General features: G+C 31.0%; 4 protein-coding genes, 1 long non-coding RNA gene and 2 pseudogenes across 7 annotated transcripts; 3 read left to right on the top strand and 4 right to left on the bottom strand.

Moving 5' to 3' along the window:
* Window positions 1–1,462: 1,462 nt before the first annotated feature.
* LOC105637307 (small ribosomal subunit protein uS11y) lies at window positions 1,463–3,443 on the bottom strand. The gene is made up of 6 exons (XM_012220742.4): window positions 3,302–3,443; window positions 2,756–2,875; window positions 2,625–2,670; window positions 2,151–2,236; window positions 1,900–2,029; window positions 1,463–1,803 (listed from the first exon to the last, which is right to left on the bottom strand). Exons 1-6 carry the CDS (start codon window positions 3,302–3,304, stop codon window positions 1,736–1,738), a joined length of 453 nt encoding a protein of 150 aa, XP_012076132.1. The 5' UTR covers window positions 3,305–3,443; the 3' UTR covers window positions 1,463–1,735.
* Window positions 3,444–7,443: 4,000 nt separating this feature from the next.
* LOC105637308 (protein S40-7) lies at window positions 7,444–10,908 on the top strand. 3 transcript variants are annotated; one of them, XM_037636367.2, is made up of 2 exons: window positions 7,444–8,235; window positions 8,897–9,120. In XM_037636367.2, the coding sequence occupies exons 1-2, from the start codon at window positions 7,561–7,563 to the stop codon at window positions 9,014–9,016; spliced, it is 795 nt and encodes a 264-aa protein (XP_037492295.1). In that variant the 5' UTR covers window positions 7,444–7,560; the 3' UTR covers window positions 9,017–9,120. The 3 variants fall into 3 exon arrangements, with proteins under 3 accessions (XP_037492295.1, XP_012076133.1, XP_089572540.1); XM_012220743.4 differs by lacking the exon at window positions 8,897–9,120 and adding an exon at window positions 9,583–10,908 and having other exon boundaries at window positions 7,445–8,235; XM_089716414.1 differs by having other exon boundaries at window positions 7,446–8,235; window positions 8,668–8,993.
* A 1,855-nt stretch (window positions 10,909–12,763) lies between these two features.
* Window positions 12,764–14,521, top strand: LOC105637309 (uncharacterized). Its single transcript, XM_012220745.4, has 2 exons — window positions 12,764–12,942; window positions 13,810–14,521. The coding sequence occupies exons 1-2, from the start codon at window positions 12,810–12,812 to the stop codon at window positions 14,184–14,186; spliced, it is 510 nt and encodes a 169-aa protein (XP_012076135.1). The 5' UTR covers window positions 12,764–12,809; the 3' UTR covers window positions 14,187–14,521.
* A 9,802-nt stretch (window positions 14,522–24,323) lies between these two features.
* LOC105637314 (succinate dehydrogenase [ubiquinone] iron-sulfur subunit 2, mitochondrial pseudogene) lies at window positions 24,324–25,121 on the bottom strand (annotated as a pseudogene).
* A 9,055-nt stretch (window positions 25,122–34,176) lies between these two features.
* On the bottom strand, window positions 34,177–40,742 carry LOC110009893 (uncharacterized). The gene is made up of 3 exons (XR_016322920.1): window positions 40,516–40,742; window positions 36,236–36,317; window positions 34,177–34,462 (listed from the first exon to the last, which is right to left on the bottom strand). It is a non-coding gene; the product is annotated as an uncharacterized LOC110009893 (long non-coding RNA).
* Window positions 34,980–36,190, top strand: NAC090 (NAC domain containing protein 90). The gene is made up of 3 exons (XM_012220746.4): window positions 34,980–35,210; window positions 35,310–35,602; window positions 35,746–36,190. The coding sequence occupies exons 1-3, from the start codon at window positions 34,994–34,996 to the stop codon at window positions 36,031–36,033; spliced, it is 798 nt and encodes a 265-aa protein (XP_012076136.2). The 5' UTR covers window positions 34,980–34,993; the 3' UTR covers window positions 36,034–36,190.
* Window positions 40,743–44,402: 3,660 nt separating the features above from the next.
* LOC149498964 (uncharacterized) lies at window positions 44,403–45,381 on the bottom strand (annotated as a pseudogene).
* Window positions 45,382–72,089: the final 26,708 nt, after the last annotated feature.

Below are 72,089 nucleotides of genomic sequence, written 5' to 3'. Positions count from 1 at the left end.
ACCATGATAATGAATGAAATAAACAATGTTTTTCTCAATATATCATTCGGCAGATTACAAGCCTATTTATATACATGAATTACATCTATACAAGGCAAGTGTAGCTAAAAGGAAATACAATCAAAGTTTCTGAATGTAAGGAGAGATTTACTCATTAGCTGTGATTTAATTTGATTGCATATTAGTCTCCTTATTTTGCTAACTTTGACCGTCTCATCTCATCATTCGGTCTTTTCTGTCCTTTATTTCACTTTAAGTTTAACTGTACAAAGATAAAGAGATTTTCATTTTTGGGTTTTCGTTTTGGTCTTGTACCCAAGTCTACTGTGGCTCCTGCATTTTTATCTATTACAAAAAACACATCGATTGTGATTAGGTTTCCAAAACAATGTTTTTATCTATTTCTCTGTCTATAATGATTAAAAAATGCATGACAAATTCATTTTATAATTGAATTTTTTTCCTACACAGTTTCCTCCAAATGACAGCAGATGACTTGAAATATTGTGTCCGTTTCAAATACTAACTCAATTATTCTTCAATTTTAACTTAATCATTCAAAGTTGAAAATCATATCTCCGAAAACTCATACTTCACTACAAAAATTATCTAGTGCTCATTCTAAAATTGGTGAACATGTTTTACTCATATAAAGTGTAATGCAGACAATTTAATATACACAACGGACAACATTTATATGATATGTATTGCCACTAAAGCAAGTTGACAATAAAATGACCTCAGACGCTTGTATGTCTACTAAATGAGCTTAAATGCTTCTATTGCTTCCTTTACAATATCTATATCAAACGATTCAATTGCTTCCTTTGCGATATCTATATCAAACGTATGTCATGAAGTGATAGAAGTGACATTTAAATGTGAAATGTTGAGGAGAGAGTTGAGGTTGTCAAAAGAATTTTGCTCTAAAATGAAATTTCTACATGTTTCATTATCAAATGTGCACGTTTTATGATGAAAAACCAAAGTGCAAAGAGATTATCTTGGAGCATGATATTTAACTTTAAGAAAAGAATGTTAACGAATAAATTTGGAAAAATGTCTTTTTCTTTTTTAATTCGTGTAATCGGAGGGAGTACTCCACAAACAAGTAATTATCCGGTTGTCTCTTACCTTCCACATATTGTAAACAGTGCGTAAAGTCTCTTAGGACAAGTTAAACTTACCATCTCCATAAAACAACAATATTCTGTAACCTTAATATGGAATGAGCATTTTGCTCTTTGGACATTTCATATAAATGTCTTTCATCACAACTAAACAAATGTTGCTTATGGTTAAGGCAATATAAACAACCTTAACCTTAAGGTACTTCATTGTCAATCTCACATAATCTAATCCGCAACTTCTATAGAGAAATGATATAAATATTTCAAAACTATTAAATAGTTAAATTCACAAATTGTCTTATATCAGGAACAATTTTATGATAAAAATAAAATGAGCATAATTCAAGGACAATATTCTCTTCACCTTTTAAAAAATAAACATCCACAGTAGATTAAAATCACAAGTGACTTCAAACATTACCTCATTGAACAAAATTCATACTAACTCATTATCTTTCTACAAAATTCAAAAATCCAGGATAAAACCACATGCAAAAACTACAAAATGATGTCACAACTAGATTCCATCCAAGTAAAAGTAGTGAACATAACCAATCTATTAAAGCACCACCACCAAACTGGATATGCAGTTGACAGGAAACACTCTACAGTCTTCTTCCCCTTCTACCACTCTTTCTGCGAGTGCTGTCAGTGGGAATTGGTGTCACGTCCTCTGAAAACACACAAGACATCATTGAGTCTCAAGTCCACAAAGTTCTCAAATTTCAAATTATTGTTTAAGAACAGTAATATTAAGTCAATGCCTTACCAATTCGACCAATTTTCATTCCAGAACGAGCAAGTGCCCTAAGAGCAGACTGAGCACCTGGACCAGGTGTCTTAGTTTTATTCCCTCCAGTAGCACGAAGCTTTATATGAAGAGCAGTAATGCCAAGCTCCTATTGGTTCCAAAGGTAGATTTAGTCAAAAATGAACATTTGGATAGGGGGAAAATCAGATACTAAAATATTATATTTCCTGAAATGTCATAACATCAAAAATATAAACAAGCATAATGACCTTGCATCTTGCTGCAACATCTTGTGCTGCAAGCATAGCAGCATATGGTGAAGATTCATCCCTGTCAGCTTTAACCTTCATTCCACCTGTACTTGTTTAAAGCGATAAAGATTGAGATTCAGAAAATATACATCTCAAGCTAAATGCAATGGTGGTGGCGCAAATGCCAAATCAAATGCGGTCAGTTCAATGAGTTAGTAGACTCAAAAAACATAGTTCCCACCGAAGATTTTAATTTCTTGTGGACTCTCCATCAAACATCATTTCTTACAAGTTACTCCAATTACTCGACCACTCCAAAAACAATATCAAATGAAATGACATATCCACTCAATAACTATTTTGCAATGAAAGAAACCAATTCTTTTTGGAAAAGTGAAAACATAGTCAACACATTGACATGCGCGCAAGTATTATGCTAATTATGTAGGGAGCATCTAACTAGAAAAATATGATTATACACGAAACACATACCAGTGATGCGAACCATGGTTTCTCTCCCAGACAAATCAGTGACATGCTACAATCACAAAACATATCATTGACACAAAAAGTCCAAAACATGATAAAAGAAAAGAAACCCATCAAGTATCATAAATACTTACAATGAAAGTGTCATTAAAAGAAGCAAAAATATGTGCAACACCAAAAACGTGTTCTCCCTCTCTTATTGCAGGCCCAAGAGTAACATTCTCTTCCTTTGGCTCTCTGGTCTTCTTCCTCGACTAACAACAATTGAACAAAACTAAATCAAATTTTCTATATAAATTAAAATAGAGATAAAAAATTCATAATTTTTTAATCCTCAAGACTTCAAAAAATAATAATAATAACATCATAAAAAGAAAATATAGAAAATTGAAATGCACAATATATCAAACTAAAATCGAAAGTGATCGAATGTATTAAACTTGCACTAAAATGCCGCCAACATATAAAGAATCAATCTTCTCATTTTGGATTACTTTCAAGAGTACAAAAAAATACAAACACGACATCAAAATATAATTTCTTCCCAATAATAAAACCTATATCAGGCCATTTTTAACCTCAAGCTGTTCATTCGAGTAAATATTACAGAGATCAAGAAAATGAACAATATATACATGTAATTGAATAGAAACTAAAGAAGCAAGTAGGACTTGGCTTACCATGGCTTGAATGCGGATTAGATTAGATTAGAAGCTGAGAGATGTCGCTCGAGTCGATCACCGGTGGCTCGCAAATGGCAGAGGAAACTTGAACAGCTTAAAGAGTCGGTTTTATATGGGAGAGAAGAGAGAGCTAGGGTTGTGAGATGAAGAAGTGTTTCTATTTACTAAAAGGCCCCTTGGATTCTAAAGTTATTTCCGAAAGGCGCCTCGGTGTGTGGATTTCATATCTTAGGACCATTCGTACGGGTCGGCCCAGCCTGCAAATGTGAGAATCTATTTTGACTTGCATAGCCCTAATTTTAGAGTTCTTCAATTCTATTGCTGTTTCTCTAAGCCCAGTCCAATAACCACCTTTTTATTCAGAGGTTATATTTAGTTTGATGTAATGCAATGTAATATAATAAAAAATATAATATAATGAAAAATATAATATAATGAAATATAATTGCGATTCAATTATTATGTTTGGTAATGTAATTGAGAAAATTTATAGAATGTAATCATTATTTAATTTTTATATTTGTTTATAAATATGTAATGTAATTATCTCACTACTATTATCAATCACACCACTACTATTGTCGTTGCTACTGTCGCCGCTGCCACCACCACCACAACTCCCACTCTACTACCATCACCACCACCACTATCACCACATTATTATTATTATTATTATTCTTATTATTATTTGAATCAAAAGTTATTCATTAAATCAAGCTATTAAGAACTATTTAGACCTATAAACGATTTGGACTAGAAAATTTAAAAAAAAAAAAAGCCAAGGAAAATATAATATAAAAAAATAAAAGTTAAACCATTGAAAATTAATATTGTAAAATTTTATATATTTTTGTTCATTCAATTAAATTACGATATAAAATTATAGTATTTAATCTTTTTAGTGATTTTCCATTCAATGCTGTCTATTCCTATAATAATAATAAGATAATTAATAATTATATGGTGGTGATGGTAATTACAGTACTAATGGTGATGCTAGTAGCGGTGGTTGTAGTGATAGAGGTAGTAGAGTGGTGGTGGTGGTGTATATGGTGGTGATTGCGGTGATTGGCGATGGTGGTTGCGTTAGTGGTGGTGGTGATTGCTATGGTAGTGTTGGTGTGGTGGTAGACCGGTGGTTATGGTGGTGGAATGTTGATTGTGGTGGTGATTGAGAATAAGTACAGCCTTTGAGGAATGTAATTGGCTTTAGATAGATTTTTTTTATGAAATAAATATTATATCAATTTAAGTAATAAAGATTAAACATGTAATCTCAATTATTACAAAGTTTAAAAAAAGTCTAACCAAACAATGTAATAGAGTTTTTGTTTTTTTTAACTAAATTACTATTTACTTCTTATAGTTTATTGAAATTTATAGGTAATGATTTTTACTTTTTTTTCACATACTTAAATTAAGGGTTTGGTATAACAAATATAAATATATTCACCCAAAATTTGATTAAATAATGTCACAAGGTATTAGTTAATTTATATATTTTTTATAATAATGAGATACTCAATATTATTGGTTAAAGTTAATATTTAAATTTTTAAATGAAAATTTTTTTGCAAAGAATTTTTCGGGTATATAAGGATAAACATTTTGTGAAAAAGGTTAATGACAATTCAAATTATTAAGTATAACCAAAACATTATAAATCCCTTGAAATCATGATATTTTTGAGAACAACACATTCTTCTTTTGGTTCTATTGTTTCTTTAATATCAAATTTATTTGGTTTGCACCTATTTAGAAGAAATTCATTATTTTCTAGAACTAATCACAAATTGAGATTGGCAAATGAAATACACTAATACAATAAGAGGGAAATAACCAAGCAACAAATTTAATTCATTTAATTCGGTATTAATACGCAAAAAAAAAAAAGAAATTCTGTTAAAGATAAAATTTATAATTCATTATAATGGAATACAAAATTAATAGAAAAACCATTCAACTAATTCATAAATTTTAATAAAATAATATTTTATTAAATTATAGGGATTAAATAATAATTTATTTTTATAATATATATATATATATATTCTTGAAGCAAAAAAAATATATAAGAATCTGACTTGGCAGTCTCTACCAAGCATTTCTATTTCTCTTTTTTACAAAATTTTGAATTTCTATTTTAATTTTTGAAAATTTTGATTGGATGATTGTTTTAAATGTTTTTATAATAATAATGATTAATCTAAAATTATTGAATTTTAAAACTTTAAACCTTTTGAATTTTTGAATTTAAAAATTTTAAATTTTTGAATTTTTTTCTTATCTACATCTATACATGTATATCTATAAATACCTCACAGTTTTCATGATTTTTTGACAATATTTTTCTTTATATTGCTTTGTTGTTTCTTTAGATTATTTTGTTTTCAATGTTTTGAGTTTTGATTGTGCACTATAAATTTTTATTTTTTCATTTTAATATATATTGTTATTATTGTTTTTTATATTTTGAATTGCAAAAGGATGATACTCACAAATTCAATCGATATATATCACGCCCCTTCTTCTTCAGTTAAAACAATAAGTTGTATGATATAGAGTATGTTTAGTAGTAGATTTTTTCTTTGTCTATGTAGTTTTTATGCTTATGAATGAAATATCAGTATTTATTTATTTATTATTGTTATTTTGTTATTTTTTTTATATGTTTTGCTTATAGATTATTATTATTTACATAAATGATTTAAAAGAAAAAAAGAAAAAACATTAAATTCAATAAATACATTTAAAATAACAAAAAGAGCTTATAAAATAACATCTAATAAATTAAAAAATACATATAATAAATTAAAAATAAATATATTTAATAAATTAAAAATAAAATTAGATAACATTTATATTTAAAATGATATTCTTATCCTTTAAATTTAATTTTTATTATTTACAATTAAAAAATTATATCTAATAATCATATTTTAAAATTAATATTCATTTATAATAATTATCTATATCTATATTTCAATTTTAAATTTTGAACTTTTTTTTGTTTTTTATTAGATAACTTAAGATACTTTTTTAAGTCTAAAATTTAAACTTATTACTTATTTAAAATAATTATCTAATTTATATTTGAATTTTTGAATATTTTTAATTTTATTTTATGTCCATTTAATTATATTGATTATTTATTTTTATATCCATATATCTTCATCACCATCATACTTGAAGATGATCAATAAAAGAAACTTGCAAGTGAAATAATTTTATTCATATTTTGTGAAATAAAATATTTAGTAAAATAATTTTATTCATCGTCACCATCATACTTGAAAATTATCGATTTAATTTTCTAGCAATAATTATATGACACAAATATCATTTATCATTTAATATTCACTTTATGATTTTAATTTTTTAAAAAATAATAAATAAACTTGATTTTTGTTTTATTTCCAATTGCAAAAAGATTTGAATTAAAAAAAAACATATAATCAATTTTCAAAATTATAAATGTTCTAAAATTGAAAAATGAACATAATTCATATTTTTTTAAAAAAATAGTCTAATAAAAAATACAAAAATTTAATTTAATTAACACAAATTACAGTATTTGATAATTCATCTATTTTAAATGACTCATACAATAACACACCTAAATTTATTTAAAAAAAAAAAAATTAAAATCTCATGCAATATGCCGGCCTTTACCTAATTATTTTAAAAACTTGTAAACACCTAACTCTAACTTTATTTACTAAAGTAATGGTATTTGTGGATAAGCATCGTTCAAAATATGAACTAGGAAGGATCAGGACGAACATTGAGAGAAAGCTTCTAGCTAGTGTCAAATATTTTTCCTTCAAAAATCAGAAAATCCAAACCTTATTTCGAAACTTGTAGGGCCCACCTTTCCTCAAACGAGACCGACTTTCTGCCCCTCATTACTCATTATCCCCTGTAAAATCTAAAAATAGTATTTTTGTTTTTTTTTTTGCACTTCTACTACCTAACCTCACTTCATCTAACCGTTTATTGTTCATAAATTCACATTGACCTCATATAACTAACGGCTACGATCTGTCGTCTTAAAACACGTCACTGCTTCGTTATTATCTGAACAAATAATGTACTTTTCCCACTCATTTGTCTGCCACGTCACTCTTTTTTTTGTTTTTGGTTGGATTCGCCTCTCCCGTAAAATACACACACTCCCCTCTGTAAAATAAATTCTCTCTCATGGAAGGCACAAATTCCGTGAAAGAGTAGCAATTCCCAACCCGACCGTCTCCGACATGGACATAAACGGATCCGCCCGTTTCAGGCACCGGAAAACGGCGTCCAGTGACCGATTCCTGGGCGCGTTTCCACGAGCGCTGCAAGATAATCCCGCTACCACCGCCGCTAACAATGAAGATAATGAGCTCAACGAGGATGATATATTCTCCACCGGAGATTTTTCCGAAGCTTCCAACCACCATAATAGCCCTCCCTCTTCTACCTCCTCTCCGCGCCACCACCCGCTCCATACTCACAGCCACAAAGGAGCCTTCGCACAGCCGGAATCTTTCGGCATCCTGGCGGCTCTTCCGGAGCATAAATCCAATTCGCATCACCATTTGTACCAGAAAACAACAATTTCTTCGCCTACCTCGTCCTCATCGACGACGTCACCTTCTCGTTTCATTCCTTCCGTTCCCAAGCCGCCACAGGATAGATTGCCGATTTCGACATCATTCAATTCTTCCAAGTTTCATCAGCCCCAGTCTGCGCCGGTGAACGTGCCAGTTTTATCAATGGCAATGAGGAGGAGGCATAAAGAATTCGACGAGATTGACGAGAACGAGGATGAAGGGGACGGAGAGATGCTTCCGCCACATGAGATCGTGGCGAGGGCGCAGTCGCCAATGCTGGCCTGCTCGGTGTTGGAAGGGGTTGGAAGGACGCTAAAAGGGAGAGATCTTAGGCAGGTAAGAAATGCGGTGTGGCGGCGTACTGGTTTTCTTGATTGATTGATTATTGAGGGCTTTTTATTATTAGTCCTCTATTATTATTATTATTATTATTATTTTTATAATTATTTGTGGAATGTTAAGCTAATTGAATTGGATGCTGAGGGAAAGTTGTGCATATGTTGACTTCTAGTGAAGATTACTTTGATTTGGGTACTTGCAATTACAGTATTATGAGTCTAATTATTATTCTAACTTTAATAATTAGGCGTGTGTATTCATGTTTAGTCTCTAAACTGAACAGTCAACTGAATATTAAAGATATAAGTGCATATCCGCTTGACTGCTATAAATGAACTCTACAATCCATTATGATCATACCAATTTTTTTTTTTTTTTTTTTGGGTTGCATTTGCAATGCTTATAAATTGCTTGTAAATTGTGTGGCAGTGTTCTGCAATTACGAGGGAACAGAAAGAATATGCTAGGTAATTGGGACCCCAAAGACTTGCTCTTTCTAGTGCGACTCTTATTGGAGAAGGCTGGATTATACTTCCCCCATAATTCCTTATACTTCTATTTTTACATCCCTTTCAACAGTGATTTTAAGATCTTATTCTTATCCTTAAAGAGTCAGAAATTCTATTTGGTACTTCAGTACTCTAAAACTATTCTGTAGGGATTCTGCAGAAGGATATGTAATGATGCAAGACCTACGGCCAGAGTGGAAGTTCTGGTCAAACTTCAAAGTAGAATGGCAAAGATCAGTCTTTTAACTGTTGGACAGGAAAGGAAATAAAAAAATGAAAAGAGCATTACTAATATCCATGTTTAAAAATGATATAAGAGAAGTTTTTAAAAATTGACGGTGGATAGTGTTTATTTTACTAGTTTTGTGTGGAAGACATGAGGGTTTCAGCTGTTTCTTATCTCCCCTTATACTTTCTTTTATATCCTCGTTAAACTCGTGAAGCTGAAGTGAAACTGATACTTGATTCATTAATATTTTGACAGTGATTCTGTTTGTCACAGTCTAATTCAATGTGGTAGAATGGTGGTGCTTTCTTTAGAAAAAACTGTTGGCTAACTTCAAATTCCTTAGATTGTTCATGGATGAATCTCAGAATATTAAAGTTACTGAATGCAATTGAATAAGCTGGTAGAAAGTCTTCCGCATACTTAGGTAGCGGTAGAGATCATTGGAACAAGTTTAATTAGTTTCCCTGATTATTTATTTAGCTGTATTACAACTGCTAGAAAAATGATATTATTGATTTCAGTCTCTAGGGATGGTTTTTGCTGGATCTTTCTTCTTTTTACACCTCTAGTATCGGATTAAATGACCAAACTATTAAAAGCTATCAGGTTTTGCTGATGCCTCCATCATTCATTGGAGTTGCTGCTGAAGGCATATTGTTTAGTACATGAAGGTCTATAACACCTTGATTAAGTATGTTGAATCGAAAACTGTATTTAGCTTGAACTCTCTCAAACTTTGAATTTCTTACTGATGCCACATTGAAGACTATTCTGTCAAGATTTGCATGACAATTTTTTCTCTTGTTTTCATCTTTATTTCTGGTTGTCAGTAAAAATGTAAAGCCTCCATGTGATGATTGATGTATCAAATATTTTGACTGTAAACTCATTTTCTACATATCATCTGCAACCTTATCTTCAATCTCTCTCATTTTGTATTCATTTAGCAAATTGTTTTGTTTCTCATAACATTTAAGAGGTTTCACCTCTTAGATGTACTGAAGTAGAATAATCTCTCTAACTTGCCTTAGAATGCTCATTAATTTTCGACCTCTTTAATTTTGTGCAAATTGCCATAGAAGTGTACTAAAAGATCAACTTGTCTATTATGCATCATCAATTTCTATAATGGTTAGTCTGCTGTAATATGAAAAATGAATCAGATCCCACCTCTTAATTAGGTGGCTTGTGTTGGTTTATTTGATGAATGGGATTGCTTATGTCACTATGGTAGTTGTACTGATTTTCACAAGATATGAACTATGGGATCCATATATAGGTCCAGGTTAGATTTGATTAAGTGAGATGCAATATAATCATAGAAGAAAGTATGTCTTAAATCTTTCATAAAATAGAAAGTCTAACTGGATGTGCCTTGTTGCAATAGTAGAAATATTTAAATTGTTTTTCCATAAGCTATTGGGTTGCTTTCGACACTTAATTGCCACCAGTTTTAAGTTTTTGTTAGGAAAATATTTTAGGATCTGAACATTTAATTGGATGATTTCCCTCATAAAAGTTTGATTCTCTGGAGGTTTTTGTTGATTTTGACATTCTAAATTAACAATATGGAAATGGAAAATTTTGACATATAAGCATTTTTTTTTGTTTGGTCATCTTTATCTTAAAATACAAGAGTGAATTAATGAAGACAAAATTGGTTGCATTAAATTTTGGATTTGACACTTGCAGGCTTAGATAAGTGATAATTCCAAAAAAAAAAAAAAAAAAAAAAAAAAGGCATGAGTTGGCAATTGAATATAAGGAATAAAGGTAGTGCAAATAAAAAGTTTGGTTCTTTTAGGTGTCTGCTGTGTGCTTCTTGTTGATTCAGCTCTGCACCGAATGTTTTGGTATATGGGTTCTTCTTCTTTTAGGAATTTGTATTTAAAGTGCTTTTGTTCAATAAAAATGAATTGGAAATTACCTTTATTTTTCCTTCTTCCATATCTGTATGACTTGGAAATTTTCAGGACTTGAATTTTTGCAGAAATTATCTTTAATTATTAATTTTTAATCATACTCCAAGCAAGTCTGCATTAAGCAGTACTTTGAATATCTTTACAAGTTGGATTTGAGCATGGAAAATAACATTTCATATCTGATAGAGCTTAGAGTCATTTTCTAATCAAATTGAATTTGAACTTAAAACGACTTCATTTCAACCATTGTGGAATTGTGATTGAACCCTAAATAATTACATGTCTCCCATTGGAAAAAGGTGATTCCAATTAATGAAACATGTCGGATTAGAGAGGGAAAGCATCAATTCTTAGAGGTAGAAAGGAAGGTAGAAGGAAGCTGAGACAAGACGACCAAACCATAATTTGGAGGTGGCATTTGATGCCTTAAAAGCTGCCCTACAGAACCCATTTGAAGAATTTGAAAATTATGGCTGTAAGCTATGCCAGCGGTATCTTTTATCTGTCTTCTTGTTGCTAAATCAACTTGCATATTGCTTATACCCTCAAAAACAAAAATTGCCTAATGCTTACGTTTCAACGTTATAGAATAGAGGAATGGTTACGGATTCAATGTTACGTACTTCTCAATCTCAAACGTGGAAGATGAAATTTCTTTCTTTTTTTCAACTTTCTGTGATGCAATTATTTATTTATTTAATTTTGTCTGTGTCAGTTATAGTGCTAGGTGTACAATTACCCACCTCATCACAGATGTCTTAAATGTTTCTGAAATGTTTTTCTTTGCTAGTCAGTCAACATTTCAACTGTACTACTTTCTTCATTAATTTCAAGGTGTTATTTTTTGCATCTGATTTTTTTTTTCCTTTACTCACTGAGTTAATTATATCTCTCTAGTAACATTTTTTTCACAAATATATTGGTTGAAACGGTAATCCAATCATGAAACTAACAAGAGTGAAAGTATAGATTTAATTTGGGAAAAATGTATTTAAAGAAGAAGAGTAAAAGTAGAGGTTCGATTCCAAAAAAATGTATTTGAAGAAGAATAAAAAACTCTGGCATTTTATTATCCGGAAAAGGATTATATCTCCTAATTATTTATATTCTTTTATTGCGCCAGTGCTTTCTGTTGTAATAATAGCTAACCAAAAGCATTTCGTGGCTAGCATTGGTAAAATAACAAATGGGTATCGCTAAAGTGATTGCATCCAGCATCATGGGTATCGCTAATTTATTATGGGAGACTGTGGTGAGTAAAGTTGAGCAATTCTCGGATTTTAATCGATAATTGAAGTAAATTTACTTAATTCAGTTGGATTCAGATAATTATTTTAAAAATTCATTTACTGATCAGTTTAGATATAAAACAGTTTGAATTTCGGTTTTTAATTCAATTATTATATATAATTAATTGAATTTATTTTAAGATCAAAATAACTAATTTGATTGGAAATAATAGAAATTTAAACCGAACGAAATCAATTTAATTCAGTTTGAATCGGTTATTATACTATTTAGATTTTGATTTGAATGCCATAAAATTTATTTAAATAAATTAAAATCTAGCTAATTTAATTTGGTTAATCCGATGCTCACCCTAATGGCCATTAGTACTCTCGTAATGAAATTACCAATTGCGTATTGTCCAGTAATTCATGTGTCAGACCTAGCCTTGACGATATATAAAGAAAAAAAAAAAAAGGGAAAACTGCAGACTTATCATGGCAAGTTCACAGGATATATGCAAAGTAAAATTTATTGCAACTTTCAATGAAGACCAACTACTAACCTCAGTATTTGGGCCATTTTATTAAATATGGTGCCCGATGGATTGGATGCTCTGCTTATTTATATTCTCCATTATTCCCTTCTATTATTCACAGTGAGTTGCTTCACTTTCTGGCTTCAATGGCTTCTCAGTCTACTGTTTTAGTATTTCTGCTCTTTGCTTTGGCTCTTTCAGGGATTGAGTTATCCACATCTCAAATCCTTAAAGCCAACGTCTCATGTCTTCAATGCATTAGCCATTATGACTTATCAGGTTTGTTTTAAACTCTAAATTATACTATGGCTTTATGTTTCAGTGCACATTATACTTGTTCTTGTTGTCACATTTTAGGGTAATTAAGCTTTCCCGACAATTTACTGACTTGAAAATACTTATTTCTTCTAAATTTGTTGTAATAGTCTGCTTGCTATGGAAGTTGAAAATCTAAAAAAAAAGTTAGTTGAAATGGAAGTTATTTCTAAAGACTCATACGGTCGGGTCAAACTAATTTGGAATTTAGATGTAGATATTGTATGATACCTATATTATTATATAAAAAAAAAAAAAAAAAATCTAACACTTGTAGGCATTAGTTGTTATATACTTAGAGGCACTAGAAGACGCTATGAGCTTTAGAAAACCATACATCAAAAGCTAGTCATTAAGATTGGTAAACCAAGTTGGTAATAGACTGTGTTCGGTAAATTAAGTTGGTACAACACTTAATTTAGTAATAACTTTTTGAATAACTTAATATTTAGCATTTAAATTAGTTTTTAGATGTTACCGTAGCATTTTATAAAAAAGTTAACCCATATATTCAAACAGCTAACTAGCTACTTTTGCCGAACAAACTCTAAATGTCATATTGAAATATCTTGCCTTGCAACTAGGGTCATAGCAAATTAAGGACAAACTTTTTCTTTTTCATAAATACTATCTCACTTCAAGCAAGTCACACTCATGTTTAAAATTTTGTGTGAAGTTTAAATATTTAATTCTAATTAGTTAACATTGGGTTAGTATTACAACAATTATTCATAATAATAATAATAATTATTATTTTTCCTATAAACAATCCCTCAATTTCAATAATTTTGAATAAAAAAAAATGTAATTATTTACATATCTCTGTCTCAGGCATTAAGATTGCAGTGAAGTGTGAAAATGTGAAAAGGATAGCAACAACTACAACAAGAAGTAAAGGATCCTTTGAAGTTAAGCTTCCTTCAGAAACATCAAGAAACCATCAAACTCCATTAAACTGCTTAGCCAAACTGATTGGTGGTAAAAACCAGATCTGTGCCTCAAGAAAAAACATGGTCTCAAAAATTGTCAAAACCCAGAAAAATTCGCACTCATACACAATTTCCACTCCACTTGCCTTTTCCACTACATGTCCTAAGGCAGCAGGTTTTGGTTCATCAAAGACAGTTGATTTGCCTCTTCCACGGGAATGGGGTTTGGCTCCTTCTAGCTATTATGTTCCTTTCATTCCCATAATTGGTATTCCATGATTATATATATGTTTAGTTAATTAATGTTTATATGAATATGTAATGTTATGTAAACTTATATAAGGGTGTTTTTTTTTTTTCTTTTTTGAGTAATGGAAAATGAGGGATACAAATCTAGATATATTGTCAGGTCGTATATGCACTTACTGCTAAGCTATGTCTTGGTGTGCATATAAGGGTGTAGTTATGTTTTGGTTTGGTGTGTGAAAAGTGTAGTTATATATAAGTTTTTTATTATGTTTATTTGGGTGAATTGTATGGAGGGATTAAAGTAGCACTTGAAGTTACTGGTGCATAATTAATATTTGTAGCATATTAATTAAGTTATTTCTTTATGTTTGGATTTTCTTTATTCAATTGTTAATATATATATATATATATATATATATATATATATATATATATATATATATCAATTAATATCAATTCATCTTATCTAATCTTGTACTAAAATATAATTAATAAATGAAATGTTCAAATTTTAAATTTTAGATTTCTTTTCTCTGATAACATATTTAAAAATTAATATATGGTTGTGTTAAAGATTTAGCACATTTACTTACGGGTCGTGATTTAGTTTACAACGAGGGTCGGCATTTGGGAAGAGCACTTGTGTTTCGAGCCTTACTATACACACTTAGAGAGATAAAGAGTATTAACTGTGACTAAACTCCGAACCGGATTAGGCGGTCCTTGATAATAGGGTCTGGATACATATGATTTATAAAAAAAAAAAAAAAAAGAGAGAGATTTAGGACATTTGGTATTTATTTACCTTGAACATTTAGAATCTAGTTTCTTTAAAGAATTAATCATGAATAAAAAAATTAAAAGAAACACTTAATATAAATGGTAAATGGCCATTTAGTCCCTTAGTTTGATATGTCCCAGTTATGATTTCCATATCTGTATCCATTTAATTATACTATATATTTATATTCCTTCTAAGTTAGTCTGCCCTTAATGGGCTTCAATATAATATTGTTGAATTGCCCTTAATAGACTTTTGTATTATTGTAACTGCCAGATAGTATAATATTCATTGTATACAGTATCTATGTCAAATATAAAATTTAGTAAATACTCTAAACATTCTTTTAAGTTCAGTTTTATTAAATTATTTAGTTTTTTTTTTCTAAAAAGTGTCATTTAAGAGAGAGTAATAGAAATTGAATTGTAAATATTAGGGGTTAAATAGTAATGATACATTAAATGCGAATTATCAAAATAGTAAAATATTATAGGGTATTTTACTTCTTAAAAGGATATTTTTTGGATGAATAATAATAATAATAATAATAATAATAATAATAAAGTAGACTTTAATTGTGTACAATGACTGTCCTTAAGGAAATTATGCCCCACAACGTTACTGCTAGGTAATGGCCAATTCCTTTTAGATAAACAAGCCAAAGAGAATTCTAGACAATAATATCTAAAATCCTCCCCAGAATATGTTAAAGGAATATATATGATTGTGAGAGAAAAAGTAAGAAGAGAGTGAAGACTTCTATAAAAAAGCTTTGAAAAGGTAACATGAATTTATAATACCGTAGAACTCTTCTGTGAAGATTTACAACCTTTGAGTTTTGAGAAGTCATAACTCTTAGACTATGTTTCGTTGCATGTAATGTAATGTAATATAATAAAAATATAATACAATGAAAAATATATTGGAATGGAATGTGATCAACATTCGATTATTATATTCAGTCATATAATTGAAAACATTTATGGAATGTAATAATCATTCTATTTTTATGTTTGTTTATAAATATATAATGTAATTAACACATCACCGTCAAACTATCACTCCACCATCAATCCACCATCACCAACACCAACACCAACACCACCACCACCATTATAACTATCACTTTGCCACCATCACCATCAAAATCATTGTTTTTTCTAGAATTAAAGTAGGTTTTTTCTTCATTTGTGCTCACCGCTATTGCTTTTTACCACTATAAGAATTATCTTATAACTTTTTAAGGAACTAAACTTCAAACTAGTCAATAAAAAACTAAAAAGTAATCATTCAAATAAGAAATTGAAAACTCAAATTACAAAGAATCCTTAAACAATGGCTTGATCTTGCGCCGATTTTCTAGTGCAAATTTCAATGTTCAAGCAATTTTCATTCTTTTTATATTATGAATTTAGAAATAATGAAATATAAGTTCAGAATAAAATAGGAAGTAAAAGAACTTTATGTTATAACTTAGAATGATGAAATAACAAACCACAATTTTCTTGAAAGTTAGGTTGGTGAGATTTTTTTAGTAATTTTAGCTCACTTCACAATTTTAATAGATTGTTAATGTAAAAATTGACTAATAATGAAAAACGAAATAAATAAAAGTGCATGGAATCAAATGGAAACAAACCAAAATAAAAAGAAATAAACGGAAACAAACAAAAGCAAATGAAACCAAAAAATAAAAGATAGATAAACCTGATTTGAGCCCCCGCTCTCGTGTACAACCCTAGCTAAATCCCAAGTTAGGAACCCTAAATCACAAATTAGGTATTTCCTCTTAGATGAAATAATGGATCTTGGTGCTATATTTAACTAAAAGTATGAGCCACAGATATAAAGGTGAAAGACTGAACACCGTAAAGATTAATTATCTTTAACAAATTCAAAAGCAAGTTAAATGAAGAATCAAAGAGAATTCACCTCTGTTGAATTAAATTGCATAAAACGTATAAATTATTATCTCCCTTACAATAGTAAAAACTTAATAACTAAGAACCTCTAAAAACTCAATAAAACATAAAGAACAATTCATACATGCTCTATTATGCTAATTAAAATATAATACTAATTACTAAGTAACAAGCTTAAGGTCTTCATAATTGAATCATGTTAACTAGCCTTGAATCTTCTTTCAAGCTTATCTCTTTATTTTGTACTCCAATGTCAGGTCCAAATATTTCCATGACCAATATGGAACCTTCCTCAATCTTCTTTGCATTTGTCCTTCTAGAGATAAATTCTAATTTAGTTGCCCCTTTTAAGTACTTTAACTGCATCATAATTTTCCATGAAAACCTTTTCATTGTTATTTACAACTTCATTTAATTGTTTTCTAAGGTTTTCCAAATTTCTTATGGGATTCAATTGGTCAAAACAAATCATATAACCTGTGAGACTATGAATTTAGAATAATTCCTCTTATGCTTCTTTTAAGATGCTATAATTTTTTAGTATTGATATTAGATTGTGTGAGCGCTGTTATGTATGGCACAACCCAAGAGGGAGTGAATTAGATTTTCTAAAAATTTAGCTTTTAAACACAAGATCAGAATTCTATAGTAGCGGAATTAGAAAGTGTTTGTGAGAGTCAGTTATCAAGTTTAGAACTTCCTAACAAAGTTTATGAAAGATTAGAATACTGATTATAACTCAGATTTTGATTTCTATTAAATATAAAAGGGCGGATTAGAACTTGAAGAAATCATAGTATAGAAAGATCCAGAATTCTAATGTTCCACAAAGATAAAGCTTTTTTCGCAATTAGAAATAGAAAATCATTAACAACTTTGCATTTCTAAAAATATTAACAGATGTATAATCAGAATATAATCAAGCAACACTTCAAAAAAATAAAAAAAGAATAACACAGATGTTTGTAGTGGTTTGGCACTAACTCTCTACATCCACTCTCCAAGCCTCATCTTGAGATCCTCCGCTATGTTATCTCTTTTAAAGGGCAAGAGACAACCAACGGTTACAAGAAAATAGATCAACACCTAGATTTAACCTTTAACCAATAAATTTTAAAGGTTCTAATCGACCTCTACCCTTCGATTTTGCAAAGAACAGAAAACTAAGATCAAGACATTAAAATCTCACAACGGAGAATATCGTTTGATAACCTTTACAACATAGCTTCTCACCTAAGCTATTACACAAATATTTTTCATTTAAAAACCTCTAGTCTATAACAGATTACAACAATCTATATAGACTGAGAGAAATGCAACTATAAGCACAAGAAGAACAAAAAACAAATTTTGAAAACATAAAGTAATTTTATAATTATTCTTCAAAAGAGTTGTTTAACAAGATTTCTTTTCTCTTAAAATTTTTCTTGAAGAATAGAGAAGAAAAGAAGTGAAGGGGGTTGAAGAGAGAGCTTTGAAAGATTTAAGTCTTTGAACAATTGTCTCTTACTTTTGCCAACACTTGCTTTTGAACGAGGAAAGTGTTTTTATAAGAAAGAGTGATAATCCCGTTATAAATGAGTTGTGGTTATTGCTTTAAAATGTAACGATTTATTCTGACATTTTAAAATAAGTATACACAGCATAGGTTGCATTCAATGGGCTATTAGTTCGATATTTGAAAGCTTACACGCAAGGTATGAAGTTGAAGGGTTGCTTTCAGAAAGCTGTGTAACTTTTACATCAGAATTGCAGCTGTATTAGAATAAGAAGCTGCTTTTTGCAGAAACTCATTTAATAGCCACAAAAGAGATTTACTCCAAAAATCTTTTTCAAATGGGAAAACATGAAAGCAATGATTTGACTATATCCTCTTAATATTTTTATCAAAAGCACTTTAAAATAATTTTAAGAGAGATAAAATAGATTTTTTTTTTGCTTATAATATAATTTTATCTCTATCCTATAATATTTTTAATATTTAATAAAATACTAACCACTAAAAATATGTTCATTAACCTGCATGGCTTCAATAAAAAATCTTGGATTGTAGGAGCTTGATTTCTTCAATAATATCAACATTAAAAATAAATCTAGATAAAATATCTTTAGCACATATAGAAATATTAAATTTATTTGGTTTATATAATCATCAAAATCTTAGGATAAAATTAGCCTTGAGCCAACAGATAGCTTAGAGATATTTTGTAGACTTGCACTCGATGGATATTTTTCCAACGATTGAAATTGATTCCATCAAAACATTCCAATTTGAACATAATAGAATTGAATATTTTGTTGAAAAGTATAATCAAATTCGTTATAATACTACCATGTTCCTAAATATTTGTCACATTTGAAATTTCACATTTTTTAAGAAAACTATTAAATTTATCTAAGTTACAATAAATTATTGAGTAAATAGATTATATTATCCTTAATTTAATAAATATATCCAAACACCAAATTTTTAAGGAATTGAAACATTAATTGTTGATCATGTACAAAAAGTAAAAATGAAAAATAAAACTTATTACTCCTTAAAACAAAAATTGTGACAAGTATTTTGAAACATAGTATTTTCTCAAATGTGATAGGTACTTAGGAATGGAGATAGTAATTTCCTTAATTTTGTTAGAAAATGACAATAATAAAGTAGGCATTAATTTGGTTGAGAGTAAAAAGAGTGTGAAAACTGGTGTCAAAACTATTGATAAGCAATAAATATTTATAGTACCTTAGAATTCTTCTTATAAAGATACAACCTTTATGTTTTGAAAAGAGACACAACACTTATGTTATGTTCGGTATGATATAATCAACCATGTAATGGAATGAGAATTACATTACATGATTGATTACATTGTTTGGTTAGATCTTTTTTTTTTTTTTAAATTGTATAATGTGACTGAGATTACATGTTTAATCTTTATTATTTAAATTAATGTAATATTCATTATATCAAAAAATCTATGAAAGTCCATTACATTTCTAAAAAGTTATAGCTATTCTCAACCACCACCACTCCACCACTACCATCGCAATACCACCACAATTGCCATCGCCACCCACCACCACCCTGCCACCGCCACCACAATAACCACCACCAGCACCACCACCACCATAGCAATCACCATCACCACCGCCATCACCATCGTAACTACCACCACCACTCTACTTCCACCATCACCACAACCATTGCTGCTACCACCATTACTACTGCTGCAACCACCACTTCATCACTACCACCACTACCACATCATTATTAATTATCTTTTATTTTTATAGAAATAAAAAGAATTGAATGGAAAATCACTTAAAAGATCAAAATACCATAATTTTATATTGTAATTTAATTTATTCAATAAAAATATATAAAATTATGTAAAAAATTAATTTTCAATGACTTTTACTTTTATTTTGTTACATTATATTTTTTTGGCTTATTTTTTTTTTAATTTTCTAATCCAAATAGTTTATATGTCTAAATAGTCCTTAATAGCTTGATATAATGAATAACTTCTTATTTAAATTTTTTTTACTAATAATAATGTGGTGGTGTAGTAGTGGTTGTGGTGGTAGTGGTGATGGTGATGGTGATGGTGATATAGTTGTAGTTGTGGTGGTGGTGATGGTGGTGGTGGTGGTAATGGTGATAGAGTGGTAGTTGTGATCGTGGTGGTGGCAGTTGATTGATAGAGGTGTGCTAATTACATTACATATTTATAAACAAATATAAAAATCGAATGGTACTTATATTTCATAAGTTTTTCTCAATTACATTACCAAATATAGTAATGAAATTTGAAGTACATTTTCTTACATTACATTGCATTACATCAAGCCAAACATAGTCTTAGGTTATTAAATTAGCATTTTTCTGTAATGTTCAAAATTAAAGCCATTTCAACTTTTTTTTTTTTTTTTAATGTTAATATTATTCCAAGAATGGCTAAAGTTATAAATGAGCCTACTTTTTCATAAACTTCTTGAGGCAGTCACAAAAAAGATTAGCTGTTAAATTTAATGCATCGAACTAATAAAATATGAGTTTGAGTTTTTAAATCATCCACGTATTTTTCTTTCTTAACAATAAACTAAATCATCCAAGTTTGGATTTAATTTTTCAAGCTCAAATTAAATTCAAATTCAAGTATATTTTTAATGGGTCAAACTTAAGCTTGTTTACAACCTTATAATAGTACATATTATTGTTTTTTAAGCTTATTTTAAAAATTAGGTTAATAACAAAATTTCCTAGTTATCATCATTTGTTCCGATATGACTTTTTTCCGTCACAAACTTGAAAAATTAAAATTGAAAGGTAGGTTTTTATTTATCATTTCCAAAGATCTTAGTATTATAAAATATAATTAAATATATTACCTAATATAATAATAAAATGTATTCGATTATATTACATTATAATTCACTAAAATAGAACTAAAAATTACTTCTTACAGTAGGTTTCTTAATTTGAATTTTAACTAGGTTTTGATTAGACACAAATATATAGAAATACATAACTCTAATTTGACTTTTGCAACATTATTTTGTTTTCAGCTATTACGTCATTGCTTACGCTAACTTCAAAAGTTTTGCATGATAAATAAATTCACAGAAATTTTGGGAAAGCTCTAGATTTTTCACCTAATATATACTTTTTAATTTTTTTTATCAATTTAACTCTATTTTATAAATATTTTTTTAAAAGTTGAGTGTGGTCGATTGACCTCATTCATATATGCTAAGGGTTTGCACCTGTTGTCACGCTAAAAACCATAATTTTTTAGATTTTTGACTTTTCTATGTAAATATCGATTTGATATGTGGTTAATATAATTTTTGATATTATAATTTTTGTACTTTTCAATTACTCAATAATTATTTAATTGATCTAATTTTATAAGTTGAAGTATTCAATAGGTCAATTAAAATACTTAATAAATGTAATTTTATAAATTTAAGTGTTTAATAGGTCAAAATGAAAATTGAAAGCGTCACAAGATTTTTCGTGAAAAATACAAAGATAAATTTACGTGATGAGCCATTTTTCAATTGATTGCAACATCATTCCAATTTTCAATTTTCAATGGATTTTGTATGATGAATTTGAAATTATATGTGACATTTTTTATTTTTTTCATTAGCACATATACAAAGGATAATGAGATTTCCAATAACGCCCCTTAGTGAAATTTGAATGTATTAAAATAATTTTAGTCATAACGAATTACAAAATTCTATTTTATTAGTTGATTGAATATGATTTATTAAAATTATTTTTTTAAATAAATACATATAGATAATTAAGTATTTGACAATTTTAAGTTTTATCTTTTCTAAATTTATTTTTTAATAAATATATATGATAATGAGGCATTTGAAAATTTTTATATTTTATTTTTTAAACATTTAATTTTGTTTTTATTATAATTTAAAATATTTTATTTAGAAGAGAGATAAAAAGAAAATAGTATATTTTTTATAATATTCTTTTTTTTATGGTTGTATAATTTGATCGGACATATTTTATTTTTTTAAAATAAATTTTCAAATAGAATATGCATATTTACACTTTTAAAATTTTAAAATTTTTACTTTCTAAAATTTATTTTTAAATAAAATAAATATTTATGTTTGTGGGATGACGAACAATTGAAAATTATAGTTTTTAAAAATATATAATATTTTATTGTTATATCTATATATCTATATATATTAAACGTATTTATGAGGTGATATTATAGATCTGTACATATACAGTTATAATGAATTTTAGATAAATGATGATATAATTTGAACTGAATTGTATGTATAGACAATGCTATTTTATTAATAACCGGTATATTTATATTAATTTGATATGAAATTTTATTTTAACATTATAAAAATTTATAATATATATCAAAACTATAATCAATATTTAATATTAAAAATGAAAACGAGTATAAATAATAAATAAAAGTGAGCAATAACATAAAAAATTAAACTAGTGCAAATAACGAGTATAATTAACGTGTAACACACCTCATAAAAAAATAATAAAAATTAAAAGAAAAGACGATTTCAAACAATAAAAAAAACTCTTTTATAAGTAATGAAATTGAAAAATTAAATCTGGAAATTCAAGCTAACGAAGCTTTAACCTAATGATTAAAGGTAAGCTCCTAGAATTTAAACGTTTAAGAATCAATTTGTCTACGTTAAATTTGAATTATATTTGCAAGTTTTTAATAGATTAGTCAATTTTAACTTTGTTATTTTTTTTAGTAATAACTGAAAAGCAAAGCTCTAAGTAAATATTGAAAGTCTAGTATTGACTTTGTTATATATATATATATATATATATATATATATATATATATATATATATATATATATATATATGAATTAATATGGGGTTACTGCTTCTAGGATTTTGCTTGACGTATATGGATTTTGTAGTTTAGGTTTACTACGAGTTTTGGAGGTCTTAAACTTATTTTGGCTCTAATGCCGATTCGGACCATAATTTCGAGTCACGACGTAAACGAAAAGAGTGCATACCTCCAGTAAATCACCTTGTATTTAAAAGCCAGGGGGTTTATTTACTTGACTATCTCAATTTCCAATAAGAGTTTTGAGGGTGAGTGAGTAAAACTTAGGATTTGATGGGTATATTTTAGGTGTAAGTGTCGTGTTTAGTAGGTCCACTTCAGCAACCATGTCTTAAAAAATGGACACCACTTGTGCTGACTCAGTATTTCGGTAAATAAAAACGGCCAATCACCTGATTGCAAACTTTTGCAAGTATACAGGATTGATAAAGTTTTTCGGGAAGACACTAAAATGAAAAAAAAAAAAAAAAAAGGCAAAATAAAAGTACCAAATTTATCATTTTCCCTTTTTTAACTATAAAAGTACAATTTTTCAATTGAGCTTCTCTCAACTCGTCTTATTTACTGCTCTAGTTTTGACAATGCTAAAAATATATTAATGGTTTAGAGCTTTTAGGAATAACAAGGCATCAAAAATGTCAAAAAAAAAAAAAAAAAAAAACAAGGCATCAAAGAAAAGTTAATTATTTAAAAGAAGCAGGGAAAAAAATATAATAGAAAGAACATTATTACTGAAGTAAACTCCAAAGTTACTCTTAAAAAAACGTGTGAAGTTTAAAATGATTGGTTTAATTCGATTCATTGAATTAAATATTGGTATCTAATTATTTCTAGCGCTATCAATTAACTAAACCACTCATGAATTGCTTTAGGATTTATCAAAAAAATTCATTTGAATTTATTCTATAAACTTAATAAATTGAGCTCGAATATATAAAGGGATAAATTCTTTTAGCTATAAATTATAAACAAGTCGAACTCAAGCTCAATAGAATTTGGCTTAACTTGTCTTATTTAAAACCATAGTTAGTTATAATGCTAATAAAGTAGGAAAGGTTTCAAGCCTTATAGGAATAGTAAGGTGTTAAAGAAAAGTTGAGGGATAATGTTATTTTAGTGTCTGAATAGAAAATGCTATCAGTTGAGTGCCTACACTTTTAAAAATTTTACAATTTGGTGTTCTTGCTGAAATAAACAACCAGAAAATACAATAGGATTATGTGGGCTCCACATCTGCCTCGTTGGACGCATATTTGGGTTGATAACAATTTGCATCAGCATTCCACGTGGCGCCAGCGTGGCTTTAGCTCAGAAATTACCTTCCTACCCTCATCTTTTGAAATTAGCTTTAGCTAGGTATTTATATTCTTTCTTTCCGCAAAAATTCTCCATTTAAGAACAAAATATACGTTCATACATCCCATCAAGCTTAGTCCTATCCTTCTTACTCTGTAATGTATCTCTTTGCCAGGAACTTGAGATACATTCTTTCTCTGAAACCATGGCTCAATACTCTTATACTAACTGTAGAAATTAGTCATATCCATCATTATAAGTCCTTAATAACATATATGTGGGGAAAAGGAGTACTTGTCAAGGAATTTTCAGATGGATCTTGGTCGAGCAAGCGAGCCTATTACAACTGTCGACATTCATAGCACAAGAGCCATAGATTCCTCGCGACAAGATCGACGAAAGGTTAATGTCAAGTCAATCTCCTTCTTGAAATTGATAAAAGCATCTAGCACTATGGGCCAATATTGAGATTGATCTCGTAGTCTTAAAGGGTTTTCAGGGTTCCAACGATACATTTGGAAGGTTTTGAGGTTGAAGCTTAGCTAAACTTAGGCTCCACCTTTTGTGCTTTGGCTTTAGAGGCGTGAAATCGAGTCGAAACGAATCAAGCAGTGAATGACGCCGAAGAGAAACCCTAGCTACGGAACGCCTCTCCTATCAGCCCAGTAGCCATTTTCTGTAGATAGAGAAACAAAACCAAAGAGGTGGCTGTAGAGAAAAAAGGATTCGCTTGTTTGATAGGTGGAATTTTTTGGACAACAAAGAAGTGTCAAGTAGATAGGTTTAGTGTTGGGTTAGGGATTAACAGTAGTAATACTACGGTTATAAGATTATGGATATGGGAGATGATGGCGTTGATGAGGCTGATGATGGTGACTTTCCAATCCTCAGGTTAAATATGACTGGAGAGGCGGAAAGTCAAAAAGAAAAGAGGTGAAAATACCAAATGTGGGGCCAAATATGCATCCAATAATACAGATGTGGGGCCTACATAATTGTAATGTGCTTTCCAGCTGTCCATTTGAGTAGGAAATACCAAATTGTAAATTTTTAAAAATCCATATACTCACTTAGATAGTATTTTTCGTTCAAATATTAAAATAAAAAAAACGTAAATGTTCATATATCAATAATAAGAATATTCCAAAAGTTAATTATTTGAAAAGGGAAAAGAAAAAATAAAATTGAACGGAATGGACATTATTTATTTATTTATTTATTTATGAATGGAATGGAATTGACGTTATGATTGCAAGTAAACTCCTAAATTACTCTTAAAAAGTAGTGGAATGTCTACAACGGTTCAAGTTTTGAGCAAGAGGATGTCAAAATCCCTTGCACGTGTACAAGAAAAAGAATGGTTTCTAATATTTTGTCATCTTTCTCGGGGAAGAAACGCGGCTATGAAGTGGTAAAACATTGAGATTATATCAAACGAGTCCACGTTGACACATTAAAACTGCTTTTAAAAGGGTCAAAATGGAATTTTTAATTTATTTATTATCCACAAGAAACCGAGACCGCGTCCAGACGACGACAAGCATCATCAGAAGTACAAAGGGGGGCTACTTGACAGCTATATGATTTTCCATTATTTTTTAATATTTTGTAATTAATAAAAGAGGGCTTGTCCTTTTATTTTTAGTTGCTTAATATCATATTCGGCTGTCTCTTTCATTTGATTTCCTTCAGCATCAGAATTATCTTTACCATTTTCGTAAAATTCATCGTCAAAATCATTATCCATTGGACTCCTTCAAATGCTCCACTTTTCCTTTTTTTTTTTTTTTTTTTTATTATTTTATAAACACTAGCCCGTATTTGTATCGATTTTTAGTATCTTGTCCAATTCATAAAGAAAAGAATGAATACATAAATTTAGTATCAATTTTGCAATTTTAATTTTACGACACTTAAATTTTACAAATAATATATCGTGTATTTAAATTTATAAATTTTAATAATATTATACACCTTTTGATATTAATGTTAATATTTTTTTAAAATTTTTTACTTTTATCTATAGAATATCGATTTGATATTTAGTTAACATAATTTTTGAAATAATAATTTTTTATAATTTTTAATTTTTTAATGAGTGTTTAATTGATCTAATTTTGCAAGTTGAAGTGTTCAACAAAATAAATTTGAAAATTAATGTATTTAATAGGTTGTAATTTTATTTGTTTTTTTAAAAAAATTTATATATATATTTTTGAATATCGGGGAGGGGAATTTGAAATCTATTGACACATCATATATATACTTACCATTAGTTATATCTTAGTGTCCCAAAAAAAAAAATTTTACGTGTAACAGCTAATCAAATTTATCACGCTCTATTGTAAATCACTAAATAAACAACGAACTATACTATAATAACTGATAGCTATTATTTTTAATTAACAAAATTAGTTATTTAGTAGCTAGTAATTGTCGTGTTACCTATGAGTTATTTTACTAGGGTTTCATCAAACTTTAAAAGAAGTAACATTCATAATTTAGTCTCTCAAATTCTAAGCATGAACCTTAGTATAAACGTCGTGCCACCAAACATTGTAAATCAGGGATGACCACGGTTCGGTTCAAATCAAAATTGAACCGAAACAAAGGTCAAAATCGGCCACTAAACCATAATTGGTTCTGGTTTCAAACCTTAACCGAAAATCATAACCGAATCCGTAAACTTAAGATTCTGTTCTGATTCTTCATTTTTTGAAACCGAAACTAAGATCAAAATCGGCCACTACAACATAGTTAATGGTTTTGATTTCAAATCGTAATCGAAACTGTGAATTTAAGATTCGATTCCGATTCTTTATTTTTTGAAATTGAAACCATTGATTTTGTGTTTAAAACTAGCATTTCCGAATTAAAAACCCATGAAAAATATATTTTTAAAGAAACTCTCGACTTATTTTTTTATTTTATTATAGTTTTTTAAAGTAACTTTTAAGATTTTTTTATTAGATTGGTTTAGGTTTTTTTTATAGTAATGTTTATTATTATTATTATTATTATTATTATTATTATTATTATTTATTCAAGCTACAAATCATAAAAAATTTTTTTAAAAGTTTAAAAATATATTATTTAATTGCGGTTCAAAACTGAAATAGAACCGAAACCGACAGTTTCAAAACCGTTTTAGAAACCGAATAAAAGCAGTTCGATTTAGATCTTACATTTTCTATAACTAGAATCGAGGATTTTGAAACCGAAACAGGTGGTTCTAGAATCGTAGTCATACTTACTCTAAATGACAGGTATAGTGGTCACTAAATATTACATAAAAGTATTTTACCAGTAAATAAAAAAAAAAGAATATATAAAGGAAGACGAACTTTAAATAAAGATTTCAATATTATAACACATTTTTGGAACACAATTACTGAGGAAAACAATTTGGAAAAACACGTGCTAAATCCCTGAACTTATAAAATTTTATCCATTAAACTCCCTAAGCATATTTGTCAACATTGAGCCTTTCAATTTTATTTTTATTAAAATTAAACCCAAAGTGACAAAAAAAAAAAAAACCCAATTCTCATAAAAATATAAACAGAAGAGAACTGTGTTCTTCCATTCTTGAAGCCGAAAAGTTCATTGAAGAAGTTCATTACTATTATCTTCTTTCTTCCAATAAAATTCATCGAGTTATGCCGAAATGTAAAGGGAGAGAATTTGCTTGGTCTGGAAAGAAAATGGACAGAAGAAATGGATGGACATGGAAATTAAAAACAAAATACTCATATGACAACTATATGAGTATCCATTTGAAATATCCATATTTATATCAATTTAAAATTTTACTCTATGTATCTGTCTCAAACTCATTTAAATATTCGTTTAAATATTCATACCCAAATCTATTTAAAATTTTATTATCCGTATCTGCTCCAAATCCGTTTAAAGTACCCCTTAAACAGGTACGGTATCTGCAAATTTTTAAACTATAACAAATCTAAATTTATTTAAAATGTACTCCCTCTGTTTTTTTTTATTTAGAGAAAATAGAAAATGCACAGAAATTAAAGTGGTAGTTAAACTGAATATTTTTTCCAATTTTTACCTAATATGCCCTTAGTTTGCATTCATTGCTCTATTAATTGTGATGGAGCCAACTCACAAAGAGAGAGTCCCAATGGCATATTTATTCAGCAATTAACGCCAAAATGGAGGAAATATTTAAGGAAATACTGTAATTGTTTTGAGAATTCAAAATTTTTCAATTTTGATTTTTTTTCGTTTATATGCACCCAAAGTTAGTGAAAATTTGGCACAAAAATTTTTGGTTACTATAATAGTCTCCTCAACTTCTACAATATGACTACATATAAATTTTGACCAAATCTATAATATGTAATTGCATTCATAGAGCTTTCGAAAATAAGAGCAATAATTTTTCATATCTTAGGAATCCATCATTTTTATTTGATCTTAATGAGATACGGTTCGGGTACCCACGTAAAATGCACTACTCGAACCCGATTACAAATTGGGTACCCAAATTTGTCCCAAATCCGATTATTATTACCCGTTTAAAAATCCAAACCTGTTTAAAAACCCGTTTAGCATTAACAATATTTTTTATTTTAATTTTTTAAAATAAAAATAAGTAAAAATTATAAAATTATTTATTTTGACTTAATAAAGAATATAATATAAATATTAAATAATTATAGCATTAATTATAATTAAAAAAGTGTGTATATATAATTTTTTATTTTAAAAATAATTATTTTACATATTTTTAAATATTTATTAAACGGGTAACGAGTAGCGGATACCTGCGTCCTTGAACCCGAACCCACTACGGGTAGTAAAAATACTACTCAAATCCTTATCAAACCTAATTATTCACTACCCGAACCCGCTAAAATCAGATCGGATCGGATCGGATCGAGTATCCGTTGGGTTGGGTTAAATTGTCATCCCTAGATACGCCCACAACTTTTCAACTGTCAGATTTGAATTATTTACCTTATGACTAAAAAGGATTTTTCTAAAACATAATGTTGGTAGACAGATATAAAAGATGAGCAAATATTTGTAAATATAGCACATTTAAACTACTTATACTCCTACAGGCGAAAAAGATTTATGTCCAATGTATTTTTAATATAATATGAGTACATTCGTTTACTCTTCGATAGTTTACAATTCTATGATAAAATAGCCATTTACTTTTGCTTTGAAAACACAAGGGCATTAAATGTCCAACTTTTTTTTGTTTGTCATTTTCTCTTATTAACCGTGCACAATTAACACAAAGACCCAAATCAAACGAAGGCATTTTAGACTTTGAACAATTGTATCTTTCCCAAAGTTTCTATTTTAAGTAAATTTTTCTATATAAAAAGAAAGCCCTACATTGAAATTTTCTCTAAATAAAGAAAATAGAGGGAGTATTTTTTACTAATAAATGGATAGAGTATTCGCGGGTAATGGGTAGCGAGTACCTAGAATCTTATACTCGTATCTGTTGCGGCTAATAATTTCATTACCCGTATTCGTCTCAAATATATTACTCTCTCTGATTCGTTTATATAGACAAGGTTTCTATTTTCGGCGTTTCATTTATATAAACAAAATTACTTAATTTGGACTATGGCTAAAGTACAAAGTCTAAATTACCTTTGATTTGCTTTGTTTAGAGTACCAACATTTTAGAGAAACAAGAACGTGGCAGACAAAGTTAAAATATTGCATTAAATATAGTTGACTAACCAATTCATGTCTGTATTATCTTTCTCTCTCCGTTTCAAGCAAAATTGCATTTGCACACATTTACTTAACAAAGACTACTGCTTATTTTTTTCTTTATAGTTAGAAATAAGAAATGCGTGTAATAATATTATATGTGCAGTACTTGATGTAAAAGCACTTACATTTGCAATATTTGAGCACATATTTTTATTATCCAGAAAATGATTTGAAACAACGTTTTATAAAGACAACTAATGCACTTTTTAAACTAAAAAAAAAAACACATTTTTTGAACTACCAAATGTCATTTATTCTTTAAAGCTTATGAAACTACTATCACATGGCAAATATGTTCGCAATAGGATGTTGCACTGTTGTTGCTAATCCCTTAACTATGGTTGCATTAACTTCAATTACCATTTATCCATAGCAAGTATGTTCGCAATGAGCATTCATCCCATTTGTAACTAGTGCATCATTTTTTGTAATATGTCAAACTCTATAAACTGACTTATTTGAAATAGACAAAGTGTGCACAACTTTCTCGATAGAGCACGAATTTTTAACACTCCTTACATTTTAGAAATAAGCATGTTTTTCACTAAATTTTTAGTTTCTCCTGTCATGTTCTTTTTCTTTGCTCCCTTCTTTGCACCCATGCCAGAAGGGTATTGTGTGAATTCAAGCTCTTCATCATGATTCGATGATTGTGTATTTTCTTTTGCATTTAAATTGATCAAAGTCCAAGGACTAACGGTCAGAGTGAGCACAACTTCTAAAGTTATGGGCGAATCAAGAGGTTGTGGATTCAAATTAAATGGATATGGCATGGCTGTGGCTGTGGACTTTTGGATTTTTTACTATTGTTCATATGCATTGTTAGCTATTGGTTGACGTTATTTATAAGTGGGTATTTGAGAAGAATTTGAAAAGACAATTGATGCTGTCAAAATTTTAGCTTCAAAAAGGTTATTTGCACATAGTTCCTTTATTAAGTGTCCACATTTTTTAAACGAAAATTAAAATTTCATTTTCCACCAAATTTTTGCACTAAAAATGGGAGTGCCAAATTTAAAATTTTGATTATGAGGTAAAACTTGATGTCAATTAGGAGAAATCAATGGATTTTTGTTGTGATTCGTCCTTTAATTATGAGTATAAGTCATTAATTGTGTTTATGAGAATAAATTGGCATGACATATTTGACCTTTAAAGCAAAATTCAATTAATGCAACGTTGGTGGCAAAATATAAAAGATTTGACCAAAAATCATAATTTAACTAATTTTTTAATCTATATGCAAAGTTAGTTGTGTCTATATAAATGAATCAGATGAAGTATTATATATATATATATATATATATATATATATATATATATATATATATATATATATATATATATATATATAACAGGCGTGGAAAGCACTAATCGCATAATAGTGATTTTCTCACTATGCCCCTTTACTTTTCTTTAATTATATTTTTTATTATTCTATAATTAAATTCTTGCCACAATAGTAATTTTACTTACTTAATCCTTTTATAATTATTTAATTACATTACCATCCAATATTATTTTTCTACTTAACCTTTTTATTATTTTTTAATTACATTATTACTTTAACTTAAATAATTATTTATTTAAAATTCCTTAAATTAAAATTTTTTAATTTATATAAATGAAACTTAATATGAGTTTTTTATCGCATTTTCAGAATGCATAATTATAAATAATTTGAATAGTTAATTTTATAATATATAAAATTGATGTACCTTTGATTTAAAATACAAAAAATTATTAATGGTTAACTTTTTTCGTTAATTTGCTTTTTTTTTTTTTTCATTTTTTTAGATTCAATTAATCAATTTATCTTCTCTCGTAATATGGAAATCTTTAGAATTTGAAAGTTTTGGTTGTTCATATACAAGTTACTGTTAACATTAAGTACTATCAATATGTGCACTTATAATAAACAATTATTCATCAAATATTAATATTAAATATCGATAATATTTTTTTAAGCAAATTAAAGATTGATGTTATAAACTTATATAAAGCTCTACTAATACCATTTTGAAAATAATATTTATTTATTCTTTTATTAGTCCAATCAATAAAATAATAATATTGATATCGTATTTAAACCCATGAATAATAATATCTATATAAATTTATATTTTTATGATTTTTCTTTTTAAATTGACTCAAACTAAAGTTTCAAAGGTAAAACATTAATAAAAATTGATTTTTATTTTATTTATACAAATTGCTCATTTTCATTTGAGAAATATTATTATTTAATAGATTCGTATTTAAGGCTTTTATTTTTTATATATTCACATTAAAAGGCTTTAATTGATGACATTAATATTTTTTCAACTAATTATGAATATAAATTGTCTTTGATGGTTATTTAAATAATAAATTATTGATGACATTAATTTCATTAATAATTTTATTAATTATTATTGTTATTTTTAAAAAATATTTTATAATTATTATAGGTTGACAGTATAATTGTATTGTTAAAAAATTTACGATGAATGTGTCAACTAAGACAAAAACAAACATATATGAATTTTTAACCTCATTTGGTTGAAAAAATGTATTTATGTTTGTGTGATAACAAATATTTTGACAAAACTCTACTAGAAGTAGCATTATCAAATAGTATAGATATTATTATAGTTTATCATATAACTACATCTACATGATAATGTCAATATAGTATTCATAATGATGTGTAAAAGTTAAATTATTACAAAGTCAACAAATATGAAATGATGTGCATAAATTTTTATTATAAAATTTCAAATTCCTTTTATATCATAACACAACTTTAAAATCGTATTTATAAATATACGATTTACAACAATTAACTAGTACATTGCCAGGTTATATGCTTGTTTATAACTATTTGTACTTTGATAAAATGGATTGAAGCAGAACAAATATCTTAAAATACCAGATCTCACTTTCATCCCTGCCCAATCAATATTTGGATTTTGATAGGACACCGTTTCTAGTTTCTTATTTGGCAATTGTACCGAGGAGCATTTGTATCTTTTCCTACACAATTAACATCTAAAGAACTAAATTAGATGCTAGGATAATACACAAGCAAAAACACAGCCGTAAATTAGTTTATTTTTCAAAATACAGTGACAAAATACATGTACAAGATCATAATTTTTCATTAATATATTTATATCTAATTTTTATAATTTAATGGGATTAGCTGTCCCATAGATAGGGATGGCAATGAATACCCGCTTAAAATGCACTACCGGAACCCATTCTAAACTCAATTATAGTTACCCATTTAAAAATTTGAACCCATTTAAATACCCATTTATCATTAAAAATATTTTTTATTTTAATTTTTTAAAATAAAAAACAAGTAAAAATTATAAAATTATTTATTGACTTAATAAAAAATATAATATAAATATTAAATAATTTTAACATTAATTATAATTAAAAGTGTGCATATGTAATTTTTTATTTCAAAAAAATAATTATTTTAAATATTTTTGAAAATATTTATTAAACAGATACTAGATAGCAGATACTTACGTCCTTAAACCTGAATCCAATACGAGTAATAAAAATACTACCCGAACCCCCCAAACCTGTTTATTCACTAACCCAACCCGTTAAAATCGGATCAGATTAAATCGGCTTATATTGTCATCCCCACACATGGATTATTCAAAATGAGTGGAATTAGGGTTAACAACTGGTCGAATACCTACTCAAAATGCACTATCCAAATTCAATTATGATTAGGTATCTAAATCTGTCTTGAACTCGATTAGAAATTCATCTTTAATATTCAAACCGTTTAGCATTAAAATATATATATTTTTTTTAAAAAATAAACATTACAAAATTATTATTTTGACATAATAAAAAATATAACATAAGCATTAAATATAATTATAGCATTTATTATAATTAAAATGTATATATATATATATATATAGTAATTATTTTAAATATTTTTAAAATATTAATTAAACCGATGATGGATAGCCAAATCTTCAAATCCAAACCCGAGAATACTATAAAATCTGTCCAAAACCTGAGAATTCACTGTTCAAACCCGTCAAAATCAAATTGGATAGGATATCCGCCGGGTTCACTAACATTGTCATCCCTTGAGCGGAACTGCTCGCTTTCTGACAGCCGGAAAGTGAGAATTCGGTACCCCATCTGCACGCGTATTGAAAACAATGTACTAGCTCTGGTAAATATTATATTTATAGGCTTATAGCCACAAATAAAGAGAGTCACTTGCCTGGCCCGTAAAATTGTTGGACATTGACCAATAAACATCACTGTATAGCTTAAGAGCGAGGACCCACAACCATAAATTGTTGGACATTGACCAATAAACATCACTGTATAGCTTAAGAGAGAGGACCCACAACCATAAATGAAAGAATCAAGGGTTCAAATCACCCTAGCAAAAAGGGTGCAGCTAACGAGTCCTATACCGGCAGTTCGGAAATAACGAGTGGATGACTCGTTCAAATAAGGATAAAGAATTGCATGGACTTGTGGAGAATCATCATAGGACAAAAACTACTATCTTCTTTGAGCAACCGCGTGGGAGCTTTCGCCAATCACAAACCTTTGCCATTTTTTCTCATTTCACTCGGCAAATCCATTTGGACAAAACTGTATATATATATATATATATATATATATATATATATATATATATATATATATATATAACCCATGGCCAAAAATGTTATAGACAACATTACAACACAATTAATAGCAACAACAGCAAAAACAAGAATGGGGGATCTTCCACCAGGTTTTCGGTTCTATCCAACAGAAGAGGAGCTAGTTTCCTTCTATCTGCATAACAAGCTAGAAGAGAGGAGACAAGAACTAAACCGTGTTATCCCAGTTACTGATATTTACAACATAGAGCCGTGGAATCTCCCAAGTAAAAAATCTTATTTTAGTCTTATTTGTTTTATATTAATGAATTCAGTATTCGAAAATGCTCGAACCTTAAAAGTTTGTTTCCTGCAATATGTTGTAGAGCTTGCAGGAGAAAGATGTCAAGGAGACACTGAGCAATGGTTCTTCTTTGCACCAAGACAAGAAAGAGAAGCCAGAGGAGGAAGACCCAGGCGCACTACAGCTTCTGGGTACTGGAAGGCCACTGGTTCCCCTGGTTATGTTTACTCATCAGATAGCAAAGTGATTGGGGTGAAGAAAACCATGGTTTTCTATAAGGGGAAAGCTCCCACAGGAAGAAAAACCAAATGGAAGATGAACGAGTATAGAGCCATTGAAGGAGCTGCTGACCCATCCAATACTACCGTTCCTAAGGTGTATATATAGTTTATAATAAATCTTTTGGTGTATTTTTCAATTTAAAAAAAAAAAGGAAAGAAAGAGCCAGTCTTGCAGTTTCTTATGCAGTTACTATTATTTTCCATCTCCCATTTCTAATCAATATTTCTTATACGTAGCTGAGGCATGAATTTAGTTTGTGCCGAGTCTACATAACATCAGGGAGTTTTCGAGCATTTGATAGACGTCCACTAGAAGCCGTGGCAAGAGAGACACAACTTCTTGGTTATGCGGCAACAACATCTGCTCAAGACCATAGAATGGTGGACAACTCAAGCTCACCTGACACTTCATGCTCAGGAGGAGATCATGCTGACCTCCCAGGGACAGCAGGAAGTGCCAACGTGGATATGGTTGATGGTTTACCCCAACCACTATGGGACTGGGAACAACTGAATTGGCTTTGATTAAAAGCACATGTATCTTAGCAGCCCTGCTGCACAGTTCTAGGTAGCTTTTCTATGCAAGAATAGGCAACATAGGATAGCTTAACTTCACAAGTAGTAAATTCTTTTTCCTGCAAATTATTGCATACTAATGAAATATAAATTTTTTGGTAAGAAATTTGAAGTTTCAAAGCCTACTTTTGGTAATTGAGAGACCCATTACCTGTTTCAAGCTATGGTCTGTACGGCATTTAACTTTGGTCGCCTTGATGTCATGTCACCATCTGATTTTACTGCAATTGAACCTATGTTGTGAAATGAATAAAAACAAAAGAAATAAGAAGCTGTGAAGTCATCAATGAGATAAGAAATAAGAAATAAGAAGCACTAAGCACTACATCAATGAGATACTTGAAACTTAAAATCAGACAGCTGTGAAGTCAAGTTACGTTGCCTTCAAGCTGTATATTTGAGACACTTTTGAGTCTTAAGTCAAGGTTCATGACGAGATATTTTTGAACCATGCATGCAATGCAATTGTCAAGGGAAAGGAAATTCACTAAAGCAAACCAGTTTCAAAAACAGTAAACAAGCCAGGGATTCTCTTCTTAAGCAGATTGAAAACACAAAATTTGAGAACACATAAAAGATCAATGATAAAGTTTGAAAACAATATGGATTACCATCTGAATTATTCTCAACCTCACAGAAATTTAACTTCAACTTTTTTTTCACCTTCTTCTTTTGCCACAAAATTTTGCACCTTATACATAGGTCAGTAATTCACAAATAATCATCTTACTTGCAAGATTTGTATGGTTAAAGCTGGTAATTCTCAGATTGCTTATATAAAATTGGTTAACTGCATCAACCAGTGAGGTAAATGATTCCTCAAGCGATCTATGTACAAAAACATAATTATAAATTACTCTTTCCCCCATTCCTGATGCAGATGATCCACTTCTGTAGCTTTACACTAGCTATTCAGCAAAATGAAAATTAGATGGAGGGAATATGCCGTTACAACTGTTATCCATTCAAGATCACAAAACAAGGAAGCTCAAAGGAGAGAACCTAAAGTTGCAAATTGAAATTAATTGATTGAATCAATGCAATTATCTTAGGAAATAGGATTAACAATGAACTGAATCTGACAATGTATAAAAAAGGCGTTAAGTTCCTAGTGCACCCTGTCTCAAGGACCAGCTAACAACTCAACGCTGATATTGTTTCAGAAGATTGCAAATGAAGTCTCTAGGTTGGGGAAAAATTACACCTCAACCAATAAAGTTCAATTGGTAATTAAGTTGAATTTTTTATTTTGGTCTCAAATCAAGAGGAGAAGAAAGAACTTAGGATCTGTAAGCTACTCAGACATGACACACAAGATTGAACAACTTAAGGTGGACAAGTCAAGGTCCACATACATGTCAGTGCTAAACCAATGCTTAAAACAATGAAATGCTTGGTTCAAAAATTCTTTCTCCCAATCCCAATTCCTCATGTAGATGACCTGCTTCTGCAGCATTACTCTAGCTTTCAGCATTGTGAAGATTAGAGGGAAGGAATAAGTCGTCACTACTGTTGTCCATTCAAGATCACAAAATAAGCAAGCTCAAAGGAGAGAAACAAAAATTGCAAATTGAAGTTAATTGATTGAACCAGTGCAATTATATTAGGAAACAGGATTGAACTGAATCTGACAATGGAGTCCTAGAAAAAGAGACATAAAGTAAAAAAGGGCATTAAGTTCCTGCAGCACCCTGCCTCATGGGCCAGGTAACAACTCAAGAAGAAACAGAACTCTAGGATCTGTGCTACTTACACAGGACACACCAGATTGAACAACTTAAGGTGGTCAAATCAAGGTCCACATAATATGTCACAGTGCTAAACTGATGCTTAAAATTAGATAAATGCTTGGTTGAAAATTTGTTCTTAACAGCATAAAAGAAATATAAACATTGAAACACCATAAAACTGGAATGTTTTGCTGGCATTCTGCAGAGAGCTATAGTATAACATTATTTTCAAAGAATCTACAAACAGCAAATCAATTATTGGCCACATCTACTGCAAGGGAAGGAATTTGCATTCTTATGATGAAATGCATAAAAGCGAAGGTTGGCAAAACAAATCTAGCAATTTGCAAGAATGGAGCAAATACTCCAGTAAAAGGCATAGTGTCCACGTGGAGAAAATGAAGTCTGCCACAGATTGTGGTCAATTTGTATATTCTACCAATTTCAATTTGCAAAAACAACCGTTTACATCCCTTATGAAATATAATGAGATTGAATGCAGTTGCTGGTGCAGCAATTTCTAACAGATCATAATTAAGAAAGGAAATTCCTTGTGCAAAGCGTACACTAAAGCTTACTTCAACATGGGAAAACTCATATATCTATACTTGACTGCCTTCTGAGTGCTGCAAATATGTAGACTAATAACAATGCAATTTTGCACATTTTAGATCTTGCCTTCTTGGTGATTTACACTATGTGAATCTAACTATAAATGGACTAGGCTCCTCATACGCTTTTGTAACTAATAAAAAACCACAGCTAGTAACATGCATCACCCCTTAATTAATTTTGTTTTCACTAACTTATATCAGTTGCTAATGCTCACCAACACCAATATCAACTTTGGCACTAACCAAAAGTTTTTAGTTTTAAAAGTTTATGTGAAGACATCACCAATACTGACATATTCAGTTTATCCAAAACTGCATAATACAAACCTTAGTCCATCATACATACACCATATATGTTGTGATGTTTTGTAAATGCAAGGACCCATGTGATTTAGAGTTATATCTTTTGCCTTATGCTTTAACACTCCTATGCATGTCATGACCTGAATAATAGAATTCCACACACTGAGTTTACAGTTGTATACTTGAATTAAGAAATCATCATTTTCAAAATCCATATTCTCTCTAAAGGAAATCATTAGGACAAAGCCTTTGTATTGATGTTTGATTTAATAAAACAATGCGTAAATTATACTAAAATGGTCAACAAATTTTGCATTTAGTTTCATTAAGGTCACATAACTTCAATTTGTAATTTAGTTAGAGACCAATTTTCATTTTTGTTCTAAGGGAAGGTTACTCATTGGAATTCGATCATCGGAAGAACATGGTACTAAAATAAAATATTTCACATAAAAAAAATATTTTCTCTTGGTAGACTAATTTGGAATCTACCAATTAATCCAGCTAACAAATAGTGGCACATACATGAAACAAGTTTTTTTAAAAAAAGGAAAAAACTTTTTCACTCTACTATTTGTGTTTTGTATCCTTCTCCTTCTTATACGTTTTCTTAATCACAATTTTTTTTGTGAAATATATAATATTTAATGTCATTTTACCATTCCAGTAATCGGAATCGTGAGTAACCTCTCGTTAACAAAAAATCAAAATTTAGTAACTAAAAAATGACAAGTTGAAGTGACATAACATTAATTAACTAAGTGCAAAGTTTGGTGACCATTAGAATAATTTACCCAATACACCATCCCCTAGCAGATCATTGATCAGCAATGACTTGCAGAATTGACAAATCATATCTCGTGATCTTTAGAAATCCTAAGCAATTAAGTTGGTCAATTTTTGTTGCTTACGAATCAATACATCAATTCTTGCACACATAAATACATTCATATCCCTTTGCCAACTAACCTATTTGCAAGCATGCTACCCCACCAATTGTTCAACTGAGTCTCCTCAACATAAGGATCAAATTCTCAATGGTTTAATTATCTGATAGAGAGAAGCAATCAAAAAAATCAATACTAGCAATTACACTCACCTAATTCAACACTGTTTGACAAATGAGTCACACTTGTAGTATCACGTGTTAAGAAAAAAAAAGTTCACTAAAGAAAAATTCAATAGTTTGAGAAAAAGTCAAATGTGAAGTAAAACCATCACAATAACATCATGGTAATCTCAGCCATTTCATTTTCCATAGTTGATTTTGCTCCTAAACTGTCACCAATTACAGCAAAAGAAAGACCAACTGACAGATTATACGAACTTTATCATACATATCATTTTTTATAATAACTAACAACTACAGTAAAAAAATAAGAAAAAGAAAGATCCAACTTAACAAAAGTCTGACACTGTCTTTTTCTCTCGTTTGGGCAGATAACACTTCCTCGAAAAAATTGCCAATAAACCCCCAAATGCTATTTTCCTAAAAAAAATATTAAGAAATGGGGAAAGAAAGCAACTTGCGAGCATATAGACATAAGTTGTTTTGAATATTCTCTGCAATATTAAACCTTTCTCGATACTGTAAATTCCAGGAATCAAACAGAAACTTTACCATCAAGCGAACATAAAATGGAAACACAGCAAAATTCTCCGACGAAATAAAGAGCAAACAAAGCTGACATGCATTTTAGATACAGCATACAATCATGAATCATAAGACACTGTATTGAGAATTAAACATGGAAATAGAAACGAGCTAAGGGGAAAAGAGGTACCTGACAAATTTTGCATCCTTTTTCTGCAACTAAAAGGTGAGAAAGTGAGGAAGTGGGTCTCGTCTAGTGATAGAAAGAGGCAGAGGACTAGAGGAGACCATAGAATATTGACTGAGAGCAGAAAAACTTTCCGCCCGAAATGTGTACTCACGGATTCTGACGCTTCAAAAGTTCAAATTTTATTTTCATCCTTTAGTTTTTCAAGAATTGCTTTGTCTTTCTCCCCTTTTTGTTTTCTTCTTTCTATTTTATTTTATATTCTAAGCGTACATGAATAACTCGCAAAATAATGTCCTTGTTTAGACAATTTACCAAAATAATTTAAGGCTACTGATATTTTCAAATTACATCATTATATCATGCCTAAATCATTAGAATCTAACTTTGCCGATCAAAGTGTAGTCTGAATGATTTTTTTTTACTTCTAATAGAAGATGTAGAAAGTAAGAGGTTTCGAGTTCGATCCTCTCCACTATAAAAGTTATCACTAATTTGGTGACTGTTATTTAAAGGGCAATGCTTCCCCTTGCTGTATAGCTCACAATGTTATTTTGGCCCATTGAACTTCTATATATAAAAAAGAAAAAATATAACTTTCTTGAACTTTAATTTTTAATTACAATAATACTTTAATTTCAAATTGTACCTAATCTAATAAATAAATATTATTTTCATTGAATCTAAATGGTCATAGTCAGGTTAATAAAAAATTCGCTATTTAATAATATCCTAACTAATATTGATTAGATATTTATTTGAAATGTATCTCTTTCTAAAAAACCAGATCATTGCATCAAGATTGAGACTAGCGAGGAAAATGAATTGTATATTTGTTTTTCTTTATTTCTTTGTTTATCTTTTTCTTCTTTTATATTTGATAGAGATATTATTGTTTTCAAATTTTGAACTGCAAAATAATCACCACAACAATCATATAAAGGTAAGCTCAAATTACGGCACATTTATTTATTTATTTATTTATTATCTTTTCTTATGTTTGAAGATAAGTTACGGCAAAACACAAATCGTCGAATAGGAGGTGAAAATATTTGAAGATAAGTTAGCATTGTAGAGAAAGATATTTTGTGGAGATGAAGATCAATGAACAATTATTCCATCAACGAATGAGAGATTGGCGCTTTGGCCTGTACAAAAGGCAAAGGAGGAATTTAGTTAATGAAATGTGTAACTTCATTCTTTTCCTAGCTTGGGAAGATATATGTGATTGATGAACTTTGTAATTGTTTACGATCAACATCCAATAGCAGCTCCTTACCTTTGTAGTTTTTCTCCTCCTACACTTTCTATATTTATTTCATTTTGAATTATGTTGTTGTTTGAATAGTAGCCCCAAATTATGTTGATAGGACTCAGAAAAATTTCCACACTGAAGTTATTTTTGTAGGACAAGGTGAGACTAAGCAAATTGCACTACAAGTTGCTGTTGATATTTATGGTATAATTTCTCTTTGCCGGGATTTTTTTTAAAGCCAAGATATCATATTTTTACTAAATTCAAGAAAATTTTCTGTTTAAAAATTATAAAGATGAGCAAATTCATATTTTTAATGCTTATAAAATCCTAAGTAAAAATTAGTATATGATTTGAAAGAAATTAATTAATGTCCTTGACATTAACATTTTATTCGTATAAGATAGAAATCTAAATTGAATAGTTATAGGACATGTGGTTGAAGATGGTAAGGGACAATTGTCCCACATCGGAAAAAGATTAAAGCAGGGTATATAAGTTAAGTGGTGGTAAAGATAACGGCCATCCATTTCAAAGCTCGTCGGTGAAGCCCAACACTCCACAACAACGAAAGCCTGAGCTCAACTCAAGCTCATGGTCCTCCATTGAGGGCCATCCATAATTAACCAAAGAGCAATCAATAATATTATATAATTTTTTAATTTTATTTAATATTCATAAACTTAATATTTTTATCCATATCTAAAAATATATTTAAAAATATTATATATAAAAATTCGTTTGAATCGTATTAAATCTGATCGGACCTTCTGGTTCAATGAACTTCTACCTTCACTGGTTCAATGACCGATCGAGTTCTCAGAACATTGTACAATCTATCTAAATAAAATGAACAATAGATAAGAGTGTACAAAAACATATTTTGATCTTTGAATACTCAAAAGTTTTTAAATCTCAAATAATTTGATTTTTGAACACTCAAATAAATAAGGATTAAGTACTATTATTAATCAATACTTTATTTAAAATATTTTCAGTTATTTTTTTCACAGGTGAAAATCTTTTTTACAAATAATAACATAATAATATTTATTTAAAAAATATATAAACACTTGCGCGCAAAAGCATGAAATAACGACATACATACATACAAAAGAGAATCATTGATTTTTGTTGAGTGTTGACATGGCGCTTCCTTTAAAGATAAAGACTTTCTAATATTTGAATTTTTGTATTTAACTAATTTTAAAAAAAAAGTTATAAGTTTTTGAAAAAAAAATATGCTTCTCATTAAAAATTCTCTCTCTAATTCGTAGTTTTTATGAAAGAGTTTTAAATACAGTGAATTTTGACATTCTCTCTTATTAATTCTTTATAAATTTGTTAAGCGTGGCATCCTTTCAAGTATCGCATGCCGTATGTTTTAAATTTTTGAGCATTGCATTCTTTCTCATAGGCTCGCAGCCATGTTGATGGAATTGGAGATTGACAGCGCGAGGATCAGACTGAAGAGAAGCTTCTTGTTCTTAAGTTACGTTATTGTATTCTTCATAAAAATATTACTTGGACCTTAATTCTTTTACGGTTCTCTATATGTCAAAATACGTATTCAGCATTATGCTTAACAAATAGGAATAAATCAATTAGATCATAAATGACAAACCAAGAAATCTCTGACTATATATTCAACAGTTCTACTTTTTTTAACTCCAATCCTTTTTACGGGCGCAAATTTTTATCCTATTATAGTGCCAATAATTTGATTTTTTTTTTTTTTTTTAAGTTACGTTCTTCTCTTTTTGAGATTCTGTTCATGTGTCTAAACCTATAGTTCTTTAATTCCTCATCCTTTTCCCATGTTTCTTCTTTAACTTAGTAAAGAAATAAAGTTGTTTTTCTCCACTTTTCTTGAAACACTTTCATCATTGTTTGATCATTATCATCATAAAGATCAAAATCTTTTATAGTGTTTGAAGGAACTAAAACACCTTTAGCCTTATTGAAGAGATAATAAAGGATATCTCATTATCAGTAGGTCGAAACCTATAACCTACTGGTAAATTATTGGAATTTTTCATTTTCTTTTTGTTGGATCTCTACCTAAGACAAAACATAATTTTAATGAATTAAAGAACTTAAAAAAGAAAGAAACAACAAACTTCAAAAAAAAAAAAAAGAAACGAAAGTGTAAATTTGCATATTGGATAGATTGATGAGAGAAAACACAACGATAAATTATGCCATGCCAATATGATTATATATATAGTTTGTTATTGTATAATTCAACTGGGAAATGAAAGTATAATAACGCGTTTTGGATAGAAATTCCTTTTGGAAATTAATTTTTTGTACTTATTGGAAGGTCCAAATTAATTTCTTTTTTTGAAAATCTAGAATTAGGGACGACAGCCCCTACTTGTCCCATGTCTATCAATGCTGATGGAGATTAGAGAAGAAAAAATTAATTAAATTGGATAGTTTCCATAAAATGTAGAGAACTGCATAATTTGATTGTATGTAACTTTCTGAAAAGTTGTGGTATAGTCTTAGATTTCATCAACAAACAAAGGTAAAGATCACAAAAATAGAAAATTACTGAAGTAATGAGCAAGTTAAAATAATCTATTGCTCTTGCAAATTACTTAACCAAATTATGTTTTGCATATATATTTTATCATATGATGATGATGTATGTATACTCAGTGATGTAGCCAAGAACGTCAATGACAAAAGAAAATAAAAGCATCAAATTTATCATATCATAATGAGAATCCCATCGAGTAGCTCCCGGTCTCTTTAATGTCATTTCTTGATTTAAACCTTGTCTAGTTCTTATTAGTCCATGTGTAATTTCTTCAATCACTTTATCCATTTGCTTTTCTCAAAGCATATGCCTATGTTTACAAGAACCTCTAATAACATTGCATAAACGAGTAATAGTATTGAAAAAAGAACATATACTTGACTACTTTTTAGCAACAACAAGTGTGAGTTGAGTTGATGGGCAAAACAGTGGATGTAATAAGCATTGGAATTTTCCTTCAAAATCATACTTTTTAAGGCCATGAAATTAACCTTGCATATTACTAGCTCCATCATAGTCTTGACCTCTCAAACTAGATATACTCAAGCCACGAGTAAAGAATAAAGACTTGATACCTTTTGAAGTGATATTGCACTTGTATCACGTACATGCAAAAGACCAATGAATCGTTCGATAACACATACAAATTTATTGATATATCGTATGAGAACTCTCATTTTTCTCTTTAATCGGTATATCTCTACATTCATCAACTAAAATAGAAAATAAATCATTGCCCGTACCTAAAATGATAGCCTTTATCGTCTCAAATGCAGCTGCATTAATGATATCTTTTTGAATATCAGGCAATATGAGTTTGAGATTTTCAAAAGCATTCTTTAACACAACATTATTAATTTCTTCATTAGTCGAAGTCAAGACTTTCAATAACTCAATGAAATTTCATTGATTTGATGAATTTTCAGACTCATTATTTCTTGAAAAGCCAGTCCTTGCATCAAGAGATAGTGAAGATGTACTATAGATGCATTTAACCTACAACAATACTCAATTTTAACTGTTCTAATTATTTTGAAAATGTCACTTCAATATGTTGAGCTTGGTCCATTAAAGCTTGGCAAGCTAATCAACATTTATTGTGATCATGAGTATAGTTTCCTATATGTTCTCTTAATATTTCTTACGCCAAGAGGTAGAACCTCTAGATACAAAAGCATCATAACCTCTTTCATTATATCCAGATGACAAAAATAACAATATAAACAATATGCAGCATCTTTTTCTGTCACAACCCATCTCCTTGGGTCCGACCAGCACTAGGACTCGGGAAAGCATAAAGCATCAAAAGCTCATAGTAAGCCTTTCTTATTCATTATCACTTTTAAGCCCAATATTAAATGAAGTCTAGTATTTGATCCAAAACACACAAAATATAAATCCATAAGCACTGTCACATCTTATCCTATTGTAAGACATGGCATGTCGCCCGTAATATGTTTATCAAGAACTTAGTCTATATAAGAACTCAATAAACATACTATAAGGGACTTAACTTTTCATATTCAAAATGCATGTGTGGTATTAAGTTCAAACACTATTTGAAACATTTTAGATATCATAAGACCTACTTTTATAAAAATCTAAAACTTAATAAATTTCCTTTTTATAAAAGATATAAACATTAAACTATTTAAAATATTTTAACTAAAATTCCATTATAAATTATGCATTTACATACTCAAATACATTGGTGAAACCATTACCCATAAGCACATGAGAAAGAGGATTACATACTGAATTGTTCCTTTAGAATCGTTATTAAGACAACAAATTAGTTTTAAAGGTAACTAAACCATTCGAGAGCTATATAACGTATATTAGTAATTGTAAACTCATATAACTTTAGTCGCATTAGTCTACTCAATATATATATTGGTGACAAGTCTCTACTTTATACATCATGCAAATTCCAATAAAGTTATTCATAAGGCAATGACTACATCTATAGCTCACCCTTCGAAAGCTGTAGAAAGAACTCAGCACTCTATCGGACTTACTTTCCTACTTCTCCTTTCCTTTTTCCTACGATAGTATAGAGAACAATAGCGCTAAGCATAAGGCTTAGAGTGCACTATATACATTATATAATATAAATAATAATTCACCATTAGATATTTAAGATATTTAAGTGTGAAAAACAATTTTGGACATTACCTCTTTCAAGGTCAATTCTTATCATTTGCTTACTGAAAACAAATCAGTTACGTAAAAATAAAAAGCAGTCATATATTAAATCATATTTATATGCTTACCAAAAATAATCAACTTATATGGAGATGTTACGTCATAACAATACAATCATCAATTAATAGTTGTCTCCACAGCTTATACAGACTCAATCCGAAGGGCCATGAATTTCTAATGTGCACATCTAGACCTACTATCTACAATCTCAATCTGTGATATGATTTCAACAGAAGAGGGAGCAATCTACAACCTCAATATGGAGGGAGAATTTCATTTCCATATCAATCACAATATCAACTTCGACAAATGAAGTGATATCAGTAGGGCAATAACCACATCATAATATCAACTTCAACAAACGAAGTGATATCAGGTAATAACGATGTCATGCATTCAGCTGTGAGACTTCTAAAACATCTCCATTACAAATCAATCATTAGCCATAATGAGTAGTATTTCAATTTGCTCAAACATTTCTATATCCATTCAAATGAGTACTTTGAAATTCATTTCCAACTATTATAAATTATTTAACATTAGCTCGTTATTATTTTGTGTACAACACATTTAACTATAACTTTAGCATTTGCTTTCTTTATAATCAATTCATAATGGCAATAATCACATTTCAATTCAATTTCTTTGATATAAATATTTGATAAATAAATCAACTTTTTCTCCTATAAAAGCTCACAAAATAGTAAGCTTAGTATATTACTTTTACCTTATAACTTTTCATAAAACATTTCTTTAAAACTATATTACTTATCAGCTTAACAACATAAGTTGTAGATATAATGCATTAACCTGAATCGGAAGGCTTTTCTAACCTTACTCCTCTACTATTGACTTATCTTCCAATCATTTCCTCTCAGATACTGTAGCATGAAATTAATATTCATATTAACTCCATACTACTCAATAAACACCCATATACTATCATAGGAATGTAAATTAAGTATTGAAATGTAGTATTCATGGTTTTCCTTCATTTTCACTATGCTTAACCAACTACCATATGACCTTAATTTAGGCATGAATTACTTTATTTCCCTCACTTAATCACATTCTAGAAACATTAAAATAATAACTAAAATAATGGGAATTAATAACATATTAAAGTTATGCTAAACTCTTTATAAACTAGTGGAATACAAGGTTTTCATCATATGAATAGCATGCCTTCCTTTGGCTATATCTCTAGTTCCTTAAATCCATTTGTCCTAAAATTTTAATAAGATCTTCCCCACATCTTATGCTACTCTCATAAAAAATTTCATGAATTTTTGAGCTCATTTTCTTAGCTAAATAACCTATACACAGTACCTGATTTTCAGTCATCTTTTCCATTGAGCAGCCCGGATTTATTTAACTATAACTCCATTTCTCTTCACCCCTTGCACAAGCCCTTTTAACACAACCTTCCTCAACATCCTAAAATAGTTCTCTGTAAAATTTCATAATTTTTGGAGCTTATTTACCTATTTAACCAAGTCCATTTTAGTGATTCTTAACTAAATTGTAATAGACTTAAGCAATTGTAATAGACTTAAGCAATACTTTACCTCCTTGAGCATTCTTAACTAACCTCCATCAGTAATTCTTGCATAACAATTCTTGTAACACTTAAATAATATAATTTCCTTTCATATATTAGAATACCCAATCCATAGATTATCAATCAAATGACTAAAATTATTCAAGTTGATCAATTATGCAAACTTGACATCAAATTCATGCTTAACCATCCTCAACCATTTTAAATCACCTTAAAAGTACTTTTAATCACTTCATTCTCACCAAGCTAGCAATAATAAGAAGCACCTCATGCTAAATTTTATGGAAATAAAAAATTAAACCATGGAAAAGAAAGAGGAAGAGAAGATAACCAACCTTTCCTTATGGATCACTTGAAAATTCCTAAGTTTTCATGCACTTTTAGCTTGCCTTAAGAGTTTTCTCTCTCCCTTTTCATGGAGCTTCGACCATTTTTAGCAAAAAATGAGCAACAGGTGCCTTATGACTCATCATAAATAGGTGGCAATCAAAGCCTTTCATGGTAATTCCTCCGATGTCCTTTAGTTGCCCTTTTACACCTTAATCCTTCCTTTATTTCTCTTTTCATAAAATTGTACCTAAATGTTTTTGATTACTTTTGTTTAGTCCCAATTAGGTCTAAACCAAGTGTATTTAATAATCTCAGCCATCTTTAAGCAACATCATACTAAAATTACCGATTTTCGGGACTTTTGGGTAAAATTATGCTTTACCGGGAAATCATTCTTCTTTAACTCATTTTCAATTCCCTTTAATCTTTCAAATTGATTTATAAATACTTTAATTTCCATTTAATTAATATTAATATCCTCTAACTATAATGTTTCTCATCGTTTCCAATTTCTAGATTACTCGGATAACCGAAATTACTGAATAAACTAGAATATCGAGAACTACCAAATTGATGATATAAATACACAATTAAACCTTAATCAAATGTCTTAGGTGATTAACTTTAATCCATTAAATTCTAAATCAAGGTGCTAGGTTAAGGAGCTTCTCATGCTAGCTTTTCATCATCAAAGCTTAAGCTCATTTAACATTCTTCTAATTTGATTTTCATAACGAAATTGGGTTCCATTAAACATCATATGTTATAATTAATACTTGCTCGTTAACAAATTAAGATAATTCAAATTATTCCATCCTTCTAAATAGCAATAATTACCATAGGAGTCCGTGTTGATTCAGAGCCGGGTGATCTGTTGATAATTAGATTTCTTTAGGACCCGACATATAGATGTTTCCATCCTGTCTTTTAATGAAATGTACTAGAAAATTATTGATAGTGTAGTTACATGAATGCATGCACTTATTGTAAATAAATGTCTTTTTGCTTGAAAATGCTTGATATAGTTCCTGCTATTCTATTGCATCAAAGTATAGCCACAACATTTGCATATCAACATAAACTTAACACAACACGCTTTAAAGTTAGTAAGAACACAAAAGGTGAATTTATTAATTTTCTTCAGCCTATCCAAATTGACAGGTTTGGCAAATTCATTGCTTCCATATATGATAGCTTCACTGCACCTTTGGAAAAAATTCTCTTGATCAGAAATGGGCCCTCCCAGTTAGGCTTGAACTTTTCCCTTGGGTCATGAGTATTTGGTCGCATTTGTTTCAGAACCAAATTCCCTACTCTTAGTAACTTTAGATGAACTCTTTTGTTGAAGTGCTTAGCTATTCTCCTTTTGTAAAGTTGATCCATGAATCAGGCATTAAGCCTTTTTTCATCTTGGAGTATTAATTCTTGATGGTGATTTTCTGCCTATTGACATTCTGGAATCTTGGATTCCATCATTATGCACAAGGATTGCACTTCTATCTATGTTGGTATCACGGCTTCCATTTCATAAACTAGAGAGTAAGGGGTTGCCCTATTTGCAGATTTAGCTATGGTTCGGTAACCCCATAAAGCATACTGAAGCTTACTCGCCCAATCCCAATTATTTTATGTAATTTTCCTCAATATCTTTTTGATGTTTTTGTTTTCAGCTTCCACTGCCCCATTAGCTTATGTTGGTTAAGATTTATGATGTTCAATTCCATACTTCTTTAATAAAGTCTTTACTTCTGCCTGGAACTGAACTCCATTATTTGTCACTATATGATGGATGATTCTATATCTGCAGATCAGGTTATTTTCAATGATATTGGCCATTTGCTTGGCGCCGATGTTTTTGAAAGATTTACTTTGACCCATCTTGAAAAATTGTCCACCACAACCACTATAAATTTATGTTCGTTAGATGCAGGCAGTGAAATCTTACCAATGATATCTGTTCCCCAAGCTGCAAATGGCCATAGCAAAATAGAAGGATGTAATTTTGAAGGTGGAATGTGACTTAGGTCTCCATGAATTTGACATTCGAAGCACCTTTTCACGAAAGAAATACAATCCTTTTTCATTGTTGACCAAAAGAATCCCTATCTGAGAATTTTCTTAGCTAATGCTTTTCCGTTCATGTGGGTGCCGTAAACTCCTGCATGGATTTATTCCATAATCCCTTCAGCTTCTTTCCTTGATACACATCTGAACAATACCCCACCTGATATTATTTTGTAGAATTGGCCATCTAAAACTATAAACTGTAATGCCCAACGTTGTATAGCTCTTTTATCGTCTCTAGTAGCTGAATCTGGACATATCCTTTTAGTCGCCAACTACAAGACATCATAAAACCATGTCTGTTCTTCTTCCTAGATATCTACAATCCTTTCGCCTTCATAACATGGGATGCTACTCGAAGACATCATAAACGGCTTTTTAGGCATAACCAAAATCTCTTTCCAAGCTGATGCTAAATTAGCCAAGGCATCTGGTACTCGGTTGTTTACTTTGCTTGTGTGTATTAAAGTCACCCTTTTGAAGTTCTGGATAACAATGTCCAGGTAGTCAATGTAAGGTTTCAGCTTGTCTTCCTTAACTTTCCAATTATTGTTAGTGTGCTCAATGACCAGTTTAGAATCATCAATAAACTCAACTTCTTCAGCTTTAACTATAATCAGAGCTTCTAACCCAAATAAGCAGGCCTCATATTCCGCCATGTTATTCGTTACTGCAAACTGTAACCTCTTCAACATCAGAATAACTTCTCCTTATGGAGATTCTAGCAAAATGCCTATTCCAACTCCCTTACTATGAGTTGAACCATCAAAGTAGAGCTTCCATCCTTTCTTCTCTATAAAGTTCAAAAGCTCATCGGGAAAGTCAATCTCCCATTCCTCTCCATATTCCACTGGATGTGCTTTTAAACAGTCTGCGACTGCTTGTCCTTTGACGGTTTTCTTTGTAGCATATTCAATATCAAATTCTAATAGTAGGATTAGCCATCTAGTGTCTCATACAAATATTTGACCAGATCCATTCTTGATACTGCTATCACCTTATAAGACTGAATGTAGTGTCAAAGTTTTTTGGTAGCCCATACCGTTGCTAAGTAAGTTCTTTCAATCAAGTTATATTTTTGTTCATTTGGAAGAAGTTTTTTGCTTAGGTAATACACTGCCTTCTCAACACTGGCTTCATCAGCTTGTGCTAACATATCTCCAATTCTAGCATCTTCCATTATCAAGTACAGAATTAATGTTTCCCTGGCCTTGGTGGGCACAAAATCGGGGGACTTGACAAATATTCCTTGATTTTGTCTAAAGTTGTTTGGCAATGATCATTCCACTTTACTAGCTAATCTTTCCTTAAAAGCTTGAAGATTGGATCACATACTATGCACAACTTTGATAAGAACCTACCGATATATTGAATCTTTCCCAGAAAGCTTCTCACAAGCTTTTTCGTCTTGGGCGGCTCCATTTCTTAGATCGCCTTAATCTTGTCTAGATCGACCTCTATTCCTTTAGGTCCTACTATGAACTCTAGCACTTTCCCAGAAGTTACCCCGAACACACACTTCTTTGAGTTCAGTTGTAGCTTGTATTTAATCACTTTGTCCATGAACTTTTCCAGGGCCGCTGGATGTTCTTCTGGTGTCTTCGTCATGACAATCATATCATCAATATACACTTCTAACTCCTTGTGGATCATATCATAAAATAATGTAGTTGCCATCCTTTGATAAATAGCCCTGGTGTTCTTAAGCGAAATGGCATTACCCGGTAGCAGAAAGTACCAAACTCCATCACAAATGTTGTCTGGAACTTGTCTAGTAATGCCATAAGAATATGGTTATATCCTGCAAACCCATCCATGATAGAGTAGAATCCCATCATTGCTGCACTGTTAATTAGGATATCGATATGAGGTTGAGGAAAGTCATCCTTCGGTGATGCTTTGTTCAGATCCCCGTAGTCTATACACATCCTGACCCTTCCATCTTTGTTGGGAATTGGGACTATGTTTGCCAGCCATCTGGATAGTGAACCACTTCTAAAAATCCTTCGTCTATCTGCTTGGTCACTTCCTCTTTAATCTTCTCAGCCCATTCTAGTCTTAACCTTCTTCTTTTCTGTTTCACTGGCTTAGCTCTAGGATGCAGAGGAATTGTGTGCTCAGCTATAGATTTGCCTATCCCAGGCAAGTCTTCATAACTCCATGTGAAGGCTTCCTTTTTGTCCATAAATAGACTTTGAAATTTTGTATTTAAATCTAGTATTAGGTTCGGCCCAATTAATAGAATTTGTGCATTATCTTTTGTGCCGATATTAAATTCAAGTATGCATGGTGAGTTAATGTCAAATATGTGTATGTGCTTATCTACTCGACGAATGGAACCATCAGGAAAGACATCAAACAAGCAAGCAAATTAAAGTTCATTTCATTAAATAATAAAGAAAGTTCATTACAATCAGATTCGTCACTAATAGAAACTAATACATTAGAAGGGACATCAGCTTCTTTAAAGCTTTCTTTTATGTAGGCCCGGATCGCCTTTAATACTTGATCCACGGGGTCTGCTTCTTCTTTGACACTCGGCGTCCCTTTGTTTTTCTCTTCCTCCTTCTCTTTTTAGGCGAGTGGTCCCTCTTCTTATTCCTCTTTCTTTCCTTCTTCCTCAGCCGCTTGTGGCCCCTCAACCCCCTCTTCATCAGGTTCTCCCTTCTCTTCTTTCTTGTTCTCTTTTTCTAACTTATACTCCTTGGGCTCAACCACCAAAATATCAATAACATCTGCAAAAATCTTGAGACTTGGGTATGTCTTCCCTTTATGCTCAAAAAGCTCTATCGACAGGCATGGAGAGAAATGCTCACTCAAACAGACGAATCGTCCATCCATGTCTAATCATCTGTATGTGTTCATTGTTGTGCTTCTAATCTTGTACTCCAAGCCCATGCGGTTTCTTTGAGTGTGCATCTCAGGTAGCTCTACAATGCCTTGCTGATTCTTTCCAAGCCTTTTTCTTTCTTCATAGTTCATTCTCTTCATGATGTTGGAGACAGTGGGTCCCATGTCAGTGCTCAGAATGTAATCTGAAAATCAGTCCATGGGAGGATTACTTGCTTGTCCATGTTAAGTGCAGCTACACTCCTTTCAATTGCATCTAAGATGGGGATGATTTCACCATTGAAAGGAAATTTGATTTTCTGGTGTAGCGTTGATGGCATCCTCCCAAAGAATGATACCATGGGCGGCCCAAGAGTAGGGCAAATATTGGGGGGATGTCAATTACAATGAATTCGGTCTCCTTTTATATGGACCCCACTTTGACTAAAGTCTTGAAAATACCCTCAACTTATCTCTTTAAGCCATCATAGGCTCTAATCATAACATCAGAAGGCTCTAAATCAGATAGTTCCGTCTTGAACTTGAAAAGCAGCTTCAAAGGACATACATTCAGGGATAACCCATCATCTATCATTACATTCCCAGTAACTTTCCCTCTGACCTGAGCCTTTATAAACAGTGTCTTGGTGTGATTCCTTCCTTTGAGAGAAAGTTTATCATCTGAAAAGGTGATAATGAGGGGATTATATTGCACTATCCCCACAAAATCAGGTGGAGAAATGGATGATGAAACAAGAATCTCTACCATGGCTTTTAGCAAAGCTTCTCGCTGTTGTTTTGATGATACCAGCAAGTCCCACATGCTTACATTTGCATGGGCTCTTTTCATTTGTTTGATCAGGGCATCGTCTTCAATTTCAATTTTTGGCACACCCGATGAGCTTGCCTTTTCCTTCTCTTCTTAAGGCTTGATCATATTTGGCTGATAGATCTGAACACTTCGAGTCATATGGCTTACACTTCTCGCTTCTTCTTCTTCCTCTTCGCTACTCCATACGTCTAGAGTAACGGGATGTACAACTACCTCATCATCGCTCCCAACCCAAACTTGCTCACTTTGATCCAACCACTCCTAATCACTGTCCCATACATTCAGGACCATAACATAGATATATTTCAATAGCATCTCTCTCTCTCTTTCTACCTCCTCCTCCTCAAATTCGGCCATGACCTCCTCGAAAGTCTTGCCAGACTCAACCTTATACAAGTTCTTAGGAGGTAGCACGTTTCTAAAATTAGGGAGCAGATTAGTCCTCGTGCTCGACCTTGACTTTTCAGGATTAGTAACCTTGCCATTGTCAATTAAATCTTGAATTTCATGTCTCAACAGCAACAAATTGTCAGTGTTGTGACCCTTACTTTGGTGGAAATAACAGTATGCACTTTGATCAAAGTTCCTTAGCAAAGGTATTAGAGGAGGTCTTGGTGCGAGCGGTCTCAACAAACCTGCTGACTTCACTTTCTCGAATGCTCTAAAGAGGCGTGCTGAAATTGGAGAATCTCCTTTATGGCACATTAGTAGCTCTCAAATCTAGAGCGGGTAGTTGTTGTGTTCTTGTTGGTGCTTGGAGTCTTGGCTGACTGACTGAACCCTTGGAACTCAGACTTATTAAAATTTTTGGCACGGTTCCCACACTTCTTATCCTCCCTAATCTTATCTTCAATGGCGGTTCCCACCTCATAAACTTGAGAGAACTCACTCAGTGGCATATAATACAGCTTTTCATGGAAAACTGGTAGAGTCCCCTTTATAAAGATCTTGATCTGCTCCTTGGTATCCAGACGGTTCCTCATTTGTGTGACCTTAGCTTTCCATCTAGCCATATAATCTGTGAAGGTCTTGTCTTGTTTTTGCACAGTTGCTTCCAAATCTCTCAAATTAACACTCATTTGGAGATTGTAAGCATATTCCTAGAGGAAAACCGTGGTAAGCTCATTCCAATCTCTTCTTACTCACTTTTCGAGATTGTAATACCAAGTTTAGCCTGACCTAGTTAAGGACTATGGGAACATCTTCAAAATTTCCCTTGACGATAGACCCGCCAATTCCATGATAGACGTGTATTGCATGAGGTGCACCTTCAGGTCACCTTTCAATTTTAACTCCTCATCATCATCATCGTCGAGATCGACATATTGGTCCATCCATTTGGACTTCATAAACATATGTAGCTTCTTGAGCTTTCTATCAAGCTTGTCAAACTTTTCTAAGACGACCAGCTTAGATTCAGCCTTCTTGGCAGACATCTTCTTGAAAAACTCGTCGTCTTGCCAAGTGTTGTCAACTTGTTCCTTCTTCTTAGACTCATCCTTAGCCTTTTCGTCATCTTTGATTATCACTTTCTCTTTTCCCTTATTAAATCTCATGAGCTTCTGAAAACTGACTGCCACTATTTTCTCAATCATCTTCTTAATTTCAGAAATGTAATACTTAGCTTAGCCATTCTATCGGCAAAAGTGGAAGCAAAAACTAGCAAATCTGTTCAAACTCCAAAATACTCAATCTCGAAGCGAGAGCTCGATGGACTAGAGGAAACTGAACTAATTAAATCAAAGGGGGTTGAAGGTTGATATGTAACTAATGTTATATTCCCTCGTGGCTTTATCATGACTGCACAAATCCAACATCGAAGAAAGGCACTTGAGAATTGTTAGGAACAAAACATGCATTATTTTATAGCCAAATATTTATAATGCCTTATTGCTTCTTCTCTTTCTTATATTTTTTGTATCTCTTTGTTTTTGCCTCAAACATAATATTACTAGAGTAGGGTCTTTTATTGATATACTGTTAAGAATTTTCTTTTTTTTTTTTCTCTATTTTTTTTCCTTTTGCATTAAATAATATTTGGCTCAACAATAGACTCTTCCATTACTTCCCAAAAGTGAATTCTTTACATTAATTATTCTTTTTGAGACCTTAACTAGATATTTATAATATTTAAACTTCAAAGCCTAAGAGGTTTAATTTGGCCTCGCATCCTCTAGTGTGAAGTGTCCAATTTCCACAAGGTGGTTGGTGATATTACACATGAACGTGAATCGCGCCTCCATACCTTGGAAGAGTGTCATAGCTTCAAGTTGCGCTTGCTTTATTTCAAGTAAGAGTTGATGAGCCTCTTCTAAATGGTCTTCTTTTATTAGAGTTGGAATCGGAGGAGCTTCCCTCTCAGGCATTTGGGCCTCGGGCTTATAATCACTTTTGGAAAGAGCTCTTTTAGCTCGTTTTACCTCCAGCACTTCTTTTAAATCTTTTGCCCTTTCACTACAAAAAAATCGCCGATTTGCGATCGATTTTTGCGATAGACGAAAATCGGTCGCAATTTTGCGACCGATTTTCGACCTATGGATAAACAGTCGCTAATTGTAGCGCTAAAAATTCCTGCGAGTTTGTTTTTCAGTTTGCAACTAGTGTACTACGGATTTGCGATCGATTTGTGACAATGTTTTATTTCGTCGCAAAATTGCGTGCTTCAAAATTAGGAATAAGTTCTGAGACCAATTTGCGACCGATTATTTGCGATCGCCAGTTTGAGTCGCAAATCGGTTGCAATTTTTTTTTTTTGAAGTAAAACGACGTCGCAGAGTTAAAAATTGCGACCGATATTAATGAAATTTGCTACCGACCCGTCGGTCGCAAATATTAGGGCTTTAAACGCCAGACGCCCTCCTTCTTCTTTCTTCTTTCTTCCTTCTTCTTTCTTCTTTCTTCCTTCTTCTTTCTTCTTCTTTCTTTCTTCTCCTCCTCCTCTCCTCTCCTCCGTTTGCAGCGTCGCTCCAGCCCACTTGACACCGCCATCTCCGCTCCGTTGCAACCCCGGTTACTCCATTGCTATTTGGACATAAGTTGAGGTAAATTTTGCGATTTTTTTTTCTTTTTTTTTTTTTTTTTTTTTTTGCGATTTTATGTGTTTTTATTATTATAATTTTTGGTAAGTTTTGTGTATTTGCGATTAGGAATTAGGTACTGTTATTATTATTATTAATTAATTAATATTTATTATTATTATTATTATTATTAAGATATAATATTGTTACTGTTATTATTATTATTATTATTATTATTATTATTATTATTATTATTATTATTATTATTATTACTGTTATTATTATTATTACTGTTATTATATTATTATTATTATTATTATTATTATTATTATTATTATTATTATTATTATTGTTATTGTGTTGTTATTATATTATTATTATTATTATTATTATTATTATTATTATTATTATTATTATTATATTGTTACTGTTGTTGTTGTTATTATTATTATTATTATTATTATTATTATATTATTATTATTATTATTATTATTATTGTTATTATTATTATTATTATTATTATTATTATTATTATTATTATTATTATTATTATTATTATTATTATTATTGTTATTGTTATTGTTATTATTATTATTATTATTATTATTATTATTATTATTATTGTTATTAGGAAGGAATTAAATGTAATAATTAGGAAGCAAGGAATTAGGAAGTATGTAATTTTAGCAATTTTAGCAAGGAATTAAATAGAATTAAATTAGGAATTAAATATAATAATTAAAAAGATTAATAATTTTAGCAATGAATTAAATAGAAAAACATAAAAAAAATATAATAATTAGGAAGCAAGTTTCATGTCATGTTAAGTGGAAAATAAAATAGTTAGTTTTTTAATAGTGCTAAGTATTATAAATGATAGTTAATTTTTTAATAGTTAATTATAAAAAGAATTAAAAGAGTAAATGATAGTTAATTTATTTAGTTTAAATCATTAATTTTAAACATAATTTAAATTATTTCGTCAATTTAAAATATCATTATATTTGAAGTATGTAATAAGTAAAAAATTAATAAAAACATTACGAGTAGAATAACGAGTAAAAATATGTATAACACATATTAAAAAAAAAAAACCAGTCCAAATTATGATGAAAGCCGATCTTATGTTGAAATAAGAGCATCGGATGATGAAGAGGAAGAAGATCAAATCATCATGGGTACCTTAGAAGACGAATATGAAGAAGAGGAAAAAGATGAAGAGAAGGAGGAAACAGATGATATTGAAGACACTTAATACTTAGAGCAGTTTTACTGTTACAAATTGATAAATGTATATCTAATATTATTAATGAAGAATTTCAATGTTATTAACTTTCTTTACTCATATTTACAACATGTTCTACAATTCATATAATTGTATAAATTCATTTATAGCGTTTGATTCAAACGCGTCCGGCAGTGGTTCGCGTGGAGGTCGTGGCCCAGGATGCAGTGCCCGTGGACGAGGAGGGACTATCCCTCCTTCTTCTTCAGGTACGTCTGGGGCTTCATCCTCTGCTTAGCGACAAGTACTGCCGCCATCACTTCCTTCTGCTCCTTCCTCTTCTACCCCCGTTTCTGGACCAGTACAGTCTCCACCAGCTGCACAGTCACTTACTGTGCAACGTAATCATAAATGTCATTACTGTCATTTCAATTATATATTAATTATTTGCATTTATAGCATTTGTCACTTCTTTTGCAGCTTCATCAGATCCACGTATCAGCCTCAGTTTGGTAACGGGACAGTAAGTACTTATTCACTTTTTCCAAAGGCATGTTTTGTTCAGATTGTGATGCTTTCGTCTAATTATATTTCACTTCTGTTTTTTTTCTCAGCATATATCCATCTTCTCGAGCATTGAGGCAAATTATAAGGATAATCAAGCTACAGCTACATAAAGAAGGATACACGTGGGATGTCGTACCACAAGAGGCGAGAGACTTTTATTGGGAGGAGTTTTAGGTACGCTTTGGTTTCAGTTATATCATCATTCAATATTTACAATTCATCAAGATACCTCCTTAGTATTGAAACGCTATTTTTCATTTTTTGCAGAAACATGTCATATGGGACGAGGCAATTACGACTATGCTGAAAGTGGCCTGGGAGAAGTTATGCGCTGATCGATATGCTGACTTCACCTATAGGATGAGAAGAAGCGGTAAGAAGCAGCAGTGCGTGTCTCAGGAGATATGGGAGAGCTGACAAAAGGCTTGGGAGGATCCTGCATTCAAGAGAAAGCGGGAGATATTTTCACAAAACAGGCGCAGTGAGACTGCGGTGATGGAGCAAGACCTTCTCGGCACACAGGCGGATCAATATCTGCTATAGAGACATCTCGATTATTAGTAAGTGAACTAGTCACAGTATATGGAACTGATGTTTGATGAAATGACACTATATATATTAATATATCATGCATCAAAATTCATTACAGGCTGAAAAATTAGGTCGTGAGCCAACACCGATTGAGGTGTTTACATACACTCACACGAAGGACCACGATCTTAATACGTTTGTCTACAGACGTGCGGTGAGCGTCAATGTAAGTAACATTGAAAATATTTACATTTACCCTGTAGTCGTTGCGAAGATGTACAAAGTTCAATATAATAAAGCTTGCAACTACATTGATTAATTAATTTTTTGTTTTCAGGAGAACTGTACTACAGCTCGGGAGCTTTTTGTTTCTTCTCAGACTGATGAATCTGAAGCTGAGTCAACAATTAATGAGGTAGCACTTTATCTCGAGGCTGTAGGGGGCGAGAAGAAGAGGAAGGTATGCGGCATTGGGTCTCAGGCATCACAGTTTTACTGCAGCTCAGCATCTCACGCTTCTGCACCCAGCGCAGGACCATAGCCCGAGCACACTGCCGAGGAGTTTACTGAATTACGGGCTCGTGTTGATGATCAGCAAAGACAGATTGCAGAACTTAGAGCGCATGTGATGCGGCTGTCCGGTGAGCCCGGTGCTGGTACTTCTTCCTCTGATCCTGCGCCTGCTACAGATCAAAATGTTTCGACATCTCAGTAGCAGCCACTTCCGTCTCCTGATCCTAATGCTATAGACGATACCTTGGTCACCCCTCCCGGCACTACAGCACATCCAGCAGGTACTCCTCCCGGCAATTCGACATCGGATCATGCAGATGAGCAACCGCGTAGATTTGATTTTGGACCTTTTTCGTTTTTCATTTGTTTTTTGACATTTTGTTCAGTACAATAACAATTACATTTTTACATTGTTTTTGAATTGCGTTTGTGATATATATATATATGTCAATTTTCACACGTGCAAAAAAATTATGGTTTTATAATAATATTTATTTTTTTTATTTTTTTCAATTTTGCGACCGATTTGCGATCGATTTGCAACCAAAAATAAAAATTTTAAATTTACAATTTGCGACCGAATTTCATAATTGCGACAGACTTTTTCTGCGACCAATTTGCGACAGAGTTTCCAAATGAAAACACGACCAAATTTTGCGACCGATTTTTCAATTTAGCGACCGATTTATTGGTCGCTAATTTGCGACCGAAGAAAAAAACGGTCGCAAAATATTTTGCGACGAGCATTTTTGCGACCGATATTTTTCGATCGCAGATCGGTCGCTAATTTGATTTAGTGATCAATTTTTTTGCAGTGTTTGGCTCTTTAATCATCGGGATCAAGCCATGATGGAATATATCTAAATAGCTACAAGAAAACAAGTTAAATGATGCATGAATAAAGCCCGAAACAATTATAGCAATTATACACAAACAAGGGGGAAACGGGAGTAAGGAAATGCATGACTTCCACCCTTATATCTCCCACACATGATTCAAGGTATGGTCTTTTCTAAACCCTAGGACATATAGGTTGGGCCCATAAACCATCATGGGATTTTTGGACCTATGCCTCTCACATTTATTGGATGAATGCTGCAAACAAATATTATTAAGGTAAACTTAAAAGAAGGAACTAGGGTCAATTACATGAGCTTAGGTCGAGTTTATTAAGTCTTGGGTTTTATAAGCGAGAATTGGTCATTTCCTCCCATTTGCTTTGGGTCTAAGCGTAATTGTGATAACAGATTGTGCCAATTCTTTTAATATACTAAATTGTACTTAAGTTATGGATGGTGTATATTAGTGGCAGATCTAAACAGTCGAGTAGAGTGAGAGGATCACGACCCCCAATATCACCTTTAGGGTTTAGGGTAGAAAGGAGATTAAGAAGAGATAAATGCATGAATGACATTTATAAGTACAAAAAGTAAAATCAATTTTAAAGTTAATAACATTATTAAAAATTATGAATAGTTGGACAACTTTTGGAGTTAACTCTCTTATTCGAACCCTAAACTGAAAAACAGAGATTCTAGGTTCGATCCCCAGGCTGAGGATGTATGATTTTCCCAAATGATTGGATTTGAAAAGAACCGATTCGAACGAGCTTCGTTGATTTTATTTATCAAAATGGTTTTATTGTATTAAACCCATTTAACCCTCGAAAAAGGTTCTCTTGCTTTGATAAGAGTTTATTTTTGGAGTCGCCACCTTTATTAGGGAAAAAGACTCGAATTAGTCGAATCTTTAGAATCGACTAATCCAGTTTTAAACTAGAGATGGGTTCGGGAATTAGGTACGAAATGGGAAGGTGTTAGGCACTCATTTCATCCGGCTAAACCGGCCTCCACGTTATCCAAAGGTTCACAATGATTAATAATGAGATTAACTCTTAATTGAGATGTAAAATAGTTTTAATGCAATTTTTGGAAAACATGTCATTCAAGCAAATTATTACAAACATAATAAACATAAAACATAAAACATCCACAAAGAAAGATGGGAGGAGAAAACAGTTATAAACCACCCTAATTATTACAATCTACCCCTACCCCTCCAAATTTTTCAAACCCAATGAATATTACATACAAGCAATAATAGGGATCCTTCTGGACCCTTTACACTTTGCAATAATACAATACTAAAGTATAATAAAAAAAAAAACATCCATAATCAACACAAACAAAAAATAAACATTATTCTTAGAATCATAGAATCATACAACCCAACCAATAATCAATCATTCATTCACATAATGGAAATATGATGCATGTTCATAATACAAGAATAAAGAATAAAGGAGTTAGCATGATAATGAACAATAGGCATTGAATTTAAAGGCATAAAATTAAAGGTCAGAATAATAAAGTGCTTGGTAATTAAAGAACAATAGTTGAAGTGCAGGAATTTAAATGGTTATATGAGTTTTAAACTCATGATCTTGAGTTCATCTTTGAAAGATGAACAAATACATCAATCATTATTCTCAATCTCATTTTATTTGTTTACTTGATCTATATATGGCCTAATATGCACCGTAAACCATTTAAGGCTGAAGCTTGGCCACTGGATCTTCGAATCGGGATGTTTATTAGTTTTTTTTGTATATTTAAAACCTCTGAAATGAAAGGCCTTGCGCCATAGGGGACTATGGCGAGTGCCTTATGCTTATGGCACACGCCACACGTAGTGGCACAGGGCCTTTCCTAGATCAAGAAGGCTTATGGAGTTTTATAGGGTAAAAAAAGGGGATCTAGGCACTAGTGGCGTGAGGCACTTGGAAGTGGCACACGCCACTACTATTGGCCACACGCCACAGCAGTGCAGAGCTCCTATTTGGTTGATCCTAGGTTTTCCTCACAACCAGACCTAGAAAAGGTGTTTTAAACACTGAAAAATTAAAAGAAAAAAATGAGGAAAGAGACTAAAGGTTCTCAGAAACTACCTTTGATGGTTTCACTTGAAGATTGGATGAAAAATGGATGAAGAAACCCAACTTCTTTGTTCTCAATCTAATAATCCGAGTTTCAAGATTAAAATATGTGTTTTTATGATTTTAGATTGATCTCAGGGGGTTTTTTGATTGATTAAACAATAAATCTCAACTTGGATCCAAGGTTAACACTAGTTGTCTTTGGATTTTAGGTTGAGTTTTAAAAATGCAAGAGTCTCCCCTTTCGTTTCCCAAAAAATCCTTCATAATTCTCAGCCCCAATGCCTATTTATAGACATTTGAGGGTGGGGTAGCCCCATTTAGAGCTGACGTGGCAAAAAAAGCCACTGTTGGACTCCGCAAAGGGACCAAGCCCGCTTTTGCAAAATTAGATCCGGTGGCATACAAAATAAGGCGGTGCACCGTGACCTGAAAAAGTAAAAATTATTAAACACATAGATAATTTTAGCTGCGGACCATTGGTTTGAAACCAAGGCGATCGGGAATTTCTATCCAATTTTATGCGAAAAACGGTGTATCACCACTGAACCTTTTAGGTGCAAAATTTAAACGTCTACACAAACCATAACTAATTGATAAGAAAAGAGAGCTTTCAACCTAGTAGAAATTTTTAACTCAGTGATAACCACCTTGATCACATTATCTAAAAAATAAAAATAAAAAAAATAAAAATATAGGTAGACTAGTAAGTAGTAGAAACACAAAATTATAATCACACCATAACATTCTTTAAGTATTTGCTCGATAGGTTACAAAACTTATAAAATACAGAGCAAAAGTAATATTGAAAAACTAATAAAGATCGCCATAATGATAAATGAAAACAAACTTCGAAAGCAAACCCTAAATGTGAAATTATAAGTGAGAGGAAGATGATTGATTGTCAGTAATATCCTTAACGGTTATTTTACCTTGAAGCATACTCAACTACATTTGATATTGCAGGCCTAACAGAAGGCAACTGCTTAATGCACAACATTGCCAATTTGATGATGGTGATGGCTTATTCTCGTGTTTTGGATAATAGTTGTAATGTTCTTGATAATAGTTTCCATTATGGATGCTCTTTATCCCACTAAGGATTTCAAGCAGTAGAATACCAAAACTATACACATCAAGTTTCGTTGTTATTCTCTTCGAACAAAATACTCGGGTGCTATGTACCTACTACATGCAACAATAAGAAATTATCTTTGTTTTTGTTTACTTACCAATTAATGACAATGAAGAAAATTTTGTTATTCTAGTACTTATAGTGTGCTTCCTGCTTTAATGAACATAAATGGATCATCCTCCTCATAAAGCTTTGCCCATCCAAAGTTTGAGATTTTTAGCATTATAATCTCTATCAAGCAGAATATATGGCCTTGATATTTCTATGGATTATCGGGGGCTCCTAGTTATATAGATATTCTAAACCTTAGGCTATTTGTTTTCAGATTTAGTATCTAATTTCCTAACTAAGTTGTAGTGAACGGTAAGGACCTGCATATAGATCCTTAATTAATTATAGAATAGATATAAGGCAGATGTAAGTGTTAGAAAAAAAGGAAAACTACAAATACATTTTTGAGAAAAATTATTGGTTCTCAAATTTTGTTTATGATCTTGAACTTTGATGCTTAACTAATTAAATCATCAAACAACAAAATGAATTTCAAAGAATAGGAGCTTATTAGATAAAAGAACTTACCGAATAAAGCTTGCTCAAGGGATTCGTTATCCATATATTCATAAATTAGCAAATGCAACCTCTCTCTGAAAAAGAACCCAATAATTTAACAAGATTTTGGTTTTCCAACTAAGACAATGCAAAAACCTCTGCTTTTATTTCTACGGCTTCCTTTTGTTAGGATAACAATATTTCTATTGCAGATTTTTAGAGATTCACAATCTAATTTATTTCAAATTCAAATGTAACCAAAGTTATAGCAGTTATAGTTTATATTCCTTGTACTAATATACTCTGTAATTCATATATCAGCAATACCACATACAATGATTTCAAAGCATTTACATGGTATCAGAGCTTCTCTTTTTTTCTCAATTCCTTCACTATGTCTTCTTCAAGTGATAGTTCCTCTCTTTCTTCATTATCTACTACTATTATTCAATCTTCTATCCGTTATGATTCTCCATTAAGTTGAATACCAGAAACTACCTTGCATGAAAAATGCAATTTACCCCGTTACTTAACTACCAAAAGCTTTAAGGATTTATTGATGGTATTATCCCCTCACCACCAAAAACCATTACCAATTCTGAAACTTCCATTATAACTGCCAATCTTGAGCATGACTCATTGTTCGAAAAGGATCAAATGCTAATGTCATGGCTTATCTCATCCCTAATTGAAGAAATTTTTCCTACATCTCTGGTTTAACTTCTTCATATGATGTTTGGAAGGCCTTATCCTAAGCCTCTAGCTTTATATCCCAAAACAGATAATTGCAAATTCGCATTGAATTACAAGAGCTGAAAAAAGGATGAACTTACTGTTGCTGAATATCTTCATCAAGCCAAATCTTTAGCTGATCAACTACAAGCTGCTGGCCATCCTATATCCTCCGTAGAATTCAATGTTATTATTTATCACAATATTGGCACAGATTATCATCCAATCATTAAAGCTCTAATATGCGGACTGAACCAATATCATTCTATGAATTATATGGGCAGCTTGTTGCTCATGAGATTCTTATCAAGAGTACATAACAATTTCCTACTGCTAATATAGTTGTACGACCTAACAATTCTTCACCATTGCTTCTACCTATAGCACCTAAACCTGTCAACTCTAATTTCATCCAAAGAAGACAATTTTATGGTGCATCTAATATTGTTTTTCATCCAAGAGGACCTTCTCAAACATGTGGCCTTAAAAATCATACTGCAAACTGCTAGGTATTATTTTTATATTATTTTTAATATAGTTTTTATTAGGATTTTTAGTTTTTTTACTTACTTTAACTAGTTTTTATTTTGATTTATTTATGTTTTAAGTTAAGTTTCCTTGATTCTTGATAAGCTTAATTTGAAGGGTTTTTAGTAGGAATGGTGAAGTTACTGGTGAGTTTTCCAACAAATCTGTTTCAGCATGAATTCAATATCCAATTCATTTATTCAATGCATCCCATGCTTAATCAACATTCTCAAACCTATTACTCAACATTCAGCAACATATCTTATCACTATCATCACACTACACATATTCTCATGCAAGAAAATTTGTTAAACTAAAAGAGATATCAAACCTTCCACCAAAAGAGCTTTAACTCTTCTTCTTAGCTTCCTTTTGCTTCTACCTTTGAGTTCACCTCTCCTATACATAAGAACTCTTACGAATAATCTAAAATATCACTAAATTATGAAATTCAAGAAATTCTACTTACTTGGATAGAATAGAGGTTGAATTTAATGCTTGAATACCATTACAATGGATGAAGAGAAAGATGAAGAAGGTGGAGAAAAGAAGATGAGTAAAGGAGATGAAGGAGATGAAGATAAAGATGAAGAAGGGAAAGTGAAATGGAAGTCTCGGGTAGGCTCCAACATATCATTGATTGTATGTGTAAAATTACCAAATGGTACCTCAATTGTCAATAGGTTACAACTTAATACCTAAGCTTTATAGTTTAGAGCAAGTAAGTCCTAATCCTTATAAAGAAAGAAAGAAAGAGTTTTTACTAATTAGGACTATAGACTTCTAGCCCATGTATGACATCCACTGATTTTATAACAATTAAAATATTTATTATTTTATAAGTTTTTTATTTACCTTTTACTTGCCATAATCCAATTATTTCTAAAGGTATTAGGAAAGAGGGAAAAATATCACACCTTTCTTTTGCATAATCAAAGAAAAGAGTTAAAAAAGAAAAATATTAGTTAAGGATTTTTTTTTGGCACAATCATTTTCTATAAGAAAAAGAAAATAAAAAATTAATTAAGCTCAGGAAATTCAATTCCTTGAAGCGTGTTTAACACATTGTCTGCATTGATCATCTGCCTCCTCGATTTCTTGCATATATCATTATTACTGATTCATTTCCTCAACATTAAGGACAAGCTATCTAAGAGCATCTCCAATGCTAATGTAGATTGCTCTTATCTAATTGCCACATCAGAAAAATAGAAAGATTTGTTAAAAATTGCTTTCCAATGCTAATGTCTATTTGGTATGTTGCCTACCACACCATCTGTTACAGTCTAGAGGGAATAGCCACCAATATCATGTTCAAGAAAACAATGGAGGGAGGCATTAGAAATATCTAGCTATCTTATTGGCCGGTTCTAAATTGTAGATAATGACAACACAATTCTGATAATTTTCATTTTAACCATAGGGCTGAAGGTTTCTGTATAATCAACACCATCCTATAGGGTAAATCCCTTGGCCACTAGACGCGCTTTATACCTGTCAATTGTACCATCTGCATTCCTCTTTATATCATAAATCAATTTATTTCCATCTACATTAATATTTGGAGGTTTTAGAAAAAGGGTCCATGTATTGCTATGGAGGAGTGCATTTATCTCTTGTGATATAGCATCACGCCATTGGGAATAAGATTGAGCTTGGTTATAGTTTTGAGGATCTGAGTTTAAGTAATCTAACTTGTAAATTGTTAAATTTACTTGTCTTTTATTTATAGTTGAGCGTCAAAGTTTCTTGGGATGGGTGTGAAGACAAGGTTTGGCAACAAGTAAAAGAGAAAGAAAGGTACTGTTTGATTGTTGATTTTTAGTAGGAGGAGCAGATATCGTGTGCGAGATATTTGAAGGTTGTAAAACTTGTAGTGATGGGGCCTGGATAAGATATGAAGTATCTGTACGATTAAATGAAGAAATATGAGGAGAATATTGTGGGTAGATATTTGGCAATGGGATAAGCTAAATATTATTAGTGGAGATAGGAATATTTGTATTGGAATTTGGTTGTTGGGTTTGATTTTGAGAAGAAGTAGAATTAGGAGGGGAAGAATTTGGAATTTGTTAGGTAAAATCAGTATTTGGTATTATAGCAGGACCATTAGAATTAACGTGTACTCCACTAATTGTAAGTCATGGACTGTAATCAGTATCCTTAATCGAGGTCGGATCCACAACTTGTTCTTTTTGAAATAAAAAAAAATTATCATGAAATCTGACATGGTGTGCTAAATATATTTTACCGGTTTTGGTATCTAAACAATGATATGTACAATGATTTGGGCTTTGACCAAGATATACACGAGGTTGAGTTCTAAACAAAAAAACTCTTTTTGGTACAAAATAGAGTAAGGTGATTTATTACTTATGATTGTAAATGGCATAACATTAATTGATTGAGCACTAGTTTTGAAAAGTATAGTTCCAGTATTTAAAAGGTATTGAAGCATAGGATAACAAAGTTAGACTAGTATCAACTACATGTCTGATTTTCTTTCAACTATGCCATTTTGTTCATGAGTATAAGGGCATACAATACCATTTTGTTCCAAAAAAATGTTTATGCAACTTTTGAAGTTCACCAATCCAATCAGAATAAAAAGATTTTATTTTAGAATTAAATATGCATTCAACATATGTCATGCCCGACTCTAATCACCAGAGGAATTGTCCGCTTTGGATCAAGCCAAATCCCCCATATAGGATTGGCAAGACCCGCATGGTTTTGTCTCGCAGGTGAAATGGAAAACTTCTCAGGAGGCTACCCATCCTAGGATTTCTTAAGCGAGCACACTTAACCCTGGAGTTCTTCCAACTCTCTAGCCATTCTACCAAAAGGCGCCTCTAATGATTAGTTCCCCCTTTTCGATATATGATTCGATTCATTCTTGTGTCCCATATTCCACTACCCTAGCTAGCCTGCCATCCTAGAAGCTAGCCAGGAGCTTCGCTCTACCTGCCCTCTTAGGATCGCTTTGCCGGGTCGGGATGTGACAACATATTTTTAAAAATTTTGAAACAAATGAGAGACTTCACTTTTATTTTTCAAAAAAAGTACTCGGCTATAGCGGGTAAAATCATCAATAATGATAAACATATACCTATGTCTGAAAAATGATAAAGCGGGAAGCTGTTCCCTAAACATCAACATGTATAATGTCAAAAGAAAAATTAGTTTTGTTTGAAACAAAAGCTAATGGAATTTTTGATAATTTTTCCAATAAACAAAATGAACATGTTGACATTTGTGTATTGGATGTTGGAAGTTGAAAATTATTAATTATGGTAGAAATAGTTTGAAAATTTAGATGACCAAGGCATGCATGCCATTCATCTAAGATTAATCGATCTACAACACAAGCTTATTTTATCAAATATTTTAATTTGTATACATCATTCTCACTGATTCCCTGAAGTGGTACCTTCTTGGTAATCTAATCCTTAACAACAAAATAAGATGGCTAGAATTCAAAAAACTAGGAGTTATTAGTAGTGAATTTTTGGACAAAAAGTTAATTTTTAATAATGGAAGGAACATAAAGAACATCATTTAATTTTAAGGAACCAATTGAAGAAGGAATAGATGATATAACAGTATAAGATATTTGCACACCTTTGCCATTATCTACATGGAGTTGATCAGTCCCTTTATTTTCATCTGCAATGCTCAAGGTGGAAAGATCTAGTGTAATGTGGTAGTTGGCTGCAGTATCTAGAAACCAAGGATTTGAAGTTTAACCAAAGGATTTTTTTGAAGAGAAAGATGGTGAACATCCATATGAATTATAATTGGCTTGTGGATAATTTGTAGGATGTGGACTAGAAAAATCAGGATTACATCTACGGCGACATTGGTATGTAACGACGCAAAAAACTTGATAGGCAAATTCGCAAGTGTATGAAATCACAACAAGTAGTAAAGAATGAGTAGAATATCGTTCCCACGAGGATTCTATACCAAGTACCAAAATTGAGTTAACCTACTCCTATTTAAATAACAATATGAAGAATAGAATCTAAGAATTTAAATTAAAGGAAATAAAACAGAATAAACAGAAATAAAGCAATAATATTTGATGAAAAGAAATTAAGGATTAAAAGCTACTAGCAATTTTGACTTCACTTAATTCTATCCAATTTTATTTTATTAGTTTAATAATCAATTTTAATTGTTCAAGAATGGAAAACAACTTTAAAATCGCTAATAAGCTCTTCTGATGTATTATTAGATATTTAAACCTGGTCTAATTGGCTATATCTTCCAATAGTGCAATCAAACATGAATTAAATCACTAAGTTTTATGGTTTGTTTATGAATTCATATCTATATTTTACTAATGTAAAAAGCAACAGCATGATATATTAGTCAGCATACATAAGGATATCAGCCTGAAAGAACATAGGTTCAACCAGCTTGTAGCGTCTTGATTCAGGTCATTCGGGTTTACGGGTGAATCGGGAAGGGATGTTATATATATATATCCACGGGCGCAGTTTTAGTTTTAGTAAAGGTGCATTTTTCATTTTCATATATATCCCATAGCATATCTGATCGAGTATATGAAAACAAGGAGATGGGCACGTTATTTTTTTACATTCCATATTCATATGGAATTCAATCATGTATTAATTAGATCTAGAAACGAATCTTTTTTACTTTCAACTCCATTTTAGATAGAGTTTTTTTCTATTTTGGAAACAAAAAAATGTACCATCCTTTTTGTATATATAACTGAATAAAAAAAATGGAATTGATTAAGGATAAATTGGATTTGACAAGATTTTGAATTACTAACAAAGAAAGATTATTGTGTATACAAAATTAAAATGAACTGACATTATTATTTATTAATACATTTTCTAGTATTACTGATCAATCAAACATATCTTAAATTAAAAAAAATAAACTAAAAAAGTACTTTTTTATGGTAAAAAATTCATTCATTTCGGTTATTTCACAAGAAAAAGACGAAAACAAAGAATCCGTTGAATTTCAAATAGTAAGTTTCACTAATAAGATACGAAGACTTACTTAACACTTGGAATTGCATAGAAAAGACTATTCATCTCAGAGGGGTTTGCGAAAAATTCTAGGAAAACGTCAACGATCACTGTCTTATTTAGCAAAGAAAAAGAGAGTATGTTATAAAGAATTAATTAGCTGGTTGGATATTCGGGAGTCAAAAATTCGTTAAACTGATAAATTGAGGAGTTTTTTGAATTATTTGATTTATAAGATCTTGAGGTGAATTTCTTTTTGTTTTCAGTAATTCATGGAAGAATAGATCGAGGAAACCCCTATGAATGTACCAGCTATGCAAAAAGACCTTATGATAGTCAACATGGGTCCCCACCACCCATCAATGCATGGTGTTCTTCGACTCATCGTTACTCTAGATGGCGAAGATGTTATTGACTGTGAACGAATATTAGGTTATTTACACAAAGGCATGGAAAAAATTGCGAAAAATGAACAATTATACAATATTTGCCCTATGTAACACGTTGGGATTATTTGGCTACTATGTTCACAGAAGCAATAACAGTAAATGGCCCAGAACTGTTAGGAAATATTCAAGTGCCTAAAAGAGCTATCTATATCAGGGTAATTATGTTGGAATTCAGTCCTATAGCTTCTCATTTATTATGGCTTGGCATTTTTATAGCGGATATACAAACTCCTTTCTTCTATATTATAGAGAGAGAGAGAGAGTTAGTATATGATTTATTCGAAGCTGCCACTGGTATGAGAATGATGCATAATTATTTTCGTATTGGGGGGGTAGCGGCTGATCTACCTCATGGCTGGATAAATAAAAGTTTGGATTTTTGTGATTATTTTTTAACAAGAGTTGCTGAATATCAAAAACTTATTACACGAAATCCTATTTTTTTAAAACGATTTGATGGAGTTGGTATTGTTGGTACAGAGGAAGTAATAAATTGGGGGTTATCATGATCAATGCTACGAGCTTCTGGAGTACAATGGGATCTTCGTAAAATGGATCGTTATGAGTGTTACTAAGAATTTGATTGGGAAGTCCAGTGGCAAAAAGAAGGGGATTCATTAGCTCGTTATTTAGTCTGAATTGGTGAAACGATGGAATCTATAAAAATTATTCGACAGGCTTTGGAAGGAATTCCGGGTGGGCACTATGAAAATTTAGAAACCTGACGTTTTGATAAAGAAGGGGATCCAGAATGGAATGATTTCGA

The sequence above is a fragment of the Jatropha curcas genome, chromosome 1 (genome assembly GCF_041381405.1).
Source record: "Jatropha curcas cultivar XTBG-Jc1 chromosome 1, XTBG_Jcur_1.0, whole genome shotgun sequence".
In the NCBI taxonomy this organism is placed as follows: Eukaryota; Viridiplantae; Streptophyta; class Magnoliopsida; order Malpighiales; family Euphorbiaceae; genus Jatropha; species Jatropha curcas.
The sequence above is the reverse complement of the archived record's forward strand: the minus strand, read 5'-3'. Positions and strand labels throughout refer to the sequence as shown.

Excerpts from the sequence above, each read along its gene's own strand:
- LOC105637307 (XM_012220742.4), bottom strand. Across the intron at positions 2,237-2,624 it reads AACCATGGTTCGCATCACTG|GTGGAATGAAGGTTAAAGCT; the intron begins GTATGTGTTTCG and ends AAACAAGTACAG. Across the intron at positions 1,804-1,899 it reads AATGAAAATTGGTCGAATTG|AGGACGTGACACCAATTCCC; the intron begins GTAAGGCATTGA and ends GTGTGTTTTCAG.
- LOC105637308 (XM_037636367.2), top strand. The coding sequence starts at position 7,561 with ATGGACATAAACGGATCCGCCCGTTTCAGGCACCGGAAAACGGCGTCC. Across the intron at positions 8,236-8,896 it reads AAGGGAGAGATCTTAGGCAG|GGATTCTGCAGAAGGATATG; the intron begins GTAAGAAATGCG and ends ACTATTCTGTAG.
- LOC105637309 (XM_012220745.4), top strand. The coding sequence starts at position 12,810 with ATGGCTTCTCAGTCTACTGTTTTAGTATTTCTGCTCTTTGCTTTGGCT. Across the intron at positions 12,943-13,809 it reads TAGCCATTATGACTTATCAG|GCATTAAGATTGCAGTGAAG; the intron begins GTTTGTTTTAAA and ends TCTCTGTCTCAG.
- NAC090 (XM_012220746.4), top strand. The coding sequence starts at position 34,994 with ATGGCCAAAAATGTTATAGACAACATTACAACACAATTAATAGCAACA. Across the intron at positions 35,211-35,309 it reads AGAGCCGTGGAATCTCCCAA|AGCTTGCAGGAGAAAGATGT; the intron begins GTAAAAAATCTT and ends AATATGTTGTAG. Across the intron at positions 35,603-35,745 it reads CCAATACTACCGTTCCTAAG|CTGAGGCATGAATTTAGTTT; the intron begins GTGTATATATAG and ends TCTTATACGTAG.